General features: G+C 40.0%; 1 protein-coding gene and 1 long non-coding RNA gene across 7 annotated transcripts; one reads left to right on the plus strand and one right to left on the minus strand.

Annotated features, from left to right (window-relative positions):
* The first annotated feature begins 17,815 nt into the window (after positions 1–17,815).
* Positions 17,816–23,500, plus strand: LOC147895534 (KH domain-containing protein At4g18375-like). 6 transcript variants are annotated; one of them, XM_087383322.1, is made up of 9 exons: positions 17,816–18,051; positions 18,977–19,683; positions 19,879–20,391; positions 20,959–21,207; positions 21,350–21,631; positions 22,158–22,228; positions 22,476–22,602; positions 22,689–22,872; positions 23,147–23,500. In XM_087383322.1, the coding sequence occupies exons 2-8, from the start codon at positions 18,994–18,996 to the stop codon at positions 22,854–22,856; spliced, it is 2,100 nt and encodes a 699-aa protein (XP_087239448.1). In that variant the 5' UTR covers positions 17,816–18,051; positions 18,977–18,993; the 3' UTR covers positions 22,857–22,872; positions 23,147–23,500. The 6 variants fall into 6 exon arrangements, with proteins under 6 accessions (XP_087239448.1, XP_087239450.1, XP_087239453.1 ...); XM_087383324.1 differs by having other exon boundaries at positions 17,822–17,936; XM_087383327.1 differs by having other exon boundaries at positions 17,842–17,936; positions 18,986–19,683.
* Positions 23,501–37,132: 13,632 nt separating this feature from the next.
* On the minus strand, positions 37,133–38,814 carry LOC147895535 (uncharacterized). Its single transcript, XR_015542034.1, has 2 exons — positions 38,444–38,814; positions 37,133–37,698 (listed from the first exon to the last, which is right to left on the minus strand). It is a non-coding gene; the product is annotated as an uncharacterized LOC147895535 (long non-coding RNA).
* Positions 38,815–64,610: the final 25,796 nt, after the last annotated feature.

Consider the following 64,610-nt stretch of genomic DNA (forward strand, 5'->3'; position numbering starts at 1 on the left):
TATGTGATACACTTGGTATCAGGAGGGTGTTAACCACTCCTCATCTTTCTGCTCACGATGCCTTGGCAGAAGGCATAAATCGGATTCTATTGGACAAGATTTGTAGCATGCTACAGTATGCAGGTCTTACCGAATGCTATTGGGCTGAGGCATGTAAGACAGCTGCATACTTGCTTAACAGGTCACCCAGGAGATCTCTAAATGGTAAAGTGCCATTTAACTTCTTGACAGGCAGGGCACCATGTTATGAGCATTTACGTGTGTTTGGCTGCAAGGCTTATGCTCATGGTTCCCAATCGAGGAGGTGTATCTTCCTTGGATATAGTGAGTCCAGTGAGGACTACAGGTTATAGGATTCTTCAACTAGAGAGTTGATACGCAGCCATAATGTCTATTTCAGAGAGGATGCTATGTTTGGACAGCCCAGGACTGTGGATAGCAGGAGAGTGGTGTTCCAGGAGGGTGTAAGTGCACTGATACCTCCGAATTCTTTGCAGGGGCAGCCCATATCCCTTGGAGTGGGAGGTTTTTCCCACGGTAAGTAGGTTACAAAGTTGGGACAGCCACGATTACTTCCTGATTTTGGTCAGAGACGATCAGATGTCTCAAGTATTCCACAGGTTTATACTCCTATGGAGATTGTTGATGCATCTTCTATGGACAGTTACACTTTACTCCCAGGATGCCAAGTGCCTCTTACAGATGAGGATGAGGCTATGCATGGTGAGGAGGATACCTTGGCTAATGATGCCCGATATGATCCATTGGCTAGTTATGCCAGGACAAATGTGGTTTCTGCAGTTATTGACTCGAGTCATATTGCGCATGGGTAGGAATCATTGATATGTTTACTTCGTAAGTGCCTCCATGGCCAGAAGCAATCCCCTCGAGCTTGGCTTCATAGGTTTGATATCGTTATGAGAGCTCAGGATGTGATGCACAGTGAGACAGGTTATGGTCTCAGTATTCAGGAGGTTGCTATCCTTCTGAGGTTACTTGCCATATGGTTCCTTATGGACAAGGATGCTTTGTAGTGGGAGCTGCATGGTCTTGATGATGTTTGTCAGATACTTGGTTGTTTCAGTATGGAGAGGGGGAAGTTACTGAGTACTCCATTGCTTGTATTGGCTTCATACTTGAAACACAGCAGGTTTGACGATCATAGATTAGTTGAGCAGCAAGTTATGGTTGATATGGCAGCCACAGTACTTCATGCATCCATGACTGTGTTGAGACTTGGTTCTCACATATTTGCCATTGGGGCTACACTTTCAGTTCTTGCTTCCGTTGCAGTGGGAGTTGGTAGCATGATTATGGTAGATTTTGACAGTAGGGAAGCGGTTGTGGACATCAGGTCCTTATGCTTCCAGGAGCAGCATGCAGGTGATGCAAGTCAGGTAGACCAGCAGAGGTCTATTGTAGGTTATGTGCTTATGGTCACAGGTGGTACAGAGACATTTTCTCTGCATAGTGATAGTTCGAGTGCTATGGACTTAGCACAGGAGCACGTGGTGGTGAGAGTTCACTCTCCCAGTGAGATCTGGCATGAGATCTTGGTTGATAGGCATCTACAGCTTGTCATTTTCTATCCTGCAAACCTGATGTCTGCTAGTAGCTTATCCTCTATGCACTTTGCACATTGTAAAGTGCCGATGGGCATAGGATGACGGTGTGGTCATCTTGTTTTTCAGCCTATGGCTGATTGTATTATATGTGTACTATACTCCCTTAAAGGCACACTGCCTTTAAGTGGGAGGTTATTGGGGTAAAGGGCAGTGTGCCCATCCACTTGTACAGTGCCCATGTATACTCATATATATATGATAGAGGAATAAGCTGGAGTAGCTTTTGCTCCACCACTTTTGGTGTCTCCTTATTCCTTTGTGTGTGCTCTCCTCTCCCACACTCTCTTGCGTACGAGATCCTATTATCTATTGAGCACAGACGTTGTATTATTTTCTTACATGGTATCAGAGCCTGGACTCTAGCAAGAAGATTTGGTAGTGTGTTTCTGTTTGCGAGCAGATTGTGAGAGATGGCCCAGCCTGCAAGACTACGAATCCCACCGTTCGGCGAAAGCGAAAAGTTGGACGGCTCTAACTATCCACTCCAGAAGTTTAAGATGAAGACCATCCTAAGCGCATACGAGCTTTGGGACACTGCTATTGGGGTGGACATGAGGTCGGTTCTGAGACCGCCGGATCTAGCCAATGTAGGACAACAGATAGTACCAACTGCGGATGAGATTCTCGCATGGACAAGAAGAAATGCAGATGCGCTGTGTTCTATTGTCTGCAGTGTTAGTGATTCCATCATGGCATTAATTCAACATGTCACCACAGCAGAGGAGGCATGGACGGTCTTGAAAAGTCAGTATGAGACCACGAATCAGACGCGGATTCAGAATTTGGAGACTCAACTCGCGAATGAGAAGTTGTCTGAGTCTGAAGCGGCAGAGAAGTTCATCACCAGGGTGAAGAATCTACACGATCAAATGACTGCGATTGGCATCACCATCACCAGCAAGAATCTAGCATGAAGGTGCATACGGATTCTCCCACCAAAGTCCGGCCGTCTTATTACGGCGCTAAATACACAGAATAGAAATCCGTCCCTCAACTTTGAGTATTTCAGCGCGATGCTTCTGAAGGAGGAGATGTGTTAAAAGATGAAGATTCGGCTTTCTGGACCGGATCAAAGAAAGGTAAGGGTAAGGACTATGGTAACCCATCTTCTTCTGATGATAAAAAGAGAAAGAAAAGATCAAGTGCTTCTATTGCAACAAGGCAGGGCACAAGCAGAATGAGTGCCGAAAGAAGATTGCAGAGAGAAGAACGGAGTAAAGAAAGAGTCCAGCAATAGTGCCTAGGTAGCACCAATAGAGTTAATCATAGCAATTGAGGAGATTTGCATGGAGGCAATTCATGTACCTGCAGATGAACCTTGGATCATTGACAGTGGCGCATCGTGCCACATGACCAGTTGGAAGGATTGGTATACCTCTCTACAACCGGTAGGGAATGACATCATGGTAGCAGTCGGCAATGATGCAAAATGTCCAGCAAAAGGAAAAGGTACAATTGCTCTCAAGTTAGATGGAGTTGTAAAATAGTTGTCCGATGTTCTTTATGTGCCAGATATCAAGAGAAACTTGTTGTCTGTTTCTGTGATCACGGATCGGGACCTCAAGTAGCATAATGCAAGATGCGCATCATCTATGAAATGGGCCGAAGTATGATGAAAGGGAAAGATTTGCCAAAGACTTTCTGGGTTGAAGCATGTAACACTGCAGTTTACATCCTGAATCGTAGCTACACAAAGGCTATGAACGGGATGACTCCACTGCAAGCCTTTTCTGGTAAGAAACCTTCAGCTGCATATTTCAGAGTTTTTGGATGTGACTGTTTTGTGCATGTCCCTGATGCTACCAGGACCAAATGGGAACCGAAGAGCCGAAGTGTATTTTCTTGGGCTACAATGAAGAGGTGAAGGGTTACCGTCTCTATAACCCTGTTACCAAAAAGGTAATTATAAGTCGCGATGTGGTCTTCTCAGAAGAGCCGCATCAATTGGAGGAGGATGCTTCCTTCCCAGACAACCAGGACCAGGATATCCATCCAGTACCGCCACCAATAGCAGACCGAACTCCCCCAATGGTGCTTGGGAGGATTCAAGACAAAGAAGATGAAGAAGAGCCTACAGAACCACAATGGCAACGGCCATTCCCAAAGTGGGTAAAGTAGCTTTTGGATGGTAGAGAACCTCCAGCCATTGAGGAGGAACCATCCGAACATTGTCGGTCCAAGAGATTAGAGGAGCAAAGAAGGGTGCAGGAACACTTAGTCAACTATGCTTTGATGACAGAAGTGATCCGTGCTAATGAACCCAAGTGTCTTGAAGAGGCATAGGGTGATGATAGGTGGATGGAGGCTATGCAGTCAAAGTATGGCTCCATAATGAAGAACAACACTTGGGACCTTGTGAATCGAGCACCAAAACACAAGGTAATCGGAACCAAGTGGGTGTACAAGACCAAGTACAAGTCCGATGGCATGTTGGATAAGTACAAGGCTAGGCTCGTGGCAAAAGGATTTGCACAAGTACATGATTTTGATTATTAAGATACTTTTGCTCCCACAGCTCTACCAACCATAATTCGCAGTGTTTTGGCTTTAGCTACCCAGGGAAGTTGGCCCGTGTTTCAGATGGATGTGAAATCTGCCTTTGTGAATGGAGATCTCAAGGAGGAGGTATACGTGGAACAACCACCAGGTTTTTAGATCCCTGGTTCAGAAGGTAAAGTTTGCAAACTGAAGAAGGTACTTTACGGGCTGAAACAGGCCCCACATGTGTGGTATCAGCGAATTGATGCCTACTTTCTGCAAAACGGGTTCAAGAGGAGCCCATCTGGTGCAAATTTGTATATCTTTAGAGAAGGAAGCAGGTGTATGATCGTGGTCCTTTATGTGGACAACCTAGTCATAACAGGGAACCATGAAGAGAAGATCTCGTAGATGAAGCATTTGCCAGGAAGAGAGTATGAAATGACAGACCTCGGACTAATGCACTTCTGTTTGGGGATTGAAGTTTGGCAAGAGCCAAAATAGATCTTCATTTCACAGCTGAAGTATGCTAGAGAGATACTGAAGGCATTTGGCATGGCTGAGTGCAAGACAGTTGGTACCCCTATGGAGGTTAACATGAAGCCGGTGTTCCACGCTCGCACAAACCATGATAATTGCAAAGAACCCGGTGTTCCACGCTCGCACAAAACACATTGAGATTCAATATCACTTTGTATGCGAGCTCATCATGGATGGAGAGGTCGACTTGGTATACTGTCCGACTACAGAGAATGCTGCGGACATCCTCACGAAGGCTCTTGGAAGAGACTTGCTGGATAGGCATCTTCATCGACTTGGCATTGGGCCGAAAAAGTAAGTTCACTTGCGGGTGAACATTGAGGGGGGGGTTAGATATCAATGCTCGACTCTCGGCTCGACTCTCGTGTAACTACGCAAGAACCAGCTAACTCTACTTGTAAGGCCCCCATATGAGAAGAAGGCATTTGAATAGCTCAGTTATCCGGTAGGTCCTAGTTTGGACACCAGATGGGGGCCATGTGTGGCCTGATGGCTGGACGGCTTTAGATAGAGTTGGCACACCACCAACTAGGCTACATGCAAGTGCGAGAAGGCATCCCTTGACTGATCGCACTGAGGGTAGACAGAGCATTTCTCGGGGTAGCCCACTCTCGGGGTGTGGGGCCCATTTGGAGCCTCAGATGATCTCGGAAAGCTCTGGGCCGAACTGACACCGTAGGTAAGTTGCTCTATTTTGCGCACCGGTTCTATCGTATCGTCAGTGGCCTAACTCCCAGTCGACCGTTTTGGGCAGACTGGGTCGGTCACCCAATTGAGCCTAACCGACTATGAATGGTGGCTATATAAGAGCAAGCCCATTTAATCACTGGCTATAGCAACCCTGATTCCTTAGCATCCAGCTTCTATCTTCTACTATTTCTAGCACGCCATCGAAGCTTCTTTCACAGGAGCGCATGGTTGGGAGGTAGCGCTATCTATTGTATCAGTTCTATAGTAATCAAATTTTTGATATATTAAATAAAGGAGAGACACTCAACTAGAAGAAAATTCTTTTGGGAGATTCATGCAAAATCAAGAAGGAAGAATGGATATTGATTAGAGAAAATCCCTTGTGGTTTATTTGGAGAGCTAGAAATAATTTGTAGTTCAATCAAGTGCATACTAATCTATAATTGGCTTTTGCATCTTGGTGCTCTAGTAGGAGAGACTCAGCAATGCTCTAAAGATCTTCAACAAATACGTGGACCAATTTCAAGATGAAATGGAAGAGTTTTCTAGAAATGGTCTAGGAATCATTGTACCCCCTCCTTTTGCCACTCTTGAGAGTGCTACTGCCACTGCAACAAATAGGAATGATGTTGATATTCCTCCTACTACTAGAGAAGGATTTGACACTGAAGTCAAAGAAGAATCACTATGAGATCACCTCACTTGTTCATTTGTCAATTCTCATAGTTATATCTTTATTATGCTATTCACATTAGATAAGCCCTTGCTAGAAAGTTTTATCACTCCCTGTGTGGAGATATCATGAGACTGCATGGAAAATCTTTTGAATAATATATACTTACTTTTTTTGCTTTAAAAAAATCTAAAAAGTCAAAAATGCAAAACCTGATGCTATGGTGGCTCTCCAATGGGTTGCAACAATGTCTTGGATATGCATCTATTGAGCTCTCTCGCTATGGTGGAGGATATCTTCTCCTCGACCTCTATATCCAATGGGCTATGTCAAGAGTGACCTCAGCTCCAATGGTCTCCTCTAAGGAGAGCTTAGATGGACCATACCTCAATCGTGCATACTCTACTCACTCTCCAAGTCATGTATGGTCTCCAAATCTCTAGCTTGGTAACATCTCTTGGTCTCTCCCCACTAATCCACACTACCCTCATACTAGATAGGTCCTCCTCATCTATCTTGCTATGTACTAGAGTTGACTCAAATGCATAAAAGTTTGTGACATGTCACTGTGGTTGTTCTACAACATCCTCTTGTCCTCTTGCTACTATTAGATCGGTCTCAATAGTGTCTCTCTGCTCCATCGCATCTTAATTAGATAGAGCCCAATGCAGACCTAGTCATGAAAGTAGATAAACCATGAGAGGGCACTAAATCCATGCCCTCATAAAAGAGGCAGTGGTATCAGCCCTAGACCAAACACACGCATGCATGCATGCATACAGACACACACCCCTTATATATATATATATATAAGGTTATATCATATCTGCTTATCTACTATGAATAGGGAGGGCACCAAGCAACTCAAGGAAGTCTTATCACTCCGTATTTGTAGAATTTATTTCCACCTGACCTTTCTTAGTTAGATTTTCCTTCATCTATGTTTGGATAGAAAATCCCACCAAAACCACACTTTGATTTTCTCAGTATGGGATTCTCCTCTTTATGGGCATGAGAGGATAGTGAGGTCTGAGCATGAAAAAAGTTGAGAAGTGTAATCTCGGAGTTTTAACATTCAAGCATGAGAGAAAGGTTGTAGAAGTAAATGTTCAATAGGAGATAATGCTAGACTGGATATAAGTTTGGAGGGCAGGAAGAGAGAGAAAGAGAGAGAGAGAGAGAGAAAGAGAGAGAGTATTACAAGCGATGACGTCATAATTGCAAGTGTTGAGGGTAGATTGCAACGGTTGTAGGGTTAGAATATACTATCACACTTTGTAGGATTAGAAAATGCTATCACACAGTGTAGAGTTGTTGAGAGAGAGAGAGAGAGAGCATGCTCAAGAAATTTTTATTCTAGAGTCCAAATTGAGTTTTGATTGATCCAATCCAATGTAGGACACTAAGGCATAATGTGGCAAGCTAGATGTTAGAGAGAGAAAAGAGTCATAGACAGAGTCATATCCATAATACAAAGAAATATGCACACTTTTGGTAGTCCGCTCTTGTGCTCTTGTGCTCTCTCTCTCTCTCTCTCTCTCTCTCTCTCTCTCTCTCTCTCTCTCTCTCTCTCACCTCAATATATAATTGGCGTTTAAAGCTAAGGTATCAAACAGAAGTGGAAATAGAGTTTAGTTCTCATCCGTTTTCCATTGAGCTCACATTTTCTTACTATATGGGTAGCCCTCTCTCTGAAACATATAAAGTAAAAATCAAAAAATGGTCCACATGTAGTCTAGAGAATATATTGGGTATGCTTGTGGGACTAGGTCTAACAACTATAACAAGCAGATAGTTTCCCCTACTTAACACACACACATGTGACATAGGCCATGCTAGTTCTCAACCAAGATCAAGTGGATAAATTTTAAACATAAGCCATGCACCTCCATGCCTTAGAACCCATCCCAAGCTCTATGTAGTTCCATGAGATGGCACATATGGGAGGCCAACATACACACTTTGGATGAGGATTTCACCATTAATTGGCCAATAATCAAGCCATACTCTGGAGTACAATGGAATATCCAAAGCAAGCACTTCAACATAATGATACACTAATGGAGGCAACATTGACTGCATACTATGACAAAGTGCTATCTTTTGCAATACCTCAGAATACATTCTTGAGGTCCTTAACCACATCGTCTGCCATTTTCCTATACTCCATTTCAATCCTATTGGATTGATCGATGCTCAGACTATAAGTAGACTCTATCAAAGAGTTGTCTTCTTGGAAGCATGCCACATATCTCTTTTTGAACAAATTATGGATACATGCTTCCTAGAAACACAGCAAAAATTGTATGCTGCAAAGACATTACAACATGATTGACTAGCGCACCACATGTTTCATAGCCACCTGACTTGACTATGGATGATGTTAATCCCTTTGGATGCCCAATCCATATTTTAGTGGTTGATCTACATGCCCAATGATACTTGTGAATTTCAATATTCCTCTAGCACTTAACTATAGAGAAGGGACATCTCATGGTGGCCCTAATAATGCTAGGCAATGTAATGGCCATTTGTGAATTTCCTAATATAATCACACAAAATCATGTGACTAACTAGTTACTCACAGATGTGAAAGCAACCCCACTTTGCATTTTTTGATGAAAGATTTGGTCATTTGCATTACTTTCTTAGCAAAGAAATTTAGAGATCAAATTCTCAAATTTTGTTGACTCAACTAAGTTTGCCAATAAACTTTTATAGTAGCTCCACATGCTATTTGCCAATCTATTAGGGATACATTATAGTGGAATTTAATATCAAGTTGTCTCAATATATAGATTTATTGATAATAGAACCAAGGCAATATTGGTAGCTTATTGTAGTCTCATCTAGTTGAAAACTGTAGACCTAATCTCGATTATGATGTTGGTGCTCTTACTAGTATATGTAAAACCCAAGAGTATTCTTCTTTTTGCAACACATAGGGTGCTAAAAAATATGAAAGGAATCCAAAATTTTGGATAGAAGTATGATAGCCAGTAAAATTTATCAACTTTCAACATTTATAGATGTAGATTGTATTGGTAGCATTGGAAATAGAATATCTACACATGGTTTTGCATTTTCTCTGCTAGTTCATGGCAAACTAGGAAAGAACCCTGAGTGACATCATCTTTAACAAAAGTTGAGTATCGAGCTACAATAAATATAGCTTGTGAAGCATAATAGGGTTCCTAAGTACATTAATGTATATAACCTTGCATGTCTAAGACATTAGGATAAGATTTATGAGATCATAAGACCTAATTTCTTTCAAGATAAAACTTGAGAAATCGAATTTGTAAATATGTGACACAATATTTCTTGTGTTTAAATTATTGATGTAGAGGAATGGAAGCCAAATGGTCTTTGATAGCCATTGGAGATACCATCAACTCTTGATATGGAAGAGCATTTCCATGGGTCTCATAGTAGATCTACTAAAGATACAAGAAAGATATGATCTCATTCTTATTGTGATTGATTGTATTACCAAGATTGACCACTTATTTCCAATTAGAGAATTAATTACTGCTTCACAAGAAGCAAACCCGTTGATGAGTAATGTATTGTGTTTGCATGGATTGCCTTAATCTATAGTGTTAAATAGAGATGTATTATTAGTCATTTTGGGAGTGCAATGTTTAAATTAAAATTAAACTTGGAATGAGTAGTAGGAATCATCTAGAGGTGCCTTAGACTTCTCGCTCATATGTGTCTTGTTGTATATGCACAACCACTTGAAGATCTTCTAGTCCACATGTGTATATGCACAACCACCTCAAAATCATTGAAAAGATGGGTTTGTGGTAAAAAAAGTGAGTGAGTTGGATTGAAAAAGCCTACATGGATAACCAAATACACATAGTTTGCCTCAAAATCTCCTCTTCATATACAAAATCAGATATTCTCTACAAAATATACACACTTGATTCTATACCTCCAAGGATGTCAGAAAATCAAGGCTACCTCAAAACATACAAAATTGAGAGATTGCCACAAAATGTGTAGAATCGAGTGATTTCCTTAAACTCTATAGAGTCGGTTTTTTTATGTGCATATATGCAAAATTATGTCTAAGCATAAACTAAAGTAAGAATGAACAAAAGTTAATGTGAATGTTCTATAGAATGGATTCATCTTATCCGTAGGCTACATTGCTTTGTTCTTATTGATGTTGAGTGCATGTAGCTTTGTTGAGGCTTCTTTCATGTGGTGAGATGTTTGTACTAGGCAAGATTCCTCTAGGTGTTGGCAAGAGTTCCATTGCATGTGAATTTGAAATAGGGCATGTTGTTGAAGTGCACCATTATATGCAATGAAAAACCTAGGCCTTTACGTAGGCAAGTAGCCCATAACAAAGTAATGGAAGGTGAATAACCATGAATTCACATAGATGCTGGTACCATCCAAAGTGAGCTCCAACATGTACTTATAAGCATTGAGATTTTTGTGCATGAACTCAAATAGAATGAATGCAACTCTATAAACACAATGGAAATTGCTACAATAATAAGTATGCTGATTGGTAGAACAACTTTGCCCTTATCTTAGGCATGGGAGATGTCCACTCATATTTTTAGGCTTCACTTTTGTTGCTAGCTATATTATGAACAAAGAATAACTACCAAAAGAGGAAGGAAAACACATGGGCATCTATAGTGCTATAGATGCTCTCTCTCTCTCTCTCTCTCTCTCTCTCTCTCTCTCTCCCCCCCCCCCCCCTCTCTCTCTCTCTCCAACCCCCCCTCACCCTCTCTCTCTCTCTCTCTCTCTCTCTCTCTCTCTCTCTTCTTACACACACACACACACACACACACATACACACACAAAGCAAAAAATCCTTGACAACTCTTGTCAGGCATCGAATTAAGATTTCTATATTTTATGGGTTAATTTCTCTTCGTCATATTCAAAAATTAAGCGTAGTAATTTTTTAACTCTAAACTGTGAAATGCAAAGAGTTATTAAATTCTCTTACATGTAATCATGGAATAATATAATAAGTGGGGGCGTCATTATTATAATGGAAATTTGAAGGGATGATCTTGAGAAACCCATTGGCACATGATTAAACCGTGGTCAAAAAGATTTATATCTTTTTATTGAACGGATTAATTAAAAGAGTTAGATTCTTTTGTACATGGAGGCATAACATTATTCCCATGTACTTTAAAGAGAAGTTTATGAAAATAACAAAGGGGTGTACATGGAACAAAATGATGGGTGGTGAGATGGTTATTGTGGGCAAAAAGTGAAACACCAAGCATTCGAATCCTTTTTTTTTTTTTTGGCAAAGAAAAAGTTGCTTATATTATATTCATATGATTTTGTACAATGATGTCCCTATTGAACAAAAATATCTCCTCTAAGGGGGAAGATCCAATCTGAAGACAAAAATTCTCCTGATTAGTGAAAGAAAACAAAATTTTTGATCCTCTGATCTGGTCTATAGTCATTGGGTAACTTGATGTGACACATTTGTTGGAAGGAAAGGTCTCTTGCATAATTTGGGTAGAGAGTATAAAAATCAGTAGAAAACAGTCATTCTTCTGGCTCATCTTTGACTAGAAAAAGAGGAGGAATAATCTGAGTTTGCAAGTCCTCTAGCTGGAGTTGGTGGAGCAGCTTCCAACAACAAATCTAATGTGTTCTTCCAGTTCCACCTGTAGCTGAGAAATCTAATCATTAAAATTGTGAATATCTTGATCCACAAAAGAGAAGAGTCAATTAGCAAGCAAAGTTGAATTTTTTTCATACCAACTTATGAATAATTGTTCAGCACTTAGGTACTCATCATTAAAGTGAAAGGCATTCTTGGTAATCCATATAAGCCATAGTGCGTGTGCTCTGATGATGACCCATAGGGTATAGGGTATCTTCAAGGCATCTCCCAGCAAAAGAGACTTCCAATTGATAGGCATGAGTTGGATCACCTTCTAGACCTTCCTATCTCTATGACAAGTAATGAACAAATGAACAATATCTTCTTTAATCGCAGGGCAAGCTTTGCAAGTTCCATCTCCCTTGCCAATACTCAAACTCCTACAGTTAGTCTAAATAGCTTTATGAAGGATCAACCACAAGAGTATATATATTTTCTCTGGAATCTTTTTTTCCTAGATCAAAGAGAATATGCGTTCCCACTTCCTCTCATTATCAAAGAGCTTCTACCTGGTGTTGAGAGTGAATACCACCTCCTCTATGCCATTAGATGGAGTGGGTATGGGTAAAAAAGAGGAGTTACCCACCTAACTAAATTTTTTGGAATAGTTTAATATTTTGCCCCCTTTCCATGTAATATCACCCTCCCAGAGCTAAATTCTACTCATAACCAGTTCTTGATCAGCATTAGGTAACCTGAATTCCCTTTTGATCTAACCAAGACTTCCATTTAAAATTATTCTTGCCCCACAAGTCCCCCCCAAGTATGCAAACCTTTCCTTACAAATGCAAGGCTCTAGAGAGGTCCTCATCACATAACTACTATTTTGTAAAAAAGACTGACACCCAGATTGAATCCAAAGCCATGAAACTTCCTTTCCCAAAAAGGACTAGGTGACTCTTAATCTGTTCAAATGCACCCCAAAGTGTTTTCCAAAGTTGGCTTCCCTTAGTCATACATGGCTCTGGATTGCCAATAGTAGAAAGAAGAGGGAAATTCTTCCACTTGGGGGCTCTGTAGGGTCTGACAATTTTAAAATTTCTAAGAAGTTAGCCAAATCACTGTCTGGGGAAGTAATGGCTTTTATAATCCAAGTAGCAGCAAGTTTGGAAGTAGCTAATTGAATATTAACCAAACCCAATCCTCCTGCATTCCTTGGTCTAGTACAAAAGACCATCTGACCTTTGAAATTCTCCTTTTTGTGTCACTTTCCCCCCCATAAGAATGACCTGCAAATCTTGATAAAATTTTCTAACCCTGTTTTAGAAGGGCACCAATAGGAGAGGAAGAAAATGGAGATGGGGTAGATACATTGGTTTAGGATAATTCTTATTTCTACTAGATTAGCCTCCAAACCTCTAAATCTATCTATTCTTTTCTTGAACCTGTCTAAAAACCATTCCCATCTATCCTTCATTTTGACTTTGAACTCCATAGGAATGGCCAACAATTTGAAGATTTGTCGAGCTGAATTTTTTTCAACCCCAAATGATCCAAAAGTATCTGTGAGCTTCATGCGAGAAGGGCATATCTTGTTTTTGTATGGTTTATCTTAGACCCTGATGCCAAGCAGAGTTGATCCATACACTCCATTGCACCTTGAAGGTCCACATCAGTGTTTCTAATGTTAAAGTTGTGTCATCTACAAATTGTTGATTTACTAGGTGCTTGCCTGAGGGGAGCTCAATTCCCCTAACTAATTTGCTAGACATCTGATCCTTTCAACCACCCCCAGGCATCAGTTACAATAGCAAATAACAAAGGAGCCAAATGACATCCTTGTCTTATGGATCTTTTCAAAATAAAGTTTTGGCTCATCTCTCCACTTAAACTCTGGTTGAGGCATTGGAAAGAAGCAAAGCAACAAAAGAGGTGAATTTTTCCCTTAACCCAAATTCCTGAAAGATTGCAAAAGAAAATCCTACTTTAACCTGTCATAAGCCTTGTCAAAATCAATTTTAATAAAGCAGATATCTTGTTGGGTTTCCTCTGCATGAGTGCAACCCTCCCAATGATTTATAATTACCTCTAATAAATGTATTATCTTCTTAATAAATCCTTTCTGTTCCTATAAAATCCATTTGTGCATCTTGTTCCTCATCCTTAGGGCTAGGGCTTTCACCAAAACTTTGTAAGAACAGTTTAACATAGTCAAAGGTCTCCAATTTTTTAAGAATTCTCTATCCCCATCTTTTGGGATGAGTTTGATAACCCCTCCATTTAGGTGTTGAGGAAGAAAGTCCTACTTAGAGCTTTCTTGCCATACTGCCAGAAGGGCAAGACTAATAGTATCCCAAAAAGTATTGTAAAACTCTATTGGAAGCCCATTTTCTCCTGGATTTTTACCATCAGCCATAGAGAAAACAGCCTCTTTAAGTTCTTGAATGGAAAAATCATTTTCCAACTGCATCCTATCCAAGCTTGACACCATGCTCTATCTGACTTGCTAGCATCTCTTCCCAGCATCAAATATCTACTCATCAGCTGAGTCCATTGTGCTGAGTAGTTCTTGGAAATGACCAACAATGACCTCCATGTTTTCTTCATCTAACTTGACATATGACCCATCCTCTTTCTGCAATAGAGGGATTTCTTCCTAGTTTCTCTTTTTTCTAATTACCTTAAATTTTTCCTTGGTTTGGCCTATCAACCTTACCTGCCCACCAGTCTCTGAAGTAAATCTTAGCATTCTGTATTTTGATTTGTTCTTGAATTTTGATTTCTTTTCTTTTGGCTAGAAGTTTTGCTGGCTATTACTATCTTATGCCCTTGCCTTCTATTCTAATTCTTCCAGTTTCTCCTTCTGTTTGTCCATTCTCCTAACTCCAATTGTCGACAACTCTACTTTTTTTGGCTTCTTTTAAGATTATTTGAACACTTAGAACAACATTTTGCCACCCCTGAGAGCAAGATTCTACAGAGCAAAAGGCTATATTCCAATTTTCAATGACTTGATTCTGAATAGATTGAAGCTTAAATAAAAAAGGGTTAGCTTTAAACCATGAGCTACCTTTCCTCCCATTTCCCATATCTAACCAAGCTGAGATACGTTCATGATATGATAAAGTGACGGAAGAGAGAGTCTTTTTTTTTGGCTTCCAAGGATTCGTCTAGAAGGGATTGAGAAACATAAATTCTATTCAGTCTTGCCTCTCTTCTGAGTTCTCCTATATGTCTATTGCACCAGGTAAAAATGCCAGAAGAACCAATGTCCACAAGTTGTAAGTTTTCCTTGAGGTCTTTCGAGATTTGAAACTTAGGACCTCTAAGAACAGAGCCTTTCTACAACCATCTATCCTGTGAGCCCTCAACCATCTTAAAGTCCCCTAATATCACACAGTCCCTGCCAACATCCATGAGAGAATCCCACATGGCTCTTCTAGCCATAGAACCAGTAGGAGCATAAACTGAAACCACATTGAAAGCCATTCTTTTTCGCTTGCAATTCATGGAGATCCATATGTGGTTTAAGTCCTGCTGAAAATTGGACACATAATCTTTATAGTGAGATAAGACCCCTATTGCAGTCCCACCTCTACCTTCTTCATGAGAAGAAAAAGCCACACTCTTCTGTTATCAATGCTTTTGAGTATGCTCACCAAAACCTCATTAATGACTTTAACTTCTTGCAGGGCAAGAAAAGTAGGGGAAAGAGAGTTCCCTCTCAGCAAATTAGCTAATTCCTAACTCCTAAAAGGATCAGTTAGTCCACACACATTTAATGAGAGGAAAGAAAAAGGGATACTTACCATTTTTGTTCTTCCCCTTTTTTGCCTTGGGGGCAAGGCTTTTGGGAGGGACACCTTGGCCTTTAACTTGGGAAATTCTTTTCTTGTTTTGAACTATGGCTTGAGGTTTGGTTGGCACCATAGTACTCCTTTCTTGCTTTTGAACTAAAGGAAGTTTCTCCTCGGAGTTATCCAACTCAGAATCACTCATATTGGCACCTTGATGGTTGACATCATCCTCAAATTCCTTTGACCAGCCAAGCTTCACCTTATCATCGTCCATTTTTTCCTCCTAAATCCACTATTCGGTTTCATGTTCTATCAAGGCCTCATAAGCATTGTTTGTGGCTAGAGGAAAAGTGACTATCATCCACCAGGTGTATCTTAGTGTCCTTGTTTATGTCTGACCCTTTAGCTTGAGCATTTTTATTTCTTTTATCAGCCAGCCCTTCCTGTGTCTGGGGTTTTTGCTTTTCTTTGACAGCCCACTTGGGTTTGAAGGGCTGGTTAGAAGGTTGTTGCTAAGGAGGCTCATGTGGTGTCTTGGCTTTATTTCTTTTCAAAGGGTAGTTTTTGACTGCATGTGGATAACCCACACAAGAAACAAGAATTTGGTAAATTCTTATAAACTAAAGGTTGCTCCATGAAGATGCTTCCATTTCTATTGACAATCACTAAAGTAGGGAGCTCTTCAATCATATCCAGCTTAACATAGACTTGACGATGCTCTCTAGGGTTTATAAATTGCTCTTTTTCAACATCAACTACCTGCCCTAGATCCTACATAGATCAGGAGCTTGATTAACCAATGAAAAAGGAAGATCAAGGACCTTCACCCACATTGGCACAAACGAAAACATAGGTTTATCAGGGTTAATGTTTGGGGCCCATAATTCTAGATATAATGGCTGGTGTCTAATGGTCCATAAACCATGATGGAGAGATTTCCAAGCCATGTCTTCTATTTCAAAGAGGAAGAAAAAAAACCCCTTTCTAATGAATCTCACACTAGTGACCACTAGGCCTTCCTAATCCAATTGTTTCTAAGCCAGTTTTCAAGGAAAACTGCTGGAGGTCTGGGGCCAAGAAGAAAGCCTATCAAGGCATGAGAAGAGAGCCAATCAATGGATTGTTCTAATCTATCCTCATCCACAAAAGTAGCAACTTTACCTTTAGAATATGTGTCCTCCTCATCTTTAGACTCAGGATTCTTTTGCTGATGTGAATGTGGATCTGCTGGTGAATTGCGGTTAGCTATGCAGCTGGAGCAACTGGAGCTTGCTAGCAACATTGGCACCTCCACCTATATTTTCCCTTGGATTCTCCTTCTCCGACACTGGGTCTACTTGCTACGCCATTGCCCATTCTATTTCCTTTTCTTGGACTTGGGTCGGTATCATGGATGTTTTTATATTGTTGTCAATTTTTTAGGAAAGGATTTCTATGATGAATCAAGCGCATATCATGCTCTAGCAGTAAAGGAATTGTACAGGGTCAGTCGTCACAAGAATGCAGCTTGTCCACAATTTGGCACTGCCTAATCGCAATTCTCATCCAAGGCTGTCATCATGATTACGACCAAAATGCCAAGTTGGTATAGTTTTTCACCACTCCGTGTCCTTCAGAGATTAACTTCAGAGATATTCATGGTGGGAGCCATAGAAGCTTCAAAGGTCCACCAAATATTCGATTGCCACATTCTCGTTAACGTGAGTGTCAAAGGTGACTCAAACTTGAAAAGCAGGAGCGAAAGGCCGATCTGAATTTGTTCTATTAAAGAACAAAGTTAATGATTCAACCTTAGAGCACATTAAATATGATAGTCGAACTGGAGCAAAGAGCAATATTCAACGCAAGTTCTGCAGGGAGGCAGAGGCATATGTATATGGATGGGATGTGAGAGCCTTTTGTAATGCTTTTCCATCGAGTTGATATAATTACAATGTGTTGCAAGGGTGCAATCTCTAAGGTTGCCTATGTGAAAAGATCATAAGTTGAAAACTGTATGCTTATTGCTTATCTATTATGTAGCGGTCGACACCCAATGTGCACATGGGCGAAATTGCGGCCTGCAGGTGGTGTACACTTGCAAAATAATATGAGGAGGCACTCAATTTGAGTACCTATGCTACAACCTACCTACAACCTACAGGCCCCAACAACAGTGCAAGTTGCAAATGTTGTGCATGTTATTCGCAAAGTTGCAAAATAATATGCAAGGTCCCGAATGGCTATAGCAAACGTACCATGTTTTGGCTTTGAATCCAATCATCCACCTACTAATTTATATCTAAAGTATTGATAAAAGCTAGGTCCTTTGTCAAATTAAAATTTTAGAGACCTCATGTGCTTTGCTCGTTTTCTATTGTGGGAGTAGGTTAACATCGCAGTCTTTAGAAAGATGTGGCCTTCACGGCCAATATGTAGAAACATGATTACTCTGGTGAACTTGGGTAGGAAGCACGCGTGTGAAGCGTCCTAGAAGGTCAAGAAAGCAAAGGGCAACCGCCGAGAAAAAGCAAAGAGCAAAGCGCAAGGTTTATGCTCAAAAGTGGCGTGAATTACATACTAGGTCCCTTGTGTTGGTTAAGGAAATGTGTTGTTAGTTTTGTACGTGTGCAGGCAAGCTAGGGTTTTCACCCACCTCATTTGGTATCCCTTCTCTGCTCATTCGTGTCTGATGCTTCTGCTCTGCGCCCTCTCCCGTCTCGCCGCTATCTCGTAGGGATTTTCCATCTCGTCCCGTAGCTGGCTCAGTAGGAGACACGGCATTCTCTCTCACCGTCTCGCACTTTTTTTTTTTGGCTGGCGTCTGCCATTATTCAGCGCGCTCCATTGAATTTAGGTCTTGCTCCTTTTTCTTTAATCCCTAAGCGGCGAGCTTTTTTGTGCGGGGAGATTATTTGCTGGTCCGTAGCTCACCCCTATCTCGAAGGTTTGCGGAAGCTGAGCTGAGCTGCATCTCTGAACGTCTGTTTCCTGACAAAGCTTTACTTCAATTGATGTTCCAGAATAGATTGTATTAAACGGTGGTTTCCGTCACTCCCCCGGATACTCTTTGCAATCGTCCCGCTTCGTGATTCTTCAGCAGGACTGTAGTTCTAATATTTAGAAAGATCTGTAGCCATACATTCCCGGAAAGTGGGCCTCCAATTGATTTTTCTTTTGCAAAAGTTTCGTCTCTGTTGACGTTTGTTTTGCATGGTAGGGGCTTTAGAAATTTCAGGTTTGGGTGATGCTGTTATGTTCGGCTTGGTTGTGGGTTTGTATTGCGATGGTGGGGCACTTTTGGTTACTTTTGCAAATGTACGCTTTAAGTTTTTATTATTAAACTCCAAGTTAAGACTATCCTAATGTCTTGTTGGGAATTTTTCAAGTGTACTTTTACTGAAACCTAGCTGTCTCTTGTGCTTGTTTGGTACGGTGTAGCTGGTGTATTTTCTTCTTATAGGCTACTGGCCATTTGGGCAACGCTTTGAAAAATTGGCCTGATGATTCAAGTGCCAGTATGTTCTCTAACTTGTTGCTCATGTCTTTGTGAGCTAATTTGTACTCGTTCATGCTTTTTTACCTGAAGGTTCTCCAGGTTGTGCAATGGATTCGTTCTCTGGAAAACGGCAGCGGGATTCAGAACCGAGAGAGAGGAATTTCCGGCAGAGGAAGAGGAATAGTCAGTTTGGAGGGGACCAGGAGCAAGTTTTGCCTACTCCAGATGATACAACTTATCGAATATTATGCCCTGCGTCCAAGATTGGCAGTGTTATCGGGAAAGGGGGGAACATCATCAAAACGCTCAGGCGTGAAACTCATGCAAGGATCAAAGTCACGGATCCTGTCCCTGGAGTGGATGAGAGGGTGATTTTAATCTGGAGCACACCACAGGAAGAGGAGAGGAGCAAGGAACAAGATGGTGATGACGTAGACACCAAGTTCAGGGATGGCAGGGAGAAGGGTGGGAACAAGAAAGCAGGAGACTATACTATGCCTGAAGATGGGTCATTTCTCTGCCCTGCTCAAGAGGCATTGTTCAAAGTGCATGCTAGGATAGTGGAGGAAGAGGGAAACCCTTCTGACAATGAAGATGAGGAAGATGATGAGGAGGCTCCTCGTCAAAACTCAGAGGTTACTGCTAGGCTTCTTGTTCCGAACAATCAGATTGGTTGTTTGCTTGGCAAGGGTGGTAAAATAATAGAGAAAATGCGAAATGATACTGGTGCACAAATTCGGATTTTGCGAAAGGATACTCTTCCAGGGTGTGCTCTTCCTAGTGATGAGCTTGTTCAGGTGTGAACTTTTGGATGTTGTGCATGGCCATTGTCAATTATATAATACCTGCTGAAGGGTCGGGATAGCGAATACTCCCTGGAATTTCCGCAGTTCCAATCTTGGACGTTCTATAATTATTTCTGAAGGTTTCTTGTGATGTGGATTTTTAAAGCAGTGTATCTTGTTTCTGATAGTGGAATTTTGCATTTGTAGATATCTGGCGATCCTCTTCTTGTGAAGAAAGCCATGTATGAAATTTCTGCTCGGATTCATGAGAGTCCTCCAAGAGATCGACCCCAAGGAACTGCTAATTTTTTGCCTCCACCTATGCTCCCTCCTGGAGGACCCATGCTTTCTCAGGCAAATGTTTTCCCACCCATGAATTCCATGTATGGCCCAGCCAATGCAGGTGGTCCGCTCATGGGGGTTGGTCCTCCTTCTCTGTCAGGTTTTGGGGGTATGGATCCAGGTGCCCCTTGGCCTCTTACCAATTCTGCGCTGCCTATGTATCCTCCACCCACCTTACCTCATCCAGACGGGAATGATAGGGCCGGAGAACAGGAATTTTTTATTCATCTTCTGTGTCCAAACGATAAAATTGGCATAGTTATTGGTAAGGGGGGGAATGCAATCAGGCTCTTGCGTGATGCAACTGGTGCCAGGATTAAGGTGGAAGAAGTTGTGCCAGAGGCCGAAGAGAGACTTATCGTTATCTCAGCGTATGAGGTATGACTCAACTGATGGCGTCGGAATGAAGGCCTTCAAAATTTGTTGAAAGTATAGACAGTTACAATTTCTAGCATTGATAATTGGCAACCTTGCAATCAGTAGGGTACATTTTTTCCCATGGTTTATTTGACTTGCTGCTTCTGTAAGATGGTGCCTATGCTCTGATGCACTTATATAACTTCAGCGAACTCAAATCAAATTCCCCGGCATGCATGCGACTCTCATCAGTTGCTTGTTCTTTATTACTTCTTTCTGAAGTGGACTACTATACTGCCTGTTATGGATTAACTTTCCAATGCTTATGATCCCCATATCTCGGATATGTATTGCTGTGTTTCGTAAGAGCTTTTGTCTCTGAAAATTGAGAGGTTTTCATGTCTCGTACTTTTAAGAAGAACAGGCATACGTTCTCCTTGTTGTTTCTGGCAGAAGAGGCAAAGAGATCTAAATCTATCTTCAGCTCTCCTAGGGTTTCTGTGAGCTATCTTGGTTTCCTGGCTTGCAAATCACAGCAGTGTCATCTGTTTAAAGTTCACCTTATAATTTTGATCGCTATTTTTGCAGTACCTGGATGACCGTTCTCCAGTTATTGAGGCTGTATTGCAACTGCAAGGCAAAACGTGTGATATTGGTGGCGATAAAGAGGGCCTAATTACAACCAGGCTACTTGTTCCTAACAGGCAAATTGGTTGCCTTTTGGGTAAGGGAGGCAGTGTTATTTCAGAAATGAGGAAGAAAACCAACGCTAATCTCAAGGTGCTCCAGAAGAAGGACCTGCCTAAGTGTGCACAAGAGACCGATGAGCTTGTTCAGGCAAGCTACTCATTGTCTCATTATAGCTTGGTGCTGCTGCAGTGTTACCGTTTAAACACTCACTCTCGCTTCTTAGCTGGGAGGTATGTAGCCTTGTCAAATTTATGCTATGTTCTGAAGGGCCTGGAATACACCTTTTCAGATTATAGGGGAAGAAAACGTTGCAAGGCAAGCTTTGTTGGAAGTTCTTACGAGACTCAGAAACAATGTCTTCCGTGAGCAAATTGATGCTCGTGTCAAATCGGGTGGTCTTTCAATGCCATCTTTTGGTGGAACTGCTATGCAAGGGGGTTTTCCTAGTGCTTCACTCAACATTGGTAGCAGGCACGAACTGGAGTCACCTGGAGGCATGTATTCTCTCAATGGGCTTGGCTTGCAAGGTGGTCAGCTTCCCTCGAATTACAGTGCCCTTGCAGCCTTGCAGGTAATGACGTTTATATTGGAAGTTTTGAAGGGATTGATTGTGTGAGTTGCTTGAGTTCGTACAGTGTACACAGTCAAGGCTTATGCAAATTATTTGCAATGCGTTCATACAACCTTGCTTGGCATTCTTTGGCTGCTTCTGTTGATATCCTTTTGTTTTTGAAGGAGCTTTTACAATATAATGTACTGCAGGGTTGGTAATTTTGGGTGAAATCATTGGATGATTGGATCAATGTTTTTCACTGATTGTTGAATCAATAGGTTCAATATTTGGATGTGCCTTGCAAATAGTTTTCTTATCACAAAATGATGTGTATCAGAGTGTGTCTGGTGTGAATGGCTACTAATCTAGAGCTAGGAATTTGATAATTTGTTGGGTTGGGTTGTAGTATCCTGCTTGAACTTGATTTTCAATTCTTTTCTTTAGTTTACACAACATATTTTCTTAAATTTGCCAATAAACCTCATCGTGGGTGCCTATTTTCTCGTGTGTTGGGAGACACTGACAATTTTCTTTGTTTACAAAGGGAGCTGGGAGTGGTTATGGAGGTTACTCTGGCTTTGAAAGCAGTTTGTACAGCGGACGCTTATCTGGAGGGTTTGATTTTCTACTCTTTCCTGTCGTGCCTCAAAAGGAAAACTAGCTAGGAAAAATTTCAAGTAATTGCCATATACAGTCTTAAAGTAAAAAAGACTGAAACAAGGCTCTAGGTTTTCCTAATAAAAAATTGTGATTATGTGATCAAAGAACCTTTATATATATAGAATATCTAGAGCAGCACAGAACTAAATTAATTTGGATTGTGTCATTGTAGATGGTGAATGTATTTTCTTTTTATTTGCAGGGGCGTTGGCTTGAGTGATGGATCGGTCAGAAATCCATCAAGCAAAGTTGTTGAAGTCACTATTCCTGGTGGTTCTGTTAATTCTGTGCTTGGAAAAGGAGGGAGTAATATTAGTTCTATTCGGGAGGTAAACTTCTCGGCAAGTATTTCTGATATTGTATGCCAGACACACCATGATATTATCTATCAATGACGTTTTAATGGGTTATGTAGATTTCTGGAGCGAAATTGAAGGTCCACGAGCCCCATCCTCATTCTGGTGAACGAGTTGTGGAGATTTATGGAACTCCTGAGCAAACTCAGGCTGCACACAGCTTGCTCCAAGCCTTTATTTACAGTGGTCAAAGCTCTGCAGGAGCTGGGCCTCGTGGGCTATACTAGTTTCTAATTTGGTCTGGTAAGCATCTATCTTTGCCTAAAAGTTTTTAGTCTCTGCTTAAACATCTTGAAGGATTGACCCTTTGTAGCATGTCTTTCATAGGTTTCTGTATCCTCCAATGCTTGGTCGATTTTCTGAGGTTCTAGGTGTTATCAGGGCTGTAGAGAGATTCTGGCTAAGAGTGCTCGATTCTTGCTGATTTTGTCCTTGCGAGTCCTTTGGCCATGGTTTTTGGAAGATTCTGATACTCTTGGTTTCCCTTGTGCCATCCTTTCCTTAAATCCTATAACAGCCATGATGCAACAAGCCTGGAGCCAGACCCCATGTGCAGCCTCAGTCTAGACTGAGGGTACCTGAAGAGCAGTGCTGTGAAGCTTATCTTTCAGATTGTTCAATGATAGGTGGACCGGCTTTTTCTCGAGGATATGAAGCCCTTTCTCATGTAGTTATTTTTAGTGGCCAATGAAGTGGATGACTCAATAATTATCTGCTATGTCAAGTCTTTATCTGGCTGCAAGGTCAATTCTATTGTCTTTCAAGAATGTCCACGAGCCTTTGAGGCAAGAAACTGAACCTATGCCTTTTGGGAGGTCTTGGTCAGGTGTTTTTCTTGCACGTGTAAAATCAGTAAAGGGGTTTTACACTACTGTTTTGGTGCATCTGTACTCCCTATTTTAGACCTCTAGATATGCTTAGCAAAAACTTATTTGTGATTGCCAAAGGCTTAATTTATGTCATTGTTCCATGTGAAAGTGAATTAGAGCCTTGATGTCGTATCATTTGTTTTCCCCTCTTATTGTTTGAGTACACCATGTCCACTCTTCTGTTTTTCTGCGTTTTCATGGTAATTAGAAGAAACAATTGTGGAGTTCCGAAGGGCCGGAATTTTGCTATGTGCACTTTCTTGGCCCTCCCTTGCATATGTGAGACTGCCAAACTGCAGGGGTATGTTCTTGGCTTGATTATACTTTTGGAGGAGTGCTGTGACGTGGTCCTCGGCAAGGGTTTGTCCTGTTCGCCATGTTTTCCTGCAAGGTAAAACCAGTGGATCTTAAGTGTTTTCATACCGAGAATGTTATAATCCTTCTATATTTCCAAGTTGACGTAGATTTCTCTAACCATACGTTACCTGAGCTTGATATACTGCAGCTATTTGGGAACTCTTATTGGGGATGGAAATTGAATTTGGTTGCATACCTCCTTCCAACCTTTCCTTTTAATTGTTTTTGTCTGTTCTTGGATGTGAGCCTTAGTTTAAATTATTATTTGGGAGAAGTGCTGTGACTTCCTCTCTGTCCAGGTTGGTCCTTATGCCATGCCTTCCTGCAAGGTAAAGCTGGTGGGCTTTTAATGTTATCTGCTGGGCACCTTGCAAGGTTTCTACAGATCCAAATTTGCACAGTTCTTCCTTGATGATTCTCATTTGTTCCTGGCTGCATACCTATAGAGGTTCATTTTCGTCTGCAGGTTCTTTAGAATAGGCTACTCAGGTACACTCGGTTGCATTGATTTTTCAAATCTAAAGCTAGATTTGTTAGTTTAGTAGGTGCCCCCGGGTGGATGTGACTTGTCTAGTGATGGCATAGGCTGTGTAAAGGTTGCCTATTCTGTGCATGACGCAATTGTATTACAGTTGTGGAGTTAAAACAGCCAAGTTTCTGTGGATGGAATCTATGTGGTTCGTCACTGAAAATACCCACTAGAAGTTGGACTTGGAGAGTTCATCATTGGAATGGCCTTGTAATAATGGTGCCTTAAACAAAGCATAGCGAATGCTTCTGGAGCTTTTAAATACCAAACCTGGTAGAGTGCATGGAGAATAAGAGTTTTTCTCTGACCATTCCCAAGGAGGTGAATTGAAGAAAATTTAATGTAAGTGAATGTGCAAGGACTGTTGCCGATCAAACTTTTGACGTGGTGTAGGCAATGTCTGTTTCCTGAAGTAATTTATAACTGATTTTTGAAGGAGTACTCTTTGCAGTTTGGTCTACTTTGGAATTAGCTTCACCGTATGTCATGTTTTTTCAAGTTCATATCAACAGTGAATGCATTCAATGAAATATGCCATTTGACTATACATTTTTCATAATCTGGAGTCGTGCATGGGGACTTAGTTGCTGACAAAGTTACCATTTCTACAGGCAGAAGTCTTCCTGTTGGTAATGAATTCTTTCAGTCATAATTGCATTTGTGTTTCTGCAAACCTATCATTATTCCAGGAAAGTGTTTACAAGACAAGCTGTGCTAGCTTTTATCTCCCTAGGATGCTCCAAATATAATCATTATACAAGTCACACCAATAATTATGAAAACTGTTAGAGGCAAAGTAAATGTTCTTCAAGGATGAGTCTTAGCAGTCTGCCTCAACTAAGCTGTTGTTAAGGTGTTGACATATTATGGATGTGTTCGTAGTTTTTCTCAGGTTGGTTCGTCAGTGAGTGTAATGTGGTTGCTGCAAGGATTGCATGGATCAACGTGTATTTTGACTGAGCCTTTAAAGATGCCGAATGCAAATTTTGAGGTTTGGACTGGATGGCATTTGTTTATACAAAACTTTGGCCACCCTTAGCATAGAGTTGGGCTTTCCCTCTCCTAACCCTTTACCCCTAGAACTAACCCTCTTAATTTGGCCCCTTTATTGCCTCCATTTCCCTCAAAATTACAAGTTGTGGGTGTCATGCAAGTTTTGAATAGCAAAGTGCTGTCGATCAGCTTATTTGGAAGCCATGATTGTTTATCCTTCAATAATCCTTTTCACTTGAGTATAGCTTGTTATGAAGAATCTTGTCTATGAAACCCACGACGACCTTCCTCCTCTATAGGTGCCAACTTCGAGAGGGGAGCATGCACTTTTTGGTCCCCACATTGTTTTAACAATGCCACATGTGGTTCAAACGCCATTAATGTATCCTTACTCTTCGATGGCATGGCACATGTCATTCCAAAGTTGCATCTCGTTGCCCATTTGCCGTTTGAGGTGTATTAGTGTGTACAATGTTGCTCTCCAAGCGGTAGTAAACATATGATAGATGCCTATGTGGTTCTCGAAGTTGACCTAAGAGAGATCCTAGTGGCTAGCCCATGTAGATCATCTCCACCAACCTTTTCTTTAGAAAAATTGTTCATCTATAAAATCAGTGCTCCCTTTGAGTAACTTTTATGTTTTCTTGATGCTTTCAAGCTTCCATCTTGACTCTCCACTTGTGGATCTCTTACTTGTGATATGAGGTCTTTGAAAAGAGTCTATTGCAAAAAACTTTAGCATTGTGCATTTCTTTGACAATTGACCTTGTCATCTCTATGGCCTCCAAAAATAAGGTGAATATCATATAGGTGGTCTGCATGAGATGGTGTGCAGGAAAGGGAGCAAATTAGAAGCTAAGAGAGAGAAGAAGAAGGGAAGAGGAAGAGGAGGTAGAAAGGGAGAGGAGAGAGAGAGAGGGGAGAAAAAGATGGTGTTACAAATAGCAAGAGGAAGAAGAAGAAGAAGAAGAAGAAGAGGAGGAAGGAAAGAGAGAGAGAGGGGGGGGGGGGGTGGGGGGGGGGAGGAGAAAAAGATGGTGTTACAAATAGCAAGAGGTAGGACTTGAAGGGAGAGAGAGAGAGAGAGAGAGAGAGAGAGAGAGATGGTATTACAAATAGATAGAGGATTTGGGGGGGGGGGGGAGAAAAAGATGGTATCACATATAGATAGAAGGTGGAACTTTAGCCCAATCACAAAACTTCTTGCTAATTAGCAATGACTAGTTCTAGCCAATCGCAAATAGAGCTTCAAAAATTCATGTATAATTAGTTTTCGTTTTGTAGACCCGCCACACCTTTACTATAGCCTACCCATCGAGGGTATGCCAAAAATCATCCATATAGGGGTTGATAGGGACATGAAATGGACCCATTTTATCCTTCCTAAGTCATACATAGTATGTAGCATTGTAGCATCCTTGTGAATTCATTGATGATGTGTTCAATCATCTTTGTTTCTTGATGACATTGTCAAGTATTGAGATAATGTTATTTATATACAGCAATGGACACTATACTTGCATCTATCCAAGATGATTAGATTAAAAGCATGAAGAAATGTTTGTTGGATATTTGAGGCACATTTGCAATGGCACTTAGAACTCTTGGGATAAATGGCTTGGAGTTGCCATCCTTTCCTCTATTTATAAATGTTACCCAGTGACAATCCATAGCAATGTGCGTCCATTTGCCTTTGGAATGGGCAATGGTTGCAGTTAGGATATTCTTCTACATTAAACACTCATATCTTATGAGGTTTTGCGTTCAATGCTCCTAATATGCCATTACTTTTCGTAACAGATTTTGCACTCATCTGAACTATGTGATTAGCTCCGTTGTTAGGATTGCATAATAATCTCGCTATATTTTGGCTTTCGAACTTGTCAAAGCTTACCAACATCATCAACACATCGTTTTATCAAAAGGTGATGAGAATGCGAACAATGAGACAACATTGCTTAGAAAATGGCACCTTGTAGCCACACCACTAGAGAACAATCCAACATCTCTTGTTGGATTGTTCTCTAGTGGTGTGGCTACAAGGTGCCATTTTCTAAGCAATGTACAATAGTATGTGCCTTTGTTGGTGCTGTGCAAAGGGAGAATATGAGGAGAGAAGGCTTACAACATATCCACTTAAGGTGTGACGGAGGCATGTATTCGAAATGTTAAGTCAAACTCTTCTCGTCCATGACAACATTGTTGAAGTTTATGGGTGATGGGAGTAAGGAAATTCATGGATATATCATAGTTCAATCTACAATTTGTACAAATGTATAATTGCATGTATGAACAAGAAGCAGAGATAAACATACATCAAATAGTCGAAAGCTCCAAATCAAAAGAGCAACTAGAGAAATAAATTGAAGCGCACACAGACGTAGTTGTGGAAAGCTAGTACGAAAGCAACCCCATTGGGTGATATAGTTAGAGATAGAAAAATTCGCCAACACTTTAGAATTAAAAGCTGGAAGTGGAGGATGCAAGAATTTCGGGAAGCAAGGTAAGGTTATCTTTGCTTTTGTTATTTTGAATGCAACACAAATAAAAGGCTCAATCTTGTTATTGGTAATGGCAATCAATCATAGAAAGACTTGTGTGTGCATTGTTTTTGTAGAAAAATCTTGGAGTCTCAAAAGGAGGATATTGATCCTAATGCCCTTTCAGTGAAACAAATGAAAGGTTTATTGTTAACTACTTTTGCGAAAAGTATGCTAAAAGAGTAAAAGTTTAAAACCATTAAACACAACATTGTGCAACAATTCGTAGATAGCAACGAAATTGATGCAAACATAATCCAAAAATTTGCAGGGAATTTGCTAATCCTTGGCTTATGATGGACAGCACAAGTGTTAGTCATTATTACTACATGCATTTGGTTACCCACTAGACAATAAGTTTGAGAATAGAGACAGCTTACATTACCCCAAAAATTGAGAATATAACCCTATGATGAGCAGAATAATCCAAGGGACAATATGGGTAGCAAATAGAGCAAGTCAAATATCTGTAGGGTAAAAAGGAGAAACGTTGCATGTCAATATGGTGATTGGGCAGTATTAGGCAAATATGATGGAGCACTAAATTAACACGCACCCACAAGAGGGAACTCCATTTCACATTTAATGAGGCATGGTCTTGCTCCCTTCCCCCTCGTCCCTGTGCCCACTCCCACCCAATACCAAAGCTGGGAGCATGCAGCTCAATATAGTGTTGCTTCTTTGAAGTTTGGACTGTGAAAGGGAGTGAATATTGGAGAGGATTTCTTAGCCCGAGATGCATGGGCATTGGGCATCCTTCCTTTGTGTATTGGTATACTATAAAGAGTATTATTTGGATCGCTTCACGACACGAGAGACTATCACAGCCTCTGAAGGGTTGTAGGGGATGGAAACAAGTGGGTCAGGAGTATTAGACTGACGACTTACCATGGATAATCATCAAGTGAGGGAAAGCATCTCCTTTAAGCTCCTCCATCCCTAGCCAAATGAGCTATTTTTCTACTATGTGACGATAACGAAGCCTTTGGGCTTTTGTTGAGTGTCCACCAAGGACGGATGGCTTAATTCCCTCAACCCTTTGTTGTATGGGCATAATAGAAGATTTCTTGTCATATCCCTCTTTCATTGGCATTCTTTCACCGTCCACGAATGTGCACTGACCTTATTGTATACTATGGGCTACGTTTGTGACCACAACCATCAGGGAGCAGCGTGTCCATGAATATTATAGCAAGAATACACGTGCGTAGCCCACTTCCTTGCGCCACATGATCTTGCAACTCTTTGGCTTCATCCAAGTAACCTTCAATAGACGGTTATGGCAGAAACTACTTGGGTTAGAGCCACTTGACTGGCTTGGAACGAAAATAGCTATATAATGTGTATTAGCTCATGCAACCCTGAAAGCACGGTGTAAAATAGAGAAGGTTTTCACGGCCTTCCTAGTATTACGTTGTGTGAACTCCTTGTGATTAGTAGTAGCGGTGTGATTCCCCTTGATTATCTTTTTTGTAACTGGGAGTTACTCTAGCATTCACGTTGCTAAGACTTGTCTTCTGGCATCTTCCTCGGTAAGAGACCATGCTCCAAGTGTTTTCTAATATTCCTTGTGTAGGATTTAAGTCCCTCATATTTAATCTATTAACCACGGACACGAGAAAAAAAAAGAGACGACACATGGTTGCTTGGAGGAGAAGAGCATGCCACGTGTAACAAAGAAGGAGGTCTTGGATGAAGGCTTGTAGAAGGGAGGAGGTGGAAAGACAAGAGGCAGCTTTAGGGAGAAGGAGGAGACAGAAGGTCAATGGAATGGAGGAGATGGAAGTTCAACTTTGGGAGGAAGCAGGAGATGGAAGGTTAATGGAATGAAAGGAGGAGATGGAAGGTCTCAGAGCCATGGGTTAAGACTTAGCCAAAATTTCAAAAGCCAATCCAAGTATGCAAGGTGAATCGATTAGCAATTTAAGAATCAAAGATCCACCTTTAGATGGGGAGTGGTTGAGGATGCTCATGCATCTTTGCCCGTGCAAAGGATAGGTTCAGTACTCGTCTACTATACTAGTTCTCCCAGAACACGAGAAGAGTTGATCATCCGCTATATATATATAATTGCGAGGAGGAGGAAATATTCAAACATGGGCTTTTGTCCCTCCCTCTATAATGTTTCATCTTCCCGTTCTTTTTTATTTTTCGATGTTCACGGCTTCCTTCTGATGTTATAATTAATTGAGTTTTGTATTGGTATATCTAAGCATTGTGAATAGAGGGATCTTTTGGGACTTATATGGTGAGGATCAAAAGAGTGTAGTCATGCATTCTCAGGGCTATGATACCAAACATGGAATTTTTGAGGTTTGGGCAGAAATAGGTTTCTATGAAAACTTGGAATATATTGATTTATGAGAATGTTATCCTTGGCATAACCCGAGAAATATGATGGAATGTTGTTGGGATGCATCAAACTTTTCAAAGGATGAGATTATGTTAGACTGCCTTAGTAACTCCATCCTGCTTGACTAAATTTGTCCTATTTGAAGCAAGAAGGTGCATATAGTCATTTGAGTCTACAACACATATCAAAATATTTACATGTGAATCTGTGTTTACTATAGTATTTTGCAAGCTGGCCCAAGGCAATGAATAAAAAAGAAATTGGTATTTAAAATTTTAGAGGGGTTATAATATTGGTTAATAGACTACCTGGCTAGTCAATCAGTACTAATGGGACATTACTTTGTATCATATACAAAAATTGGTGAAGTTATGGCTTAAGTTCTTTCTTTGATATGGCATGAAACCAGTTGATTTTTTCTTAGTAATGCTATAACTAACTTTAGATATAGAAGTTGAAATCTTTCTCTTTCAAGCAAGGCAATCCACTTTTCAAAAAAAAGTTACACTTTATTTTCATATTAGAAAAGAGTCCTTTTTATATTTTTAAAGAATTTATGAGCACTATGTTTATGATGTTGGATCTATTTTGATGCCTGTACTAGGGGAAATGCCTTCAGATTAGGGTGCATGCATAATTCTCCCGTGTTACATTCTTTCTTTGATTGCATTAATTTCAACACTTTGCCTCTATATATGTAAGGGTGTATAATTCTTGCTTAATTTTGGGCGATATTGTAGGATGCCCCTTCTAACTCTTCCAAGGACATTGAGATTTCAAGTGTAGCCTATGATCATTGAGGATCTCTTAGCATTTGTTATTAAGGAAGGATTCCCCTTACTTTTATTAAAGAAAGATTTTCTTTCATTTATTATTGACTGCTTATTACTTTTGCAATTAAAAATGAGCTTGGTCTAGAAAAAAAACATCCTACCTTAAAATATTTTCCATTAACATAGTGGAGGGGATTGCTATGGTGACCAATTTCATTAAGGATTGTTATTGGAGCATCTCTTTATGGTATTAGAGGAAATTCTCCAAGTGAAGCTATCCTTACTTTCGGTCACAATCAAATAATCTATGTACAAAAGTGTCTTCCCCTTGAACTTTGTAGTAGATTGTATGATCTGCATTGGATTTCATGTATCCCAGATCATCAAAATACTTGTCAATTCTGTTGTATCAACTTCTGGGTGCTTGCTTTAAGCTGTAGAGACTTTTCTTGAGATGGCAAACCTTATTCTCCTTTCTTGGTTCAACATAGCCTGCTGGTTGTTGCATGTAGACTTCCTCTTCTAGATAACCATTGAGAAATGCATTCTTGACATCGAGCTGATACACATTCCATCTGCTGAGTGTCGCTAATGATATCAAGAACCATATGGAATCCATCTTTGCTACTGGAGCATAAGTCTCATCATAATCTTGACCATATTGCTATGCAAATCCTTTTACAACTAGTCTGGCTTTGTATCATTGAATACTTCTATCCAGATTGTACTTCACTTCTGGCTTGTCTACTGCATCTTCGAAGAACACTGGCTCTTTTATAGCCATGATGGTGAATTGCTTTACCTTTCTGAGCATATGTCAATCTGGCTAGAGGTCTGCTTTCCCTAGTAGACGGTCTGAGTTGCTGTGGCTCTGTTTGGGGTATTTCTGGCAATTCTTGCTCTTCTTCATCAACCTTTTGTGTAGATGACTATGAAATCGGTGCGTCTATCTCCTGTGTGTTTGAGGTTTTCCATTCTGATTCCTCTCATCAAAAATTACATCTCTAGAGATAATGACCTTGCGATTGATGGGATCATACGATTTGTATGCTTTGCTTTCTTCACTGTAGCCAATCATGATGCATTTGCATGACTTCGCATCCAATTTCTTGTGAATGCTGAAGACATGTATTCACCTCTTTTTCTGATCTCATGACTTTGATCTTTTTGCCTATCTAGTTTTCTACCATGGCTTTGAATTCTTGAAATATGAAAAACACTTCAGATTTCTCTTTCAGAAAGTAGACCCAACAATATCTACTGTAGTCATCAATGAAAGTCAAGTAGTAAAGTGAACCATTGATGCTACGGGTCTGGGCATAACCCCATACATTTGTATGTATCAAATCAATAATACCTCGTGCTCGAGAGGTGCGTTAGCCAAAGTTGGTTCGCTTTTACATGCTTCACAAACTTTTTCAAGAAACTGTAGCTTAGGAATCCCAATTGCCATATTCTGATTCCTGAGATCTAGCAAGTTATTGAAATTGACATGACCATATCTCTTGTGCCATTTTGCAGATAGTGGCATCTATTATGGTTGAGTTGACATGGCATGCATATCTGGTACTGTAGCTAGCATTCTGTACAAGTGTCCTTCCTTGACACCTTTTCCTACTAGCTGAAATCTTCTATATTTGTCTCTGATAGTGCATTCATCTCCATCGAAGATGACTCGGTAGTTGTGTCCTTCACCAAGTAGGATTGACTAAAGTTCTTCCAATGTTGGACTTTGCCGTCGAATGGCAATAGTTTGGACTAGATACTCGTATCCCTCTCCTAGTCCATTCAGGATTACTTGAACCATTTCTACTGGATTCATAGTCTCTTCTGTTGCTGCGAGTTAATTGTGGTAGTCTTTGATCCAAAGTACATACGCATGACCGGTTTCGCTACTAGTGTTGCAAAAACTCTGGTTGATTTGGTTTCTTAGTGTGATTCTTGGACTCAGAGAGAGTTGAGAACATATCCCATGCTTCTTTCGATGTGTTGACTGTGTTGAGCTGTCCTAGCATGACATCTTGCACATTTTACTTGATCAGATGATATGCATACTTATCCCATTCTGCTTGAGCTCGGGAAATGGCAAGATCTACTACAGGTGCAAGCTGTTTGTGTAGCTAGAGATCCCACTGTGGATCCTGCTACAAGTGCTGTGACAACAGGTGCGGTAGAGCTATTGCTTGTTGGATGGTCCAATGGTCTAGGTGTAGATCCATCGACATACTTCCATTTGTCCTGAAGTACAAGAATGGTCACCATTTGTTGTAATTGGAGATGTCTAGCTTAGCAGATGCCTCTAGATTGAGGTTGCTAGTCATAGACATGGTGCAAGAAATGTACTCAAAGTGTCGTGAAAAACACTGTCTGAATCAACTGCAAAACACTGACTGTGGCAAGTGAAATCTGAACTGTTAATAAAGGTAGAAATGCAATATATAATTCGATCTATATTACAAGGCTTGTGGCAAATGATGCCGGGAATAGCCAAGAGGCTTTTCAAGGCTGAAATGATGTGCACAATGCCGTGAAATAGCCAAGTAGGCTTTACAATGAATGCATGTGTGTGTGAAATCAAATCATGTGCTATCTGCCCACTGAACAATCAGCAATGCCTCTGAACACTCTAAAGTCTACTCACTGAACTGATGAATGTCAGGTTTCAGGTAATGTAATGATATGAAACTGTATGTGAGGGTATGGACTGACTCCAAGTAGGAACTAGTCGAGAATTTCGGGCATGGCTTAGATTGGCAACTTGGGGAGATTCAAAGCGTCCCTTCTATGGCGGTCTAGTCTACTTTAATCTAGATCTATACCAACCATCGATTGATGAAAGAATAGCAAATAATTTCTTTTCTTTGGTTCTTTTTATGTGCTGGGTCAGATGCGTCGATGTAGAGGCAGATGTGCATCTCGGAAGTGGATTTGTGGGCGAGGATTAAAAGTGAGTGAAACTTGCATCGAAATATGTGCATGATGTAACGAGCACGTAGAGCATGAAAAATCATGCGATTTTCCTTTTTGGAGGACCCTCAAATTCTTCCTGGATCAAGAGATACGACTTGATCTAGGTAGAGGGGCAAAAGGAGTGCAAATGTGCTCAATGATGATGTGGCAATTAAGGGGTCACATGCAGTGATTGTGCCTAGCAGGGACTGTGCTTGTGGAGCCCTGTACTGAGGTGACAGGAGCGGTCACATGCAAAATGCCAAGTGTGCCAAGCGGGAGGTCAGAGTGCCTGTCAAGGGTAGTTCCACCACATGGCAGTGATGATGTGGCAACTGACTGGATTGATGAGGTGGTACTAGTGATGTGGCACTGATGATGTCAGCAATAATGATGTGGTTGCCACCGTGGACTGCTAACCTAGTAGTGCTGATGTGGCACCTGTGATTGGACTACTGACGTGGCAGGCTAGATGACATGGCACTTGGAGATAAGGGTGCCACATGGCACACTGGTGACCAAGTCCAGGGTTAGGTGGATGTGATGACCTTGGGATAAGGTCTGATCCACGTGGCCGCTTTGTGTAGAACAGAATCTGTAAATCTGTAAAGATTCTGTCAAAATCTCATAGATTTCATCATTGAAGAAACGCTTATTTAGTTACTGTGCATGTAACTGACGAGAAGCTATGGTGCTTCTTATTGCTTGGAGTCGCTGCAGTGCCGTATAGATGTTGTAGGAGGAGCCAAAGAAGGGATCAGTGCGCTGTGGAGCAAGAGCGCTTGGTCGGTGAAGTCACGAGCGTTGGTAGATGGCTATGGAGTGCTTAGGTCGACTGAGCACGTAGGAGGCAATGTTGGAGTCAGTGCTTAGAGTTGCACGTAGTCAGGGAGTCGAGGAAGCCATTGGTCACAGGAGAGCCATCGTTTGGCTATGCGGGCGTCATTTTGCTGCAGGCCTATGTGTATAGTTTGGTAACTTAGCAGCTTGTAGAGGCGGCTTATGAAGGACCTGCTGTCCAGAAGTAGTCATGGGATCTAGCGATGGATCTGCTACAGTCCGACTGCTCATAGACTAGTTAATGGCACTGGCACTACGTTGGAGGAGCTATGAATGGCGTTGGCACTAGGTCGTGTGCTGCATTGAAAAGCGATTGGGGCCAGACGTTGCTTGGCAGCTGGCTCATCCATGGCACTGTAGGCTCTATGTAGGCTCTAGCAGAGCATCGGTCAGGAGACTGTGTATGGAGCAGCCCATTGGCTGTGTGCTGCATAGAAGAGCCGTCGGAGCTTGTGTGGAGCTGAGTTGTTCAGAGACTCAGGGAAGGCGTTGCTAGTCGGCTGGGCCTATTGGATGCTTGGGTCTGTGGAGCATTGGCTCTTAGAGAGCGTTGTGGCTAGCTGGAGAGGTCATTGCTGTAGTGTATGGATCTTAGCTGTTGCTTGAGTCGTAGAGGCCTCTTTACTACGCAGGCTGCGTCGTTGTAGAGCCACTGTGAGCTTTGGAGCTACTTAGGAGACTGTGCAAAGGTTGTGTCGCAAGAGGCGGGGTATTTGGACCTCTCTTTCTACTCAGAACCTCTCAAAGATAGGTGTAGGTAGAGCTTCAGGATACACTTGGCTCAAAGAAGCTTGAGGTTGGAGCTGTTGGCGGCTAGCAGCTTGGACTGTCCTTCGTTCGTGGCTGTTAAAGGGTAGTTGCTGGGCACAGTTGGATGGAGGCAGGCGTTCGAGGCTACCAATCGAGGCTAGTCGTTGAAGAGGCTATTTGCTACATGAGATGCAGAGTTGTGGATCTACTAGGAGACGGCCTTTGGCTGTGGATCTGCATGTGCGTCCGTTGACTGAAGACAGTACGAGAAGTAGCTGCGCTGGAGGCTAGTCGTTGAAGTAGCTACGTTGCATGAAAGTCGATGAAGGTCGTAGTAGAAGCCAACTTCCCTTCCTTGTTGATGGCGCTGAAGGCCTTGTTGCAAGCTTCGTTGAAGATGGGTTGAAAGTCGTTGCTTTGTGAAATTTTTCCTACTATTGGCCATGCTTAGCTTGTAGTTGCCTTCTTGTTGTTTGCATTTGCCTTAGTCATAGAAGCCGACTTGAGTTGCAGGAGGCTTAGGTGCTGTTGAAGAGGTAGGATAGGATAAGCTTGCCTTAGGTTGCTTTGTGTTAGCTTCTCTATCATAGCTCTTTCTCGCATTAAAGAAAGCTCAAGGCAAATATCTCTCACAATGGAGTTCTTTCTCAATGAAGGACTCTCCCTATATTTCTCACAAAGGATCTCAAATAATGAACGGAATGAGTGAAGTCTCTCTCTCTTTCATTAGATCTCTCACGAACTCTCGAAAGAGATGAACATAAATCCTATGGACGGAATTTTCATTCAATGGACGAAATTCTCTCTATCACTCAACGGAAGTGAAAGAACACTTAATCGCTCAATCTCTCTCTCACGCTCTCAAGAATCGCAATGCCTCAGCGTAAGGCAAGGGAGCTCTGATACCATGACAAAATATGAAGAGGGGAGAGGAGAAGAGTGGAGATGAGGAGAGAGGGCATAGCTAGAGCACACCACAAATGACTAAGTTGTACACTAGATTTAGTTGAAAATGTAGAATATATACAAATCCATTTAGGATTAAGGTTAGGGCGTCTAACCCTCTCCTTTATAGCACTCTATTGGGTTAGTGCTATGCACATATGATCACATGATGGTGCTATGCACACATGATCACATGATGTTGAGCATGAACTCTTGACAGACCCCAAGCAGAACTTGCCAAAAGAAAACATGTTATTGAAGAGGAAATTTGCAAGCCCAAATATATTTCAACATTTTCCTTCACCATCTCAGAGTATGAGTCGCAGACTAGATTTGATTTGCATGAGACAAAACACAAGAAGGAGGGAGAAAAAATACAAGCTTGCAATCATGGCATCAACCAACTATAACACTAGGAAAATAAAGTGAGATGACTGTCGAAGGATGTAAAGATTAGAATCAGCTAGAGAAGATATGAAATCAAGACTATGAAGAAAAGAATCAATCTTTTGGAACCAAGACCTAGATGCTTGCTTCAAACCATAGATGGATTTTTAAGTCGACATACTTGATGTGGCGACTGAGGATCCTCATATGCGGGTGGCTGACACATGTAGACTTCTTCATGTAGATCTCCATGCAAAAATGCTGTTTTTACATCCATCTGGTGAATTTCTAGATCCATTTGTGTAGCATATCCAAATAGAACTCGAATAGTGGTCAATTTGATTACTGGAGAAAATGCTTCAAAAAGTAATCAAGCCCTGCAACTTGTGAGTATCCCTTTGCTACCAACCTGGCTTTGAACTTTGACAGTGTACTGTCGGAGTGATACTTTCTTTTGAACACCCACTTGCAAGGAATGGCAGTGCGGTCACTTTTGGCAGATCAGTCAAGAACCAAGTAGAATTCTGCAAAAGTGATGCGAATTCTTCATCCATGGCTTTCCTCCATTGTGTGGCATCAGGTCCTTGCAATGCTTCTTCATGGCTTACTGGATCAGGAGTATTGTCAACTCCATAATGTGCCTATGCCTGAAATGAGGGACACTCAGCTGCGTAGAAGTTTCAAGCATTTTCAATGATCTTTGCTGAAGGTTTGTGTGATCGAGGTGGCAATGACGGTTGAACATTGATGATTGGTTCTTCCTGCTCCAAATCTCGATAAACATCTGCAAATTCAGAGTTGTCAATGTTGACTACAAGACACGAGTCAGAAAACAATGAAGAAGAAGAGGTATCATCTTGATTGGAGTCATGCACACAGGTTTTGGAAAGAGATTCTGTTGACACAGATTCCATTTCCCCAGATGGGAATGAAGATGAAGAAGCTGATGTAGAAACTTGACGATCACTGGCATCTTCCAAAACATTTCGACCAACTGATTCATCAACAAGATATTCGCCTTCTAAAAACTCTGATTGAGGCAACATTTTCTCAATTGTATCATTTAGAAAATCACAAGAAACTGATGTATCTTTTGTACCTGGGAACGTTTCTTTTGAGAAAATAACATCAGTATTGCCGATCATACGGCATTGTGAAGGATCCCATAACTTGTACCCACACTGATCTATCAAATACCCAACAAAGATCTACACTTTCGACTTCTAGGATCAAATTTACCAACTTGAGATGAAGGTATCTTTGCGATGCCTGACATCCAAACACACGAAGTGAAGAAATATCTGGTTTATATCCCATCTACAGCTCATGTGGTGTCGAATGAACAACAGCTTTAGATGACAATCGATTTTGGATATAAATTGATGTGTGTACGACTTCAGCCCAAAAACTTGAATCCAAATTACTATCAACAAGCATGGATCGAGATGAATTATTTGTTGTGCGATTCTTTCGTTTTGCCAAGCCATTCAACTGTGGAGTATATGGTACTGTCAACTCCCGTCGTATACCTGCTTCTTTGCAATAATCTTTGAACTGTATGCTCAAGTACTCACCTCCATTATCAGATCGAAAGATCTTCATCTTGTGTCCTGTATGTAATTCTGCCATGCTTTAGTAGCACAAAACATTGAAATGCATCAAATTTCCATTTCAAAAAATATACCTCTGTCCATCGGCTATAATCATCTATGAATGTCATGTAGAAATGGCTTTGACCCTTGGATGGAACTGGCATAGGTCCACAAAGATCAGAATGCACCAATGCTAAGGCCTCTTGTGATCGAGGTCTGCTTCATTGAAATGAACGCCGATGATGTTTGCCAAGGATACAAGCTTCACACATTCCAAGCCTAGGATTATCTGTCATGCTCAAACCTCTTACCAGTTTCTCTGACTGCATATGTTTAATTTGCATGCCCAAGATGCTTATGCCATAAATCTGCATTACTATCACTGGTTGCCAGTAGAACTACATCCTTTATTTCAATAGAGTCAGTGAGGAAGTACAAAGATTGTCGTCTTATCCCTTTGGCGATCACCTTTCCACTATCTTCCTGCTTGACAAGGCAATCATTTGCATTGAATTCTACGACCATGCCCATATCAGTAAGTCGAGCGACAGACACTAGATCTCTTTTAAGATCTGGTACATATAGAACTCCTGAAAGACGAAACACATCTCCCATAGTCAACTGAAATTCTACATCTCTTGCTCCCGCAATTAAATGTTCAGAATTGTCTCCCATCTGTACAGTGCGCTTAGAATTGCATGGTTTATAAGAGACAAACCAATCTCAATGAAACATCATGTGCTGATTTGCACTCGAATCGAGAATAAGACTATCCACTAAATAAGTGTGAGAATTGCAACGTACCTCCTCTTCATAAACGTTATGCATGTGTGCCTTTTCATTCATCTGACTTTGATTTGATGATCTGATAATTTCTTTCTGCATTCGAACTCAAAATGCCCTTCAATTCCACAATAACGAACCTTTTCATCGTTGTGTTCTGATGTTCTGATTCGACATGGGCTTGGGCACCGTGTGCGAAATCAATGCATGATCCACTCTCACTGAATTCTGCATGCCTAGATCGATCCTCATAGTTTCCTCTTGGTACAATGCATCTGCAGCTTGTTCCCAAGTTAGGCCTTTATTAGTCATTAGTGTGCTTCTAAAACTATGCCAAGAGCTTGGAACAGATTGATACAGCTTTAGCTTCTGCTGTTCAATCGGAATTTTGTATTCATCTCCTAAACAAGCCAATTGATCGAACAATTCCTTCATGCTACGCACATGAGTGCGAAGATCCTTACCCTCTACATAGTGTAAATTCTCAAGTTTGTGAAAAATATGCAACACTTCTACCTTTGAGTGTTTTTCGTACCTTTGTATCAGCCATTCCCACAGTACCTTGCTGTTGTCGCATGGTGCTTCCAAGACAAGCTCCCTTTTCAGACTCAGCCTAATCGCTGCAAATGCTTTATCTTCTTTTATCTGCCAAATCTTTCCTTCTGCATCGGCAGTCGGCTTCACCTCTGTGCCACTGACTATGTTGAAGTAACCTTCACCTTTAAGATATAAAGACATCATGCGTTTCCAAGCATGAAAACCCGTTCCATCCAAAACAGGAACCAATCGATGAACAGACGTTGATGTACTGGTCGACATGGTCACCAGGATGTGCACTTGCTCTGATACCAATGACAGAAAAGAAGAAATCTCAAATATACAAGAACCAAACACACAATTGCAAGACCTTTCTATGTATTCATCATGCACCATGATTCTTAAATAGAATCGTTAAAACAAACCGATCCTCAAAACGAGGCGGCCAACATGTGCATCTTATTATGCTCCTAAGACACCCACGTGAATAGGTCGTGAATAGGTCGTGGTTTGCACTAACTACGTATAACATGCACGCAAGGGTGGCATGCATCTAACTGTAGTGTGCATGTCACATGTGCTGCATATGATGCCAACACCCCCAAGTCCTGTGAATGCTTCCTTCAAGCCCTCTCTGGCTAACATCAATGTATTCTCATGCGGGACTTAGTTGTTGGCTCCAGCATACAATTACCTCGTAGCTATATATCCAACTACTCGTGTGGGCACCAACACTCATGAAAAGCTCTAATTTAATGCCGGATCGCACCTTTTGCGTTGGTTGTATAAGTAGGGGAGACTCATTTTTTAGGTATGGTTATTCCGTAGATCGACACCAGTGCGCAAGTTTGTGGAGCTGATGGCAACGCCTAGACACAGATGATGGCAACTTTGCCATAGGTTAGTCTTCAGTTTGCACGTAAACTTTGCCATACGTTATTCTTCGGTTTGCAGTACATAAACTGGTTCTAGCATTTTAATTCAAACTTCCTTCTTCATTAGTATTTTGCTAAATGCTTCATGCTTCCTACCTACTAAGCTCAGAACTTAGAAAAAAAATGGTCAACCAAAGGTGGCAAACATGAAAGCCCATGAAGCGACTTTGGGCATGCGTGGCAATTTTTGTGGAAGCCGTATATGTTTTGGCTTTAAGCTTTTTTGTAGGCTATTGAGCTACATTGGTATTCAGACGTCCACCAGGCATAATAAAAATCTCTACCCCTATGCCCAATGGGAAGGGGCTAGTCGAAGATAAGCTATTGGCAGCTAATCATATTGAGGCAGCTCGCAAATTCTAGCACCCTTCGAATGTCTTGGGAAATAGTAGTCCTAGTAGACGTCGGGCATCTCTAGTTTCTCGTATGTGTGGCATCTTACATCATCTATATCACATTACTCTTCTCTACAAGGCGGCCCCAAACTTTGGCAACTCTAATCTTGGTCTGAGTAGGGGTTATACGACTCCGGTACAACAAACATAGTCTTATTGTATAGCGTGCAAACGTGAAGCATGAGCCACAAACCTTGTAGATTATGATCCATTACTAATCAAGACTTGGGCCAGAGGCAGTAGAACATGAAGGTTATGCCTATATTTCTCTCATGGGCTCTAAATCGAGCTAAAACGTAAATCAAACGGGAATTCTAGCACCCTTCGAATGTCTTGGGAAATAGTAGTCCTAGTAGACGTCGAGCATCTCTAGTTTCTCGTATGTGTGGCATCTTACATCATCTATATCACATTACTCTTCTCTACAAGGCGGCCCCAAACTTTGGCAACTCTAATCTTGGTCTGAGTAGGGGTTATACGACTCCGGTACAACAAACATAGTCTTATTGTATAGCGTGCAAATGTGAAGCATGAGCCACAAACCTTGTAGAGTATGATCCATTACTAATCAGGACTTGGGCCAGAGGCAGTAGAACATGAAGGTTATGCCTATATTTCTCTCATGGGCTCTAAATCGAGCTAAAACGTAAATCAAACGGGTCTAGCAATGATTTCATTCGTTTGTAACGCTCATCTAGCAACAACATTAGTCACTGCATAATGGAGAGAAGCTCTACCATTTAAGACCTTTTCTACTTCTTGATTCATGTTTCTTTTGATGTTTTGATAAATTTTTAATAATGTTAGCCCTGTTAAGATTAGAAAAACATATATGTACTTATGGAAGTTAATGCACTTTCCTATTTATTTTTTCACATCTTTTGGATATGTGAATGCTACTACATACTTTACAATGGAACAAAATCTTTGAAGAAATAGGATCTCTAAAAAAAGGTCCTTAGTGCCCCTAAAAGTCATTATCAATGTCTGATAGGGATAACAACTGTGATTGGGCCGTGAAGCCTGCATTTCCACATTGCATTACATTCGTGTGCTAACATGCTATGCTAGTGGATGGATGCAGGCAAGTTTGGCCACCTTTCCTAGCATTTTGATGCATAGAGATAGAGTGGGGACATATCATCTACGACAATGTAGCACTACGAAAATGCTTTTTGAAGCTCAACAGAAGCTTTTGTTTGTAATTATACATTATGTTAACTTTATAGGGAAGTAGAAATAGAATCTTTTTTTAAAAGACTCAACTTTGAAACTTAAAGATAGTTGGGTTGCTATATAGCAGTATCTTTTGAAAGTCTTGGTAAAAGGCTTGATATAATGATGATAGCAATTATAAAAATGACTTTGTGTTTGAAATGGATAACCAGAGCCAACTAGAGTCTTATCTGAAGTTCCATCCATGATCTGGGAGAAGAAGTAAGATAGGCTCAAAAAAGGAAGGAACCTCCCTATTTCCCCCCCCCCTCTTATGATGATTATTGTCACACATTAAAAACAGGCTATATATATATAAAAGAGAGGGGTGACAAGAGAATATTAACTACATTTTTTGGGGACTTCATGTTATGGTCAAGGATTACAAAAAGAGGGGAGCTATGTGCATTGTATCATAAAGACAAAAAGAAGTGGAAATAGAATGGAGGAGTAGATGAAAAGAAAAATTAAAAAAATTAAAACTTGTAGGCAAAACACACACAACACTCAATCCATGAGTACAAATCTCAATCTTGTAACCTATTTCTCACTCTTCATCATGTATAGACTTAGGATTCATTCATGTACATTAGTCATGTATGCCTATGGTACTCATATATTTCACTATGAAGAAGAGACTAAAATAAAATGTTTGAAGCGCTTACATTGAAGTCTTGGTTTGTTACCCATCACTCAGATCATCAACATCATCTCCATGAAGCTTCCACTACCTACTAAGTAGACCATGCATCTAGTGTACCAAATCTTATGGCTTAAACAATATGTGGGACCATCTTCTCTAGCAATACTGGTGGTGAACTAGCTTGAGATTGTTGACAAATTAGAGGTGGGTGAGAAAGACCATATTTACTACATACACTCAAGAAAGGATCTGGAAGCCACCAAATCTTATACACCATCAAGTTCAAGTATCAAGTATCCAGTGGACAAAATTTTCTTCTCTAGATATTACCCATACTAGTTTTTCAACTTTAATAAAACCGGTAATTTCATGGGAATGCTTCATCCATGGCCATCCACATAGCTCATGGCCCTCTAGTTAACTCATGACAATGGCCATCGAGTTGGCTCTAAAAATGTTAAACCAAATAGCTCCAAAACTGCTATAATAGCAACAGATAGGTATACATGGACAACCTCACAAGCTGCTATGTAAGCATCGATCTAGATGGATCCCATGAAGCCACTCCACACATGCTACCACATAGGAAATCCATCACAGAGGTAGTAGTTGGTCAAGAGAGAGGCCCATAGGTAGGTTCCAAGCAGTGCCACAACTAGCCCTATTGAACACTGGACCTTCTTGCCACCAGAAGAGTGGACAGAGAGTCCACAAAAGGACTCCAAGAGGAGGGGGACACATGTGTGCATCATTTTTGCATGTATCTTAATCTTTTTGTTTCACAATATAGTAAATAGATCCTCAACTTATGAGAGAAGATCATAGAACTTGTTCATTACAAAATTCTCCCATGCATAATAGTAATTCAAAATTTGTCAAGATAACCCAACAAAGACTTTCCATGGAGGCAGCCAATAGATCCAAGGTAGCTCTCTCCTTACATCTCTCTCTACTCTCTCTACTCTCTCTACTCTTTCTAGCCTATGTGCTTAGTTTCATAATAGGGGACCAAATGTGGGGACTCACCTTGGGGGGATTTTATTATGCACTTGTCAAGGATACAGCCACTTAGATGCCTTGATCAACCTTTCATGTTTTGATGAGCCATGATTTTGATAAGACAGGGTTTGAGTAGCAATCCATGGAATCTCATATAACCAATGGACAAGTAATCAAACTAAATGAACTTATGTCATGTAACCAAACTAGACAGATGTAGCTTCCATCCAACTAAACTACATATATGTATGTATTGTCATGTAGTGAAACTAGATAGATGTAGTTTCTATCCAACTAAACTAGGTGAGCTTTGTTACATTGTAACAGACCTAGATGGAATTAATTTCCATCCAATCAGACTAGGAGAACTAGGTTTAGTTAAATAATAAAAGGGTCTAGTCCTTACTTAATAGACTAAGGATTTTCATTCAAGACAAAATTTCCCTCACTTGATATAGTAAGGGTTTTGTGTCAAGTCCAACTTTCCCTTGATTATCCATTTACATGAAATTATGTGAATTATCAATGGTTCCCATTTCTCATAAGTGTGTGTTTGTTGGCAAACCAAGCTATTAGTGTCTCTCAAAGCCATGGCACATGTTGAATGTGACATTAAACAAATGATTTCCTTCCAAAATCAGGAAAGGATTTTTCTTAATAGCATTCGTGAGCATACAACTCTTCGATATATAATCCTACCCTTATCAAAGTTATGGTCATTATTTATCTTCCTAGGATATGCCCATTGAATGTCTTAACATGGATCATGTCTTATGCAATATAATGAACTATTGTGTGTGTGTGTGTGTGTGTGTGTGTGTGTGTGCACATGCACGCACACGCATGTGTGTGTGTATTGCAATCTTCTCATTCAATGTACTTGTTTAGATCATATAGAAGATTTACATCATCAAGTGCTCATCATGGCACTTCATTACAACATTCCCATCACACATATATGTGCCCATACTATTCCATGTGGTCTTCATGCCATAAACTCAATCAACTAAAGATGCCCATACTAGTTGCATATGGTCCTCATACCATAAACGTAATGGATCAAAGATGCTTATTGATGCAATTTGGATTATAGTAAGCTTGACCCATGGTCAAGATTTGCATATGAATTCCACTATAAGGTTTATATTAGCCCTTATTAGGAGGTAACTTTAGCCTTTACTAGGGCATAAATGTATGGTTATGGTACCATACACATAATGTTCCCTTTGACTTCTTTTGCCAAATCAACCCCAACTACTAGGTCTTAGCATATCTTAGTATTTATTAGTAAATAATTCGAATATTTATGCAAGCATCACCTTGAATACCTTAATAGGTCATTCTGGACATCTTGCCATCATGCTACTCTCATAACATTTTCATCATACCCTTCTTAGATTTCCTTATCTAACACTTGCTAGATTTTAGGATTCACTAGCCTGAATTAAAGATCAAAAACTCTTATATGAGCTGATAGCTCATTCTAGGTCTATCAACCCCCTCACATGTGTTTGTGTGATTAATATACTAGTGATCAGTAGTTTATCTTAATACATTAAGCAGGCATCATCCTCTCATAGTGGCTTAGCAGTTCTCTTTCTACTTATTTGAGAAACTCATATTTGTGTAGGCTTACTTAACATTTGGCTAAATCTTGGCTTACTAGCCATTTTAGGCTTCATGGACTTTATGTGAGCATAATAGCTCCATTAAGAGTTCCAAAACCCTAGAACACATGTACATTTGCGAAAAGATCCCAATAGCCATTTCCTCATGAGTTCCTCATCATGGGGGAAAGAATATTATCTTTACCCACCCCATAAGTCTTGAACAACCTTATGGCATCATGAGCTGATATACTTTCAATATCACTCAAATTCTTAGGCAATCATAATTGTATCCATTGACCATGCTTTCAAAACCTACAGATAGAGAGCTTGATACATAATATAACAAACATTCACATTATGCATTTGTGACATGTAGAAGACTTGAAGAGTATTTATTACTTTAGATGGGCTTTTTTTCCATCTGGTAGTGTGGGATCAAGCAGTAAGACCATCTAGTAATGCGGGTTTTTTCCTATCTATTAGTATGGGATCAAATAATTAAGACCCATACTTTTCATTATACTTATGCATAACTGTAATTGGTTCTCTCTAACTTGCTTGAGTAGTTATATAGTGGGTCATTTTGACTCTATATTGTGGGTTGCTCCCACTTTTCAATAGCTAGGTACAACATCATGAACTTACTATAGGAGTAGCTCCTAAGTGAAGATTTTTGAACCTGAGCAACTTAAGATGATGCTACACCCAAGTTTGCAATTTCGGCATACATGCAAAAATAGAGCCAGAGTTGAATGCACCTTTTTTGCATTTGTGTCCACGAATAAGAATTCTATGGATGATAGCATTGCCTTTAGTCGATAGTTATAATCAACCTAAGCAATGAGCCCAACAATGGAATTGTGAAACACCTTATAGAATGTCTGATTGCTAGGTTCCAGACCTCTGTCTTTTTCACACACTACAAGACATAGGCCGCTTTTCGACATCAATACCAATGCTAAATACAATTTTATTTATTTTTAATTAGTGAGAAGTGTCGGAGTGTCCATCTGTGTATATGTCACAAAGAAACCATCGGTGTGGGTTTCGGTATGGGTGTTGATAAGTTATAGTCGTCAGTGTCAGTGTGGGCCAATGGTATGACCGTCAGTATATACCGATATTGCAATGCTGGTAAATACCGACATTTTAATAGATGTAAAAAAAATTGTGGGGTGGGATGGATCTTGTTTCAGTCCCATCCTACCCCACAAATTTTTTTTCATTAGAATCATGATTAAATGTTGCAAAAGAGGTATACAAAATCATGTTACAATTTTACAAAAAAGGCCTACAAGTGACAAAAGTAGTCCCAAAGTTGAGAATGGCAAATCTGCTGAAGTAATGTGCTACAAAATGGCAAAAGTGCCAATTTCCAAAATGGGAAATCTGCCAAAGCAATGCGCTATAAAAGAGAAAAAGTACCAAAATACAAAATGACCAAATGTCCAATCCTACCATTGCTCCTCCTACTCCTTGCCCTCCTCACCCTCCTCACCCTTGGCCTCTCTACATGGGCCTGATCCCTTGCCCTCCTCTTCTGCAAGCGTATCCACTTCTTTTCTAGATCCAATCTCTAAGTCCGGATCTATGGATGGGTCGAACGTGCCTCCCTAAGAATGAAACAAGTTAGAAAAATTAAGAGCATCCATTGTAAGACAACGGTGATACTCAAATGATTATGATGAGGATTATGGTATACTCACATGATGCGCCACCACCTTGCACTAATAGATGTCGTATCATTCATCCTCCTTCTCCTAAAACCAAGCGTGGGCTCCAATCCTGAAGTCCCTTCTGTACTCCTCGTTAGTCGGAGGCCTACCAATCACAGATTCCTATGGATCCAAATTCAAGGAGTTAGATATGAATGATAAAACATTTGAATGACTGAACATACTAGATATCAGTAAAAGAGCATATCATCCCCACCCTCTGCTAAGTAGTGAACGCATCTGGATTCTCCTTGAACTCCTTTGCTTTCTTCCAATCTTTCGGGTCAGCCAAACCTGGCTTGGGTCTTACCTAACTTAATAGCCCTCCTTAAGTCATATCTATGAGACATTAGGAGCTCCCCCATGCCTATAAACATGGCATTTTGGTCAAACTCATACCTTCTAGGGTTGGAAAATTGTCTCATGAGGACCTCTATGATGGCCTCCTTTTCTCTACTGTTCAGTTGATTCCAAGGTTTGAATATATCCTTGGGGAAGTGCATGCTCATCAACCTCCTCATGTATCTTATGACCTACTTCTCAACATCATCCTCTATAGCTTCCCTAATGCTATTCACTCGGTAGGATAGGTCCTCAGGCAAAACAAAGTCTAGATAAAGTAGCAGAGCTAGAGCGCAGAGTGGGAGTAGTAGAGGTAGAGCGAGGGGTGGAGCGAGCGCTTAAGGAGTAAGAAGTAGGGGAACAAGTGGTGCGGGGGTGCTGTAAGGCAAGGGACCAGATTGGAATGGGTCTCATGAACAGGGGAAGACCTGGAGCATTAGGAGTGTGCAAAATCGTCTACATCTCTTGTGCCACCACAACAGCCTCGACCCTTACTACTCCTTTTGGACCCACGATGATGACCCCCAGGTGATGATCCCTCAAAAGGGGCAAGAGGGGATGACTGTCGAGTAGGTAAAGCCATTGATGTCCCTAATCTACCCCCAAGGGGTGTAGGAGAGGGAACAATGGAGGTCCTTTGGGATAGAAGAGAAAAGAATCTCTTAGCCTCTGCGTCGTTCATGGCTACGACAAAATCATTAGGACTTCTGATGAAGCCATGGGCTGTTAGAAAAGGAGTCCCCCAATGGGTGGGTCCCTGAGGAGTTGGCTGAGTGGAATCAAAGTCATCTGGAGAGTAGAGCCCATGAGCTCTCCTCCTATGAGGAGTCCATGACCACAGAGAGTTCGCTCTCCTGACATGCGACATGATGACATGTCTAATTTAATGGGATTGGACAAACACAAACACAAACAATAAAGCAAACATAAACACAAAATTGGGTAAGAAGTGAAAAAACAATAAATACTTACATTTTACTTAAAAGACAATTTCTTGCTTAAAACTCAAGTTTAATTTACTAAAACTCTAATAAATTCGTTTTGATAAATAAAATTTGTATTGATAACCAACATTGGTCTCCATAAAAGACATTATCATATATCTAGATGTATAAACAAAATTGAACTCCAAATGAGACATTCTCATGCACATGTTAAAGAAATAAGTTTTCTACTATTCCATGTTACTATCACTCGTACTATCCTCCTCATGACTAGGTCACTCAGGACCACATCTTGGACATCTTGTTCTATATACTAATAGTCTTCCTGGATGATGTACCCACGGTCTAAGAACATGTCAACACAATCCATTATATCCTTCATAGTCTCCAATTTATCAATTTTTGGCTCAAACCAATTCCTCCAAAGCTTGCAGAGCATCCTCATGTTAGATCTTGTGACCCACAAGAAATGCTCCTCGCTTGAAGATCTGTCTCGACCCCACCTGCACATGTGTACTTCCACATTAAACTTCACCCATTCTTCATCGTGCTTAATTTTATCTATGACATGGGATAGTAGGGCATCCAGATGCTGTATGGTGGCAATATGAGGGAGAGGTTTTGGGTTTAGGGAGGATTGTAGGGGATTTGGCCGGTCCATTAATTTGGTATGGAAAACAACAAGCAAGTACTGGCATGTAGAACACATTACAATCCAAGAAAAGGAGGGAAATAAGAGAGGAAAGAAAAGAGAGGAAAAAAGAGGGGAGAAAGAAATTAAGAGAGGAAAAGAGAGGAGAGAAAGAGAGGAAAAGAGAGGATGTTAAGAACAATAAGAGAGAAAGAGAGAAAGAAGAGGAGGGAAATAAGAGAGGAAAGAAAGAGGAGAGAGAGAGGAAAAGAGAGGAGAGAAAGAAATTAAGAGAGGAAAAGAGAGAAGGAGATGAAAAGAGAGAAAAAAAGAGAGAAAGAGAGGAAAAGATAGGAGATTAAGAACAATAGGAGAGAAAGAGAAAAACAAGAGGAGGGAAATAAGAGAGGAAAGAGGAAAAAGAGAGGAAAAAAGAGAAGGAGAGGGAAACATGGAAAAGAGAGAGCGAGGAAGAGAGGAGAGAAAGAGAGAAAAAAAAAGAGAAAGAGAGGAAAAGAGAGGAGATTAAGAACAAGGAGAGAGAGAGAAACAAGAGGAGGGAAATAAGAGAGGAAAGAGGAAAAAGAGAGGACAAAAGAGAAGGAGAGGGAAACATGGAAAAGATAGAGCGAGGAAGAGAGGAAAGAAAGAGAGAAAAAAAAAGAGAAAGATAGAAGAGAAAAAAATTAGTAGAGGAGAGAAAAGAGAGAAAAAGAAAATAAGAGAGGAGAGGAAAAGAGAGGAGGGATAGAGGAGAGAAAGAAGAATAGGAGAGAAAGAGAGAGAGAAGAGGAGGGAAATAAGATAAGAAAGACAGAGAGGAAAAGAGAGGAGATAAAGAGAGGAAAAGAGAGGAGGGAATGAGGGAAAAGAGAGAGAGAGGAAGAGAGGAGAGAAAGAGAGAAAGAAGGGAGAGGAAAAAAGGAGAGGGAAAGAGAGGAGAGAAAGAGAGACAAAAAGAGAGAAAGAGAGGAGAGTTCCTACGCCTATAGGCCAATGTATGTATGAAAAGAAAAACAAGAGAGAGAGAAAGCACATACCTGGAAAGTCCCTATCTTAGGCATGACATCGGATGAGATCCCGCTCAAAGTTTTGTGGCTTTTGTCCTATAAAAGATAAGAAACATACCATTTTAAGAAAACTAGTTAGTGTAAGGAGGAGTTTGGAGAAGCAACATACCAAAGGAAAGGAGAGAGGAGACAAAGAGAAGCCTACAAAAAAGGACAAAGCACGAAAACAAGAGGTAGAGCTTCCATACTCCTCTCTTTCATGATTTTTTTTCATGTATTGTTAAAGGAGGAGATAAACTTTAGAGAAAGGAAGGGAAACTAGAGGAGAGGGAGAAAGAAAGACAAAGAACCAAAAAATTTTGAAATAGAAGTAGATGAGAGAAGAGAGGATGGAGAGGTGCGAGGGGAGGGAGGAGTGAGGAGGGCGATGGTGAACTAAAAGTGAGGAAGGAGAACAATCGCTAAGGTCGAGTGTGATAAATCCTAAACCAACACTGGAAAATGAAGAAGAGAAAATGTATGATGATGTACTCAATGATATATTTGATAATTGGTTTATCAATGATGCCGATGCCAATAAAACAATGATTTGGATGACATTGCAAAGTTGAAGAATGAAGCTACAACTCCAATTTACAAAAGTGCAATTGTATTAATTCAAGATTTTTAGCATGCCTTCTAGTCATGAATCTACAAGCAAATTTGGATGGATCAACAACTCTGTATCGTCACCCTTCAAAAGTAAGTCAAAATCTACTTAATTGATATATTTTTTTAAGAAATAAGGGAAGGTGATTTTATGTCTTTCCCTTCTTTGTTTTTCTCCCTACATACAAAAATATTGCCACAAAGCAATACTCTACCTACATCAAGGGTGGAGGCAAGTTCACTAATGGCTTTTTTAGGAGTGGAAGATAAAAGCTATCATGCATATCCCAATGATTGCATTTATATCGAGAAAATTTGAAGAAGAACACAAGCTATCCCAAATGTGGAGAGCCACACTACAAAAGTGATAGAAATGGTTAGGTCTCCACCAATGTGCTAAAAAAGGTCTTGAGGCACTTTCCAGTCATACCACAATTACGACACATAATTTGATTCGAAGTATTGGGACAATACATGGGGTGGCATCCAAAGACTTGAAGCAATGATGGGATGTGGCGTATTTTAGTTGATTGTGATGTATTTTGACATATTGAAAGGACATGGCCAATATTTAAAAATGAGACTCATAGTGTGAAGATGGGACTTTCTCTCTTGATGGAGTTAACACTTTTGGAGCACACTCAACATACTAGTCTATGTGGCTAGTTGTATTTGTAATTACAATATTCCACCGTTTATAGCAATTTAAAAAGGTCATTTGTTGTGCTAACCTTATTGATTCTTGGTATGAACATTTATATGCTCTCTCATATGAGTTTATATTTATGTGATATGCCCAATACATATTCTATGGATGCTGACCTTATTCATTTCCATTATGTGTGCTCTAAGGAATGATGTCGATATGACTAACATCTTTGCCTCCACAAGATTACTCATCTTATAGATCCCATGCATATGTTCAAGAATATAGGGAAGCTTTGTGGAGACATATGATCGATGAAACGGATAAAATAGCATCTAGAAGAGATCTTGAATTAGCTAATACAAAACCTCACCTATGGCCAAAAGAGGGTAGTAATGAACAAGTCACATATGAGACAACTCCATGGATCTTATCTAAGGATGAGTATTAGCTAGTCAAGGAAAGAATGGTAGCCATAAAGACACCTATTGGATATGGAGCATGTTTTAAGAACATGTTTACTAATAATGATCAATTATCATTCCACATGGAAACCTTAGATCATTTTTGCAGTAGTTTCTAGATCTACTAAGTTTAGCTAAAGTTATACCCTACTTATGATAGGCTAGAGTACCCATGCACTCTTCTTTTCAATCTATTGTATCATTGATATTCATTTGAGGAAAAAATTTTTGTAACTAGGAGGTTCCTGTGTCCACTGCCCTGCCCACATGGCAACCCATGTGGTAGCCCTATGTGCTGCCAATGTGCTACCCATCTGGTGGCCCTATACGTTTCCCATGTGGTAGCCCATGAGCTGCCCACATGATAGCCCATGTGGTAGCCCTATATGCTGCCCATGTGTGCTGCCCATGTGGTAGCCTAGGTCCCATTCCCCCGTACATCCCAAAACGTTTTGGCACTCAAGTTTCTGGAAAGTTTTCATTTCTGGGAAACTATGATCGTGAGACAAAGTCTATTAAACCTTGACAAGAAGCACGTAGGCTTGAATCTAGAATTGCCATTGAGGTAGTAGGACAACATCCTTTTGGTAAGGATAGAGAACCACCCTTTGTGAAATAGCATGTGTGGGCTCCAATGCGAAGAGAATCTATTAGCATGTATTCATGTTAATTTTTTTTGGATTACTTCACCCATTGAAATCCTAGTCAAATGTCTTTGCTTGCTTCTACAATTAATAAAAGCAGATTCAAGTTTCTCTCGCTCTGTACTAATAGGGGGGTCAGTATATGTCTCAAGATTTACTGATTTTTTAGTATGTTGTGGTGTATTGTGCCATGCACAATGCAAAAAAATGGTGTTACAAAATGCAAGGATAGAACATTAATGGAAATGGCATTGAAAGATGAAGGGTAGGTCTTTGCCCAACAAATTCAGGTGGATGACATTATGTATGCAAACTATGTCTTGAACAAGTGGGGCAATCTAATGCAATCTATGTTTGCATTTTAAGCTAAAAATGCTTAGACAATCTAGGTGATGAGGCTCCCTATTCCCTGATGAGGCTCCCTATTCCCTATATGCGTGTCTTGAACAAGTGGGGCAATCTAATGCAATTTATGTTTGCATTTTAAGCTAAAAAAGCTTAGACAATCTAGCTGATGAGGCTCCCTATTCCCTATACCATTACATGATGGCATATCAACATGGACAATTCATGATTATCCCAATTTAGGGTTATGTTCAAGAATGTATTATATTGTTATCATCGTGCCTTGCAAATACATATTGATCCATTGATAAACATACCTTTTAATTGTTTAAAAAAACTACTTCTGTAGATCTCTCAACAGAGGGTCACTATGCATGTCCAACATGCAATAAAGAATTGGTCACTAGATTTAGTAAGGACCTAAGGAAAGTGGTTTATCTGAATCATAGGAAGTTCCTACCAATGAACCATCTCTTTTTCTCAAGAGATAGGTGGTATTTTGATGGCAATTGCAAAATAAGGCAATGCCCACCTAGGAGAGATCCTGCATGTTGGTGTGTGGCAGTCCCAAATCTCTTTGCCTTCTTATTGTGAGGTGATAGCAACCCATGTGGTAGCCCCCTCTCCAAACTTTTCTCTGTGGGTATGTTGCCCACATGGCAATGAGAGTGTTGCCCATGTGGCAACCCTAACCCTAGGTCCACCTCCCCCATGCTCTCCTCATATGGGGGTTTACAGATGGGAAGGTGACTTCTCCAACATTTGGAACATTCTAACAAGGTACTGGGACTAGCGCATGCATGAGCTCTTATTTCTTAGCCCGCTTGTTTGTTAGTAGCAGCACATAGTAGGAGTTAGAAGCGACACAATAAGCGGTGGTACCTATAGAGAAGTGCCACCTTCAGGCCACTTCATTTATCGTGAGGTCACCCTAGCTCAATTCACAGCTCCTTTCTTTCAAGTTCTCATTACCCTAGGATGGGCTATGCACCTAGCCTAGGTTGTCCAGCAAAGGGGCTCCCAAATCTATGAAGGCCAATATGGAGTTCCCCAAAATGAAACTATTTGCTTCTATTTTGGCTAGCAAGCCCTCATACTCTACTCTTGCAGCAACACCTAGCCCATACACATTGACTTTCAAGAAAATGATTGGTAGAGATCTACATGAGCAAATTTACTACCTACAACAAGAAACAAGAGAGCCCAAGCTTATGGTTGCAACCCTCAAGATGAAGTATAGGAGATGGAGAGCAATGGCAAGAAAGAAATCATATAGGAAGTGCTGCAAATACATAATGAAGAACCACTTGCACGATAGTCAGTGACTAAAGTCCAAGACATGGTTGCCATTCAATTCAAATCAATAAAATAAAAATTTGCAGCAACAAAGGACAATAAAATCAACAAAATCAAGGTGTATGAAGAAGTACAAAAATAACAAAAGAGGGTTGCTAATACATGGTCTCTATGCATAGGAGGACTACCCAAGGGTCAACATGAAGGGAACATGGCATAAAAGATTAATCACATATAGCAACAACCCCTCAGATTGAATGGGACTCAAAGGACATAGTATGTGTTGTCCAAGATGGGGGGACAAGCCAAAGTGGTTCTCAATGATAGGAGGACAAGAAGCAAGGTTCTCAAGCAAATGAATAAGTTGAGAGACACTAGGATCTGGATCTCGGAGGTGCTCACCGCAAGTCATCTCAAGATGAAAGCCATAAAATTGATCAAAGTGAAGGAGGTTTGCAAGGAAGGCAATTGGGCTATTTATAGAGATGGAAAAGCATTTATCAAAGACTTCAAAACAAAAGCTAAAGACTCTAAGCATTAAACTGATGTAATGTAGGCTGATTATCTTTTGCAGTACATCATAGCTAGTCTATAATAACTTTGGGAGTGCTATATGCACTTCCAAAAAAGTTTCAGTCTATAATTGATGTTGGTGTTCATCCGTTTTGGGGTTTGTTTAGTCCATAGCCCTGTGAGGCCTCCTGTAGATGTTAATACATCTACCCCCTTCAATCCACATCAGATAGTCCTAGCTAAGTTTGGAGCACTCCACTACAATTTGATGCAGTCTTTCGCCTTATCGCATATCTCTACTGCCGAGGGATTATGACTCTTGCACTATGGGGCGATGCCAGCTATCATGGTTGGCGCTATCCTAATCCATGTCTCTGGTAACTAAGGGTGATGAGAGGATGAAATTTTCCATAATAGCTTCATTCCCATAATTAATGGAATTTCTCATAATCAATGAAATTTCCCATGTTTAACAAAATCCACACAATTTTCAAATTCCCAAATCCCACTTTATCTAATATCACGGGGATTCACTAGTAGTAATAAGGAGACGTCACCTGCGTGCAATAAATATATGAAAATTCCCCTTATCTACCCCTATTTACGGGACCTTACCTTATAAAATGTACCTTCTTTCCCTTATATAACTCCCCTCCCTTACACTAACATGGTACCATACAATAAACCCTAGTGGACCCCCTAGGTCTAATATGATGTTTGTAAAATCAAGCACCATGGTGCAAGGGAAAGAAGTAAAGGAAAGGCCTTGTAGTCAAGGAGATGCATTGCAAAGATCTTATAAGGTTAATCAAGATTTACCTCAAAAAATAAATTAAGAACAATTACACTTGTAGAGCCAAATAGCATGATGTGGTAGTTTCAGTGGGTAGATTTTGAAAATTTTGCAAAAAGTGTTCTAGTTGCTTAGAGATAACCCACTTTTTTCTAAAGAATCCAAATGTGAATTCTTTACAAAAGAGGTAAAGTACTTGGAACATATAATATCCCAAGAAGAGGTTCGTATGGATCCTAAAAAAATAAGGGCCATGCTACAAATCTAGAACAGTGGTACATTGCATCTAAGAGTATGACAGTACTACCTAAATAGTACAAAACAATACTGAGTAGCATATGAAGGTAGTACTCAGCATCTGATTGAATATGACAACAGTACCTAAATAGTACTAAATAGCATATGATAGTAATACTTAGCATCTCAGAGTAGTACCTAAATAGTAGTAATTAGACTAAATACCATATGATAGCAGTTAGTAGTACCCTTAATCGTGTTAAATAGTACGAAATAAAACTAGCATATGACAGTTATACATATAACAATCATACTTAGCATTTGAGAGTGGTAACTAGCATATAACAATTGGGTACTAAATAATACTAAATAGTACTAGTACTCATCAGATGTATCAAATAGTAGTAAGTAGTGGTACTAGCATATATAATAATGATAGTTTAATGTTGTTTAGTACTAAATAGTGGTATTAGCATATATAATAATGATAATTTAATGTTGTTTAGAATTCAAGTCAAATATAATATAATATCTTTTATTCATTGGATTATTATCTTGAAATATCATGAGATTATCTATCTTATAAACTAGATAGAGTACAAACAAGCTGATTAAGAGCAGCAAGCCTCACACCTGGTTTGCATCAAATATAATACAAAGTTTGTCTTGTACATTAGAATATATATATGATATTCATTGATTTATTATTTTAAAATATCATAAAATTATGTATCTTGTAATATCATGAAATTTATCCTTACATATATGAGAATAATGTAACTTGCAACAAACATCAAAAGATTAAATAAACAATAGCAATATAATAATATGTTACAATATATCTTGCTAACTATAAAATCCTTCCAAATTCGATAACAATTTCTTCTATTAACTTTCAACTCTAAAATATACTTATTAAAATAAAGAGTTTACAGATCTATCAGCTACTAAGAAAAGATCTAACACTATTTGCCTTTTTACCAACTACTATTAACTAGTAACCTATTTTTTGTCGAAAGAATCATACACACTTGGGAAAGTTTTTTTACAGGCTAGACATGTTGTGCTAGCATGATGTGTTATTGGATTTCCCTCCCCCCTAACATGCAGTAGAAAATTGGTGCAAGATTTGGAGATTCAACATCACCAATGTGTCCGAAGTGCCTCAAAACCCCAAAACGACTTTTGAATCACCAAAATCAAACTTCAGATGAGGGAGAAATGGCATTTTTAGGCAAATTTTTTTGTCTAGATTAGGCCGTGCTGAGGTGATTCAAAAGTCTCTTTGGGGTTTTTAGGGCACTCCGAATGCATTGGTGATGTTGAAATCTCCAAATTCTCCATCAAATTTTTTTGGGGGTTTTGGGCCACTCTGGATGCATTGCAATGTGTGGCTTGATTTATGCAAACAAATTTGTCCAAAACCGCATCAACATTTACATCATCATAATGTTTTTCTTGAGACTTTTCCCTTCTCATAGTACCATTTATAAGCAACCACATTCAATTCCTCCTAAACATCACCAAAACATTTAGCATTTCATAGAATTTCAGGGAAAGATTTTTTGCAAGCTAGAACATGTTGCGCTAGCATGACTTATTATTGGAAATTTTTTTCCTAACATGGAGCAAAAATTTGGTGCAAAATTAGGATATTTTGACATTACCAATGCGTTTGGAGTGCCCCAAAACCCCCAAAATGACTTTGAATCACTAAATTTGGACTTCAGATGAGGGAGAAATTACATTTTTGCCTGAAATTGTAATTTCTCCCTCATCTGAAGTTCGATTTTGGTGATTAAAAATCATTTTGGGGGTTTTACAACACTTCAAATGCATTGGTGATGTTGACATCTCCATATTGTGCATCAAGATTTTTGGGGGGTTTTGAGCCACTCTGGATGCATTGGCATGGTTTGACTTACACAAAAAAAATTGCCCAAAACTGCATCATCATTAACATCACCATTTTAATGAGAAGCTAAGAAAATGATTCAAATGGAGCTATTCATACCATAATCAATACTTTACTACTTAAACCTCCTACTCCAAAAGAGGTGTACTTATGCTTCTGAGACTACACAAATACCACTACTATCATTAAACTAAAATTTCACTTGAGGAAATGGTAAATTTTTCATGATAATGATGATAATGAGCACGGTGATTTTTTTGCCTAAACCAGATGCCTCTGTACACTAATGTTAGTTTTCCTCTATGTAGTAATGTCATTTTGGTGGGTTTTCCTTAGTTTTACTCACTCGGATTTCAAGGGCACTTAGACAGTGGCAATAAAAATTGACTATGTGGATGATTTAAAATGCCACTTTTTAAATCCAAAAACGTTTGATACATTTTAAACCACCATTTAAATAAAATGATTTAAATTCCCAAAAATCCTTGCTAATTGTTGCTCAATGTGCTACCACCAAGGAGCTAAGTGGAATAATGAAGATACTCAACAAGGGAAAGAAAATAGTGATTTTGCAAGATAATATGACCGAGTTTGGAAGGCGATTCTTGGATTCAATAGCCTAGAGTCCTAGGTTATTGAGGTCATGATTCTATTGTAGAACGAGTGTTTTACTCACCCTCTTGAAATTTTTTTTGACTCTTACGTTGTCGACTAATTTAGACATCTAAAACTAATAAAAGGATATGTCCTCAAGAGGTTCTCTTGATTTGGTTGCCTAATCATTCAATTTCACTTTTTGATTTTGGAGATATGCATGTTCACATGAACGCCTTCTTGGGGGTAAGTCCAAGACACTTTGGGTACTTAAAATTTTTTTAAATCCACTTTTCATGTTGATCTCATTCCATATGTCATGCTGGTCACATCCTATGGAACAAGATTAACATGAAAGTGGGTTACAAATAGTATCACATCTCTATTTAAGTGATCATAGTCTATGGGAGAATTCTATCATCTTTGACCTACTCACATACATGTGCATTGAATCTGCTATAAGTTTAGCTATCCCCTATCGTAGCTCTTCATCATTTTTTAGAAGATAGGTTAGAAAAATTATTAGAAAACTATGGAAAGGCTTTTAAAATTCACAAATTATATACAAAATGTTCCAACACTAACAACAAACTATTCTACCACTGGCCTTCTCAATATGCAATTAGTGTTGAAAGTTGACAAACAAAGAAGAGAATGTTTTGCCTAGCCCTACCCTATCAACAATAATTCTTCAGTAAAGAAAAATGTTTCTCCTCCCAATACATTCCTTAACTAAGCATCAGTTTCTCCAAAAAATAGGTGTGTGCTTCTTATCAATGCTACCAAGAGAGTACCAAAGAGAGTTTTATTCACATGAAGACACTAGTAGAAAAGCACAAACAAAACAAAGTTTCATAGGATGGAGACAATCATTGGGATTTCTCTAAAGTTCACAAGGCATGTTGTTATATTCAGGTCGTAGGCTGAATAATCTCTTGTTGCTTTTGTGTTGAACCATTGGGAACTTGATGGCTCAAACAAAATCCAAATATATAATCACCTTTGGCTTATCATACAATAATTTATAGGTCTGGTCATCATCAAATCCTGCATAAAATATCCCTTTCACAAAGGAATCTAAAGTAATGATGTATACCTAGGTGTCTTGAAACACTCCCTTGGCAATTTCTTTCTCTTTTGTGAACTCAATTAGGTAAAGGCCAACCTTCTCTTCATTATCATTTTTTATGCTATTACAAAATTGTCTCCAGCAATCAAGGCATCACTAAGTGTATCTTGATGCATTGATGCCCTTGATATGCCACATCATCAATGAGGATCGTAGCCTTTCCATTAACAACCATTGTGTTCATATTGACAAGAGTCTACAATGGGATGTATTTCTACTATAGCCTCAAAAACCACTTCTTTAGGAAGGAAAATGAGATCGAGTCCATGCATTGGTACTCCAACTAGGTTACAATTTTTGTGCACATAACATATGTCCCTAGCGAGTGGGACTAAAATGAAGAAGACATTTCACTTCTATTTTTACGATGACAAGGTGTAAGACACCCTCTTTATCTAGCATTTTTTTTATGTTGCATCATAGATGGTTGACAAATCAAGGGTTGGATCTTACTAGACATTAGTTTGGTTAGATGGAGCAACCTCCTAATTCAAGGCTAGGAGACCTTTCTATTTTGTTTCTAGATTTGAACAGCCAATAGGTTTGCAAATGACATGGAATTTCTTTGGATTTGGGCATGGAAAAGGTAAGCATGATGGAGTTGAGGATGTTGTGAAGAGAGAGCCATTGGATAGTTGTAAGTCCCTACTTGTACCTCTAGCAATGCTCATTGTGGTTAGGCTTTTGAGGAGAAGATTGATTCAGTGTCATAAGGGCATCTCATAAATAGGATTATAGTGTGGAGATACACCATTTCTTCCAATTCCTATCCAAGTACATCGAGCTCAAAAAGAGCATAGGAAACATTACTCGGAACTATGTTGCAAAGGCATTAGGTTCGTATAAGGACATGATCCCAATTGATTGTCTTGGAGTATTTTGAAAGAAATTTGACTCACAGCTCCAAGCAATTAGACAAAAGGTAGAAGCCTATTGCACACTCAACCCACACCTTTGCATGATCCCATACAAGCTGATTATTGAGGAAGTCCCTTGGCTGGGTGCCTTGCCACTTGATTGGCATTCAACTAAGAGAGTCTGCTACCACATTAAACTTCCCCTTTTGATATGTCAATTGTATATCAAACTCTTCCATTAATTCATCGCATCTAGCTTTTCTACCTTTAAGCTCTGGCTGATTGCAAATCCACTTAATGCTTTCTTTATAAAAAATGATATGAATTTGGCACCATACAAATAGTGCCTCCACTTCTTCAAAGCATAGACTACAACATACAACTCCTCCTCATATGCTGAGTAATTCCATTGGGCACGATCTAACTTTTTTCTTTCAAAAGCCACTGGTCGACCTTTTGATAGAAGTACCACCCCAACATCAAGTTCACTAGCATCTGTCTCAACCATGAATGGTTCATCAGGATCCACTATCTTTAAGATAGGAGCTACTGCTATAGCTACTTTTTAGTTTTTCAAAACTTCTCTTTTGAGGTCCATCCCCATATGAAGGTGCTTCCCTTCCCCTTAAGCAAGTCTGTCATCGAAACAACAATCTTAGCGTAACCTTGGATGAATCTACTATAGAATCTATACAAACCCAAGAATACTCGATACGATTTTGAATCCAATTAGAGAATGGATTCCTTCAAAGCCACAGTGGGCAGCCATGCTCTAAAATATTCTCCTATTCTGCCCCAAATCCCTTTCTACATGACATTACCCATCCACACAACCTTTGGATTTGCATTAAATAGCAATAGTGCAATATGCATTTGAACTAGAGAAACGGTTATCCCATACCAAAATAAAACATGCATGTTTCCAACATATAAATTGTATCTGCATTGTCACGCCGATGGTTCATGATAATTGCGTTGTGACTCCATCCACTTCCAAACTCCTCCTCCAACTGAGCAATGATAGTTTCTTGATATCTTCCACTTGATGCTTATAAAACATTTTGAACAAATTAGTGAAACTACATTATATTTCAAAGAATGTGAATAAAACGTTTGAAAAAACATATATTTACTTCTAGTCAATGTGGATATCAAGTAGGTATACACTGACAACTGTTGCATCTGTCGATGAAAACATGTTCCAAAGGAAATATGCACAATAGTGCCTCCTAATACTATGTCGATCGGAATGCAAGAATCTCCCTCCACCCTAGTCTTGGTAGGAAGATTTGTGAAATTTGGACTTACAGTGGATGAGTAGTCTTAGGATGGTGGAATAGGATCCAGTGGTATGGAAGGGCACTACATGCTCTATAATACTACCCTAGTGGAGTCACGATGTGAAGGTGGACCACTACCAGGAGTCATAGAGTACGGAATTTGTGATTGTCTCACTCTTACTTTTTCATGAGGTCTACTCTCCTCGATTGGCTCCTTGCCGTTGCCATTTTGGGAGACATGGTATCTCCATGGAAGGGAAAACTCATTAGGTTCCCTCATTGTCATAGGAATCTCTTGAGATCTTGGTCGGGTAGCAATGGCTTGAGAGCTAGTTAAATCTCAAATGGTTTTTGATAACTACTCCCTAGACAAAGAGGATAAACCATGCATCAAACAGTCAAGAATCCATGGATTTATTTATCTATTAAACAATTGAGGAAAACAGTTGGGCAAGGAAAAGGAGATGCCTAGGTGGTTAGAGGGATCGTAATAGGAAAACTGAGCATGATACGAAGCCTAGTCATCACAGACTAGCCACACACTCTAAGTAGATCATCCAAGGAATTATTGATTATCAAATCTGAGCAAACAAGGCTCACAATCGAGCGACGAAGGACACTATATTCCAATAGATAAAACAATAACAACTTGGAAAGGCGTAACGAAAGCATAACTTGAAAAAGAAGATAAGAATCTTGTTTGTAGGTTGCAATACAATTGTAGGTAGCAATCACTTTGTAGGTAGCGAGATGGGAGGGGCATCCACTCTGTGTCTCTTATAACATCACAACAAGAAAGACACTTTATAGGCGGAAGTAAGGTGGCGCTCTATTGCATGGAAGACAAAAAGCAATATCTTTTTGGGAAGTGAGGTGGTGCTCTATTGGATGGAAAGCAAAAAGCAATGCCATCTAAAGTTGTCTAAAGCTATGCAAAGCTACAGTTTGTAAAGCAACCTTTATAGGAAAAAAACACATGGAAAGTCACAAAAGAGTTTCCAACTCTCCACTATGGTACTACTTCTAACGAGGAAATGCTAATACCTCTCTCATACCTCTAAGGAGACAATGCTAACAAAATTATTTTAGAAAAGAGGATGGCATCATGACTTTCTTAAACACACTTGCCTATTTCCCATTCGAAAGAGTAGATAGGAGATCCTCTTAGAAAGAGTACGACACATACACTTCCATATATAATGGAGAGGCGTTTTGCACTCACACGACTTGTAAGTTCTCTCTCTCTCTCTCTCTCTCTCTCTCTCTCTCTCTCTCTCTCTCAGGCGTTCTGCACTTAGGCGACTCGTAAGCTCTCTCTCTCTCTCATGCGTTATGCACTTAGGCGACTCGTAAGCTCTCTCTCTCTCTCTCTCTCTCTCACTTGAGGATGGGTTCAGATGGGGTGGTGGCTAAACCTTACTTTTGGGAGGACGTCGCCGCTATGTGATGGTCACATATAATGCACATTGCCTCGTAGGCAATAAATGTATATTTCATAACTTTACTTGGAAGGTCTATTGGTCATTGCAACTGCCAAATTTTTGGCCCTGCAAAGGTCTAAGGGATTGACAGTTTAGTTTTTTGCTAATCAAGTCCATCCCACTTCTTTCAGTTTAAGTTTTGGTTTAGTGGTTGTTTAAGGCTTTCTAATGTGCTCCCAATGTATTGTTAGGGTTAAGTTTTTGCCCTTTTGTCGGGATCCTAAATGCTTTTGTCTTTTGTTGGGTATTTCTCTCTAGAGAGGGAGGCTCTCTTTGTCTCTTGTATGACACCACTCTTACCAAAATAGCCACATCCCCACTTTTATTTAATGGTCCATCCACCACACACACATACCTCTTTTCTCTTCTCTCTTTCACTCATCTACATTTTATCTTTCCCTTTCCTTCCAATTTACACCTATCATTTCCCTTTGACAAGTTTACTTACACTTATAATGACAACTACCCGAACACAAGACAACAAGTGGCTTTGACCACACCAACTTACTCTTGCATGAACATTACCTATTACAGGGCCATTGTGGGATCCCCACCTTGTTTGATTGGTCTGCTGATTCTTGATCGGTGCCTTAAACTAGATCTAGGCAGGTAGCTATTATGTAGAGGAAGTAAATGGTGAGTGGATGTTTGAAACTTGATCACCTGTTTCATTATCTCATGTTCATATATTCTCGGGTTTTGTCATCTTTGTTGATCAATTTTTCTTTGTACAATTGTCATTTGTGTTGAGTTTGCAATAATGATTGCTTGTCAGATTTGGTACATTAGTAGTAGGTACGGCTTGTAGAGTGAATATTGTATATAAAATAAAGATGATCATGTGAAAGCATGATCATCTTTGTTTTATGAAGTAGATCAAAAGTTGGTAGTGTATATAACCATATGATCATGTAAAAGCATGATCATCTAGATACAAATTTCATAATACATATAACCACATGTTCGTGTAACTACACGTTCATGTGGGGGGAGAGTTGGCACACTTTCTCTCCAAAAAATATAAGACCAAGGAATGTGCCGTTCCTTGGGATATTTTTGTAAATTGCATAATGTATTTTGTACATTGCATAAGGTGGAATCTGTTGTTGCATATGATTGTGCATCATGTATTTTGTAAGTCACATAATGTATTATGCATATTGTATAATGTATCTTTTTTCAAAGAATAAGCCAAGCTTTCCCTGTGTACCATGACTCTGTCATAGCCAAACATGCAAGCATCCTTTAAGGGATCTTCGACCTGCAGATTGTAAAAAGCTTGTGAAACTTGCATCCAAACTTATGCCGGAAGTATTGTTGAATAATTTTTATCGTCCATTCTTGATTTGATTAAAAAGAGAGAGAAGAGATTTAGGAGGGAACGACAGTAGAACCTGTTGCAATAGTACCTGTGAACGACAGTAGTACCTCACAGGCTCCCAAAGTAGTGGAGCATGAAGGTGAGACCTTGGTTCTTCCTGCACAAGATCAGCTTCTTGTTAC

This window comes from Dipteris shenzhenensis, chromosome 13 (genome assembly GCF_047967505.1).
Source record: "Dipteris shenzhenensis isolate YYH24624 ecotype China chromosome 13, Dip_SZ_1.0, whole genome shotgun sequence".
NCBI classification, from domain to species: domain Eukaryota; kingdom Viridiplantae; phylum Streptophyta; class Polypodiopsida; order Gleicheniales; family Dipteridaceae; genus Dipteris; species Dipteris shenzhenensis.

What these genes read in the sequence shown, in the direction of transcription:
- LOC147895534 (XM_087383322.1), top strand. Translation starts at nt 18,994, where the DNA reads ATGGATTCGTTCTCTGGAAAACGGCAGCGGGATTCAGAACCGAGAGAG. An exon ending in GTGCCCTTGCAGCCTTGCAG is followed by an intron (nt 21,632 to 22,157) that starts GTAATGACGTTT and finishes TTGTTTACAAAG; the next exon opens with GGAGCTGGGAGTGGTTATGG. An exon ending in AGCGGACGCTTATCTGGAGG is followed by an intron (nt 22,229 to 22,475) that starts GTTTGATTTTCT and finishes TTTTATTTGCAG; the next exon opens with GGGCGTTGGCTTGAGTGATG.